This window comes from Haemaphysalis longicornis, unplaced genomic scaffold, assembly GCF_048455015.1.
Source record: "Haemaphysalis longicornis isolate Haplotype H1 unplaced genomic scaffold, Haemaphysalis longicornis Haplotype H1 scaffold_5, whole genome shotgun sequence".
NCBI classification, from domain to species: Eukaryota; Metazoa; Arthropoda; class Arachnida; order Ixodida; family Ixodidae; genus Haemaphysalis; species Haemaphysalis longicornis.
Genome location: NW_027526385.1, coordinates 79,622,149 through 79,694,237, shown reverse-complemented (window position 1 = coordinate 79,694,237; position 72,089 = coordinate 79,622,149). Strand labels below are relative to the sequence as shown.

The window sequence follows — 72,089 nt, the reverse complement described above, 5'->3', positions numbered from 1 at the left end:
CTCGCCTAGAGCCTACCATACCACAACCTTATCAACTCATACGAGGAACAAAGTTAACATCATCATACGAAGTGCCTACAAGGCAGCCCGGAACCTTCCCCGTTTCACTGCAACCGAGAAAATTGATAAACTGGGCCTTTACAGAACCATTGCAGAAATAAGGGAAGCCACCCCCTCAGCTCAAAAACAGCGTCTGCCGAAAACAAAGACAGGACGAGCCACACCGTGGGCGGTCGGACACCCACCGGAAAGGGAAATCCTAGAGCAGGAGCACGATCTAACGCCAGAGCAGCGGAAACACATAAAGACCTTACCCACCCTTAAAATATGCACCCAGCGATCCACAAAGAGAGAAGGAAGGCTAGGACGGACTTCATCCGGCGGAAATTTAACAATCACGACAATGCAGTGTATGTCGACGCGGCAAGCTGCAATGCCATTACGACGGTCTCAGTGGAACCACTAAAGAAGGAGAAATTTTAGACTGGCTCTCCCAGAAAAACGCCACAGTCAAACAAGCCGAAGTGGGTGCAATACTTTTGGCCATTCGGCTGGGAGAAAAAAAAAACTGTGGTTGGTTCCTCTGTCACAGGAATCGGTAACGCACGAAAGTGAAATGTGCAGCGAAAGCTGCAGCTGAGCATGATTTGCGGGTCGGCGGCTGTCTTGTGGGTGTGCTTGGCGAACGACATCCTGCTGGCGGGTCGCTTCAGCAAAGGTGTACCGGCGTCGTTTCCGTGACGGATATGACGTCAGTGAAATCTTGGTGTATTCCGGCATAAAATACTTTTGTGTTAAAATATAATGCCAGAAAACGAACAACCCTAAGTATAACGTACTCTTTAGTACTAAGGGTTGCTTCCCCGCAAGAAAATCCTGTGTGAAAGGGTGCACCCTTTGCCGGCCGCTTGCTTCGTTGTACTGGCGTCACTTCCGTGACGGATATGACGTCAGCGAAATCTTCGTGTATCCGGGAACAAAACACTTTCGCTTTAGAACAGCAAAGCAGCCTTAACATCATCACGGACTCCCAAGATGCGGCACGACTAATCACCGCTGGCAGAATACCCAAGCAGCTCAGATCCATACTGCCACAAAAAAATGGGAAAGTTCCACATTATCACATGGACCCCGGGACATAAAGGACTGAAAGGTAGTGAGGCGGCAAATGCGGCTGCGCGTGCACTCACATACCGCGCAGCCGACGGGACCACCACGGGTCCTTACACAGTGCCCACCTATGGTGAAACTACGCGCGTCGCCCGGCAGCTGAGGGTTCAATGCCCACATCCACATAAAGACCTCACGGCCTCGGAAGCGCAAATCCTGCGCAAAATCCAGACCAATGCGTGCATACACAAATCCAGATAGTCCAAGCTGCTGCGACGCCAACATCGAGACCTTGACGAATACCGCAAGAAAATGCGGCGAGACCGCCACGCTGTTCCACGCCACGTTGTCCTGCCCAATCAATGTGGAACAGGTACCAGCAACACCTCAACACAGCCTACTACACTGGATACATGGGAGGCGGCTCTGGAGAGCACATCCCTACAGGACCAACTCAACCTGCTGGAGAAAGCGAAGGCAAGCGCAGTAGCCACTGGGGCCCTGGACCTGGGGTTCCACCCACGAATTCCACTCCACTCTGTCCCCTACCCCCTTCCCTCCTCCTCCTAATCCTCAATAAAGCTTGTTCAATCAGCCAGTCACGACTAAAAAGAGACACTGGGTTGAGTTCCATTTTGGGGGGTATTATTGCGTCAACTCATGATGATTTCCCTCATTTTATATTATCGCGTACTTAATTACGGCCGAGCAACGGCAGCTTTCGTGGCAACGGCGTCCCGCAAAGATCGCCCCCAACACTTTGCATGTTGGGAACGTGTGCCTCTGTGACGCAGGGGGATCGACATCGATCGGCTTCGTACCGCAAGGGACCCAGGTTTCACCCCGACCAAGGGAAGCGGTGATCTTTTCGAAGCCTCTGTTTGGTTGGGTGCACGACGCCACGTGACTGCGGTGGCCAGATACCGTGACCCCGAACGAGCTACGACAAAGCGGGCCCCTAAAGTGTTCCGCACTTAAAACTGCGTCTCAGTGTAAGAAAGCTGACGGTGTAAGTGAAAGCTGACGGTGAGTGTAAGAAGGCTGATGATCCATGGCTGTGAACCGTCAAGAGAGCACGAACACCAGCACTGTTTTAGGGGCGAAGCTCCTTAAAAGGGCTGGGGCTGTTGGCGTCTCCTGTCGTCGTCGTAATCGTCGTCTCACGTAGTCACGGTACTAAAACACCGGGAAACTCGTTTACGCCTCGCGCTGGAACGTAAAGCGTACTAAAAAACCACGGAAACTCGTTTTCATCTCGCACTGGAGCGCTTCGTAACGCGAACTAAAAAACACCGGAACACTCGTTTACGCCTTGCGCTAGAGACCTTCGTGCTTCAAACTTTCAAAGACACGAAACCTTTACAGCCTGCGGCCACGAGTATCGTCTGACCTAAAGAACTGCTCAATAAAACGCGTTTTCTCTCTCTCTACAGCAAAGCTGTATACCTCTACCCCACAAAAGTTTAATCTCCTGTGGCAAAAACGCCAACGCGCCAAGAATACACTTATACAGTGCATGCTTCGCCCCTCCCCAGGTTTCACGTTAGTGGAGATGGTTCGGGATTTTTTTCTTCTTTCCTTTCTTTTTTGGCATTACTGCACACTTTCCACGAATAATGCAATAAGCACACTCCAAAAAAAAAAAAACCTGCAGTCGTGTAGGTTTTCTTCTTTTTTACAGAAGTTGTGTTCGAGTGTTAACATTTACGCTGTCACACAGAACTGAAGAACTCAGTGTCTTAAGGTGTCGCTAGCTGCTGCCATTTCGGGGTTTATATACGCTTTTTTTTTTCTTCTTCACAGTCAACGATAAGACAAACATTTCCTCACTACCCTTTTGGGAGTCGATCGGCAAGTCCACGAGTTGTCTTACAGTTGCCTTTCTCTCACTGCTGCTTTCTGTTTCTTTTCATTTTTGCCCCATCGGCGTGGAAAACCGATGCTTAGAGTAAGGGTTAAAAAAGCACTAGAATGAGCGCGGGTAAACAAAATTTTGGTAGGTTGCAGTTTGGCGCTATGTTTGCCTTACCCCGTTTCTTGCTCGTTCGAAATATTTATAGAAAGGGCTTGCGGCGTAGCACCCTTTTACAAACACTTCCCTTATAGTGGCACATGCTATCCGAAAGGTCAATCGAGCCATTGGTGGCGAACCTTTATGGGCCCGAAATGTTTGCTCAAATGTCGAACAACGTTTATCTATGCGTTAATTTAACGACAGAGGAATGTAAACAAACAAAAGTAACTAATCCAACGGCCGATATTCTCGTTTTACATGACACGGTCGCTGCAAGGCATGCGCCCAGCGACGGCATAACCATTTCGTCATGCACAAACATTTCGTCATGTTCAAACCCACCTTGGAGGGAATGAAAACTAAACTGTTCATGCGTTGCACGCTTACAAGTTAAAACGATCTCTAGAAGCAAATGTGGCGTCAGGAGTAAATATAACGGGTGTGACCGCTATAACCTCGTCGAGGCACGAACAAAGAAAAAATTTTTAAGCTGACATGGTTTCCGCATTTTCGATTAGCACATTTACAGGCAAGTGTGCGACGCAATACGCTTATAATCGCTGCAATGTGTCCTATTACTGCATGTGCTCCGCGACGCGCTAAGATCTATATATTCGGTGGCACGGTTGAAAACTTGTTGCAATAGCACTGCTATATTAGTTGCGTGCACAATTCGAAACACAATTCGCAAGTATTTTGTACTGAAAAAGAAAAAAAAAAAAACAGCGTTCCGTTCTCGAAATCAGTTTCATCCGTCGCCCTCCGTGCAAGACGAGTAATCCCTCGTTCCCACAGCCGTTTTTTCACCCCTTCACGTCACCGTCTTCCGTCATGGGCGCCGTTTTTCGGCCGATTTCTCGCCGAAAACGGTGCGACGGTGACGGGAGGCCGAGCTCTACGTTTCCGTCACGTCAACGTGACGGGACCATTTCCCGCGCTAAACCAGCTAATCAGAAAACAAATTTTTACGCCCAAATTTAGCGAAAAGTGAGCACAAACCATTTTCTTTCCTTTTCAGATTAAAAACGCTCAATTCTAGGCTAAACTGATCACTAGGCAGACGACCCTGTAGTCTGACGGAGAGCTCCAGCACGAACGCTACTCGTTTACGTCTCCGTCGCGGTTCCTTGACGTGACGGTGCCGTGACGGAGAAGGTGGCTGCTGTGTGAATGAGGGCTTAGGCTGTGGTAAGCAAAACCATCGGTGAGGTGGGTGAAAGTGGTTCCACATAAACCCGTTATGCGGTGTTCCGCGTAGGTGAGTAAGACCTAAAGCAAATAAGATTGCTGTTCCTCATTTTTGCTTGAAAACTTCTCGATGCACATAAAATCCTGCCGGGTTGCACATAAAATTTGTGGAACGTGTTTTTAACGGGAACCTAGGTGAAACCAAGTTGTTCCCGCAACCAAGTGTGGCGAAGTGTGGCATTGGCAGTGGCGGCTGCTGGTCACGACGAAGCAACTACAGGACGTCAGGCTGCAGGACACGGAGTCGTCATTGTCTAGTCCGGTGATATCATTTTACGTGGACAGCAGGCGGGATATCGTATTTCAATTGCAAAGCGGGAGGTGGCGGGTTCGAACCCCACCGGCGGATACCCACCGGTTAAACAGGGGACAGGCGTTCCCCCGGCCTTCGGTGCCCGGGCTTTCCCAGGGGAGATAACGCTTGGAAGAGACCCTCCACGCATAGCACGTAGTTGCGTTCGGGCTCTTCTACCACTGGTTTGGCTTCGAACCATGTATTATCCCGTCATCGATGAGAATCGCGCCTCATGCAAAGCCTACACATGTATACGTCCGATGGCTCAGCCTTGGTGGCAAGCGGCTTCCGGTTTCGAAACGCGTTCCCCTTCTCTCGTCAAGCTCGTCAGGAGCAGGCCTAGGCCTGCTCCTGGAAATAGTTGGTCAACTTCTTGGCGCTTGTTCCTCTTCTCCAACAAGAATGCTCGCCCGATTCCTCGTCGAACCACTCGTCGAACTCGTCGTCAAACTTCCCGCGCGCCTCGTAACCTCTCTCAGCAAATGATCGCCAGACTTTTCCCTATTGCGCTGACATTTCATTAAAATCCAGGGCACAGTGCTGGCCGCATGACGCCGCTGTCGACGTTGCCGCTGGTCTGCCTCATCATCTTCAGCACATCTTTGCCAGTGTGCTTACCTCAGAAATCGTATTCCTTTGTACACATAAAGTGTCATCAAATTATGTATGGGCAGACATCTGCGGCCGACGAGGCGACAGCGCGTCTACCTCATTTGCATATACACAATATAAAATAATTGTGCGAAATATAAATAAAAGTAAAAAAAATAGAAATGTAAAACACATTAATATAAACGGTGCCGCTGAGCAAAGCGTTCCGCTTGCGTTTTGCAGCCACAAAGCCGCCCTAATACGTCAAGCTATCCTGCTGACGACGTCAAACCTGAAAGGGCCACGTGATGTCTAACGTCAGGCCGTTGCGCCTCGCTGCCTCTCTAGAGGTTCGTCTGACAGCTTAGCAGAGCTGTGACGCCTTTGGTAAACCTATATACTCGAAATACAGGGGTATACGGTATAAGCGCTTCCGCACTTAAAAAGCTTCCAAGTCCAAAACTGCTGAGTTTTAATACCGTATTACGCCCAACATAGGAATTTTAGACCCGTGTAACAATCCGGAACGATTTCCGCCTTAGTTATACTACGATTACTTAATGTACTTCTCTGTACCATATACCATCAAATAAGTCCACACTATAGGCTACGAACGAGTCGTGATGAACGATAATGACTCCTTTCCCAGAAATTACATATTTTTTTGTCCATTCATCAAATTGGTTCGATTTGTATAGCTGTACTGGCCACAAAGTGGAATTGCTCCCCAATTTCTTTAAGAGGCGCTCAGGGCGCATGCTCCACCAAAACAATCACATGCTAGCCAATTAGGTACCGCATCCCCGTACACGCCTGGATGAGTGCGACGACGCAGTGCATGCTAAACGGCATGATAGAGAGATGAACCCGGTGCAGCGAAGGGAGCTCGCATGCAGCAGGGAACAATTTTGGGTGCGCTCAAGCACGACCCAAGTATACAAGCACGGTTCATCGGGGCTGCTTTATAACAAGCACGCGCATTGCTGAAGGTATACTAATATGTGCCTGTGTCCTGAAGTTGCTCATTGTGCCATATTTTTACGCAATTCCGTTGCATCTACGCGATCAAGCCCGCCAAATTCGCCCGCAAAGGTGAAATTGTTCGCAAAGGTGTATTTCCATGAGGACGAAAGCAGTCACTGGAGTAACGATGCACCCCATCGCGTAAAGGTGTACTTGCGTAACGACGAAAAAATACACCTTTTCACGCAAAGGCGTAAATCAGCACCGACCGAGCCAGTGTCGAGATTGGAGCGCACTACACTGCACTCCCTTTTAACTCCTTGTATTTTTAAACTCCCGATATCCACGTCGTCTGCGCATGCAAGCTCCTACGAGCAGCAGACTGCGCAACGCCACGCCTACTGACGTATAAACTTACACATTGAGATGAGCTCGTGTACTGGCCAGGGGGTGTAAAGGTGTACTTCCATCACGACACAAAAATTCACCCCTTTACGTAAAGGCGTAATTTAGCCCCCACCAAGACACTCTCGAGACGTGAGGGTACTACACTCACACCCTTTTGAAACCTTATCAGGGTGCACTCGGTCGGTGATATTGACGTCGACAGTGCACGCAATTCTTCGACGAGCAGCAGACGGCCCAATGCCACGCCGACTGACGTACAAACTTACACATTGAGATGAGCTCGTGTACTGGCCAGAGCGGTGTCACGTAAATGTGCACTTCCATAATAACACAAAAATGCACCCCTTTACGTAAAGGCGTAATTTAGCACCCACCACCCACCAAGGCAGTCTCCAGACGTGAGAGTAAGAGTAATACACTACACACCCTTTTGACTCCTATTTTTTCAACTCATATCAGTGTGTACGACGTTGTCTGCCCGCGTACGCTTCGACGAGCAGCGGAGACGGTGCAACGCCGCGCCGACTGACGTTTGCACGCACACGCGTAGAGAGATGATCGCTCGTGCCCTGGCCGGAGGGGGTGTCCCCGCGGGGAGGCATTTAGCCAGGACGACACGGCGGCCCTATGCAAATGCGGCCATCGCGGGCGAAAGCAAGGCCTCGCCGAGACAGCGGGGGTAATGCGGGAGCCCGGAACCGCGACGTGACTCGGCACTTCCTCGCCCGACTTCCTGGGACGACCCCAATAAACAACGGCCACGGCCGACGCGAGAGAAGCCGCGCCTCTTTTCTCGTTCTCGAACGGCCCCCGGCCGACTCGAGCGAGTTAGAGGAAGGGCCCTAAGCCTCATATACGCAGTTGGAAAACTGAGACAACAATCATTATCGTCGTTGTTCTTATTATGTTAATATATTCAAACACTCTTTATATTTCTTCTCTAATGATGTGAGAGCTGTTGTAGAGCTCACTTGCCTTTATGCCATCGCTGTACTGCCTGCAGTATTTTGCTGCTTTTCTGACGAACGCACGATGTTTTTATTCCTTTGTTTATTTTCTCTTGTCCATATTGTGTTTTGAACTTTATCCGGTAAAGTGCATGCACGGTTTGTTACACGGTGATTCTTTACTGAACGTCGAAATTTCCGTTTATTTATTGCTAACCTATTTTGCCGCAGGGCATAAATGAGGTGCATGATCAGAGGATGATGAAAAATGATGATCAGATGAACGTGAAAAGGTTTGCTTCACGAATAAAGTCCAGAAGCGAACGATGATTGACCGCTTGTGTCCAACGAAATGAAGGAGAAATTTATATTTTTGTTCTGAAGTATTGATCTTAAATGTCGTATTCTGCTGTATTGTTGAATCGTGTTGGCTTCTTTTGGGGTTTGTTTTTAAGACTGTTTTGTTGATGGTGCACCAGTACCAAGATCTTATGCTCCTGAATACCTGGAAGATTGATTGATTGATTGATTGACTGATTGATTCATTGACCGACTGATTGAATGATCAATTGATTCATTGATTGATTGATTCATTCATTCATTCATTCATTCATTCATTCATTCATTCATTCATTGATTGATTGATTGATTGATTGATTGATTGATTGATTGATTGATTGATATTACCGATAGGTACGATTGTTGCTCTGTCACCTCCCGTTGTGCGCACCCTAGTGTTGTTCAGTATTCACCAGGAAAAAAGTGGGCAGGCTCTGAGTCTGCACTGTGTGTTCCACCCACGCAAAGCATGCGTTGAGGAAATGCGTCGAATCGAAACGTCAGTAAACCACTGTATTTTGTTTTTAATCGTGAGTCAACCACTTTCTCAACTGTTTCTTCTGGCTCCTCGAGAAGTTTCTTCTACTGCATATATAATATATATACAAGACAGAAATAAGTGTTGGCAGCCAGGAAAACCTCTTTCCGAGGTTTTCTTGGCTGCCAACACTTATTTCTGTCTTATTTTCAACGAGCCCCTCATTTCCCATTCTGATTCGCTATATATATATATATATATAGATATATATATATATATATATATATATATATATATATATATATATATATAGTAAGGAAATGAGGGGCTCGTTGAGGAAATACAGAAAGATGGGGCAGCAGTCTACAATGCCAAAGGAGGCATAGGGGTGTGGTTAGGCTCTTTTCTTTTTCACTACGGTTAATGAAGTAAACATTTTTTTAATATACAGAAGAAAGAAAGAAAGAAAAACACGCGCCCAGAGTGTTTACTTCATTATCCGTAATGAAAAAGAAAAGAGCCTAACCACACCCCTATGCCTCCTTTGGCATTGTAGACTGCTGCCCCATCTTTCTGTATATATATATATATATATATATATATATATATATATATATATATATATATATATATATATATATGAGAGAGTCGAGGACTCGTGAAGGAGAGCGGTTTATTCCGAGAGCCGAATCAGCCGATAACCGAGGAAGACCCCGTCAGGAAGCGGTGATGATAATGCCAGAAGCCCAGATGATGAAGATGAAGCGATGACGATATGGCATCCTATCGGGGCACGGCGATTGTCCCAGCACAATAGATTGTCCCAAGACTGTAGATTCTCCTTGTGCTCACAATATATATATATATATATATATATATATATATATATATATATATATATATATATATATATATATATATATATATATATATATATATATATATATATATATATATATATATATATCAGGGCGAAAGCAAGTCTCTTTGCTAAAACGTTGGCAACAATCGTGCTTTTACCTTGTTCAAAGTTTTCTTTTCTTATATATATATATATATAGTCTGAACATCTTAACCATGGAAAGATATTCCAGAAGCGTAGGAACACCAATCCTGGCGACTTTCAGAACATTGGCTTTACACAACGGGGCAACGAATACACAAAACGTTTCGCCACCTATTAGGGTGGCGTCGTCAGTGATAATTAGACGACAGATGTTTTTACTGACGATGCCAGCCGCATAAGTGGCGAACGTATTATTTTTATTTATTCAATTTTACCCTCAAAGCCCGGGGGCATTAAAAATGGGAGTGGGTGCATAACACATGTAAAAAAAATACGCATTGTTTACGAGAATCTTATTACATGTAATTCGTATCCATTTTGTGTTTCGTATAGTGAATTATCACTTATAACGAACTATTTTATAATACGTTCTAGTTTGATATATCGGTGGCTAAGGAATAAAATAAACTAACAAATATATTATATTATATATAATATAAAATATAAACTAACAAATATATAACAAATAGCAGGCGCACTTACGTGCTTCCTAGGGTAGATTACAGCAAAACCTCGTTATAAAAGAGTTCGTGACGGAACAGCGACTTCGGTATAAGCGATGCTACATTAAAAGCGATGATGATTTGCTTCTTCTACACTGCTGTTGAAACTGAAAAAGTAAACTTCGAATAAAGCAGGGTTTCCAAAAAGCAGATTTCGTTATAACGATGTTTTACAGTGTAAACCGTGCAAAATGCATAATTGGACGTATCATTTTTGAAGAAGAGATACAATGACTATTACGACCATCCGAAAAGTACGCATAAGGACGAGCAATGGGGCAATTTTCGAGAATATATACCCGAGATATTGTCGGGAATTATAATCGTGACTGGCTTCGCCTTTCGTTACCAGGCATGCAGACGATCACCTTTCCGGTGACGTCAAATCACTGCCCGCTATTTCTTTTGCGCAACGCTGCGAAACTACAGCGAATGTTTTGTCTCTCGCTTTGAAAACTAAACTTTATGAGCTTCGTGGCTAGGAAACTACAAATATCACATTTCCTCCTCTTTTTTTTTTTCTTTTTTCATGCCAGAAGTTTTTACGCCGAAGCATTATAGGCGTGTTAGCTGTCAACTAAATTACGGCGTGCGGTTCTTCGTCATGCAAGGAAAAAATGCAATAAGAAAGTTGTACTACATTATCGCCTTGTGATTATTAATTTATTCTGAGCAGCTACCGGGGCAACGCTGCTGCTAAAGGAAGGAAAGAAAACGCGGGGACTGGAGGTAATTTTGTTTTAGCTTTAACTTTTTCACGCACATACACTTCCTGCCTTGGTTATGCTTTCACCGAAGCTTCGTCGACAGAATGAAGTCAACACGTCCCTTATCGCGTAACACCTTTTTTTCCTCTTCGCTCAGCAAACCGTATTTTTTTTTTCGTTTCTGTTTCAATCCGTGCGTGTCTTAGCTGAGAGTCAAACGAGACTGCACCCTCTGCTTATCAAAAAAAAAAGAAATGTGAAGTACACGGTTGCAGCGTGCCGACGGTATCACCGCACACCTGTGATATCGGAAGCCCGCTGAGTGCGAAACAAAAACGACAAAGTTACGCAATCACTTCAAGGTGACGCATTGTGAACAACCGCTACCTGAAGAAAAAAAAACGACCGTTATGAAAGCGACCGCCGTCGGGTTCGTGCACATGATGCAGCAGGTGTGGCGGCGTAGTGGTGCGTTTATGTCTCGGTCCCGAACATGAACAGCTGTGTCACGTTCTGCGTCGCTGCAGCACAAAACGGTGCGAAAAGCGACCGCCGCGGCGTCTCTGCTTTCATTCTCGCCGACACGGACCTCATTCGGGCCCCGGGCGTCGATTCTGACGCCCGATTTAAACCCGGAGTCGAGCATTCGACACCGGCTGTGCGCGCGTTTGCACCGCCGTTTCCAGCTGACCCCCTACTGCGCCTGCGCAGTACGCCGTTCAGTAGCAGACGACGCGCACCGCGTAGCTGCCCGGAGCGCGGAAAATTCGTACAAAACGAGCGGGTAGAAGTATAACCAGCCGGCATTCTACTCACCTTTGAGCTTAACGAGAGCTCGGCGCAGACTCGATCGTCGACGCGCAAAAACGCATGGTCCGAGCGGTGCTCCCACGAGCCTTCGCAGGTGAATCCAACGCGGCGGCTTGCTCGGAGGATCTACGTCGAACCACAACACCGAACGACCCGCATCCTTCGACGGCATCACAGAACAGCTGACGGCGGGTGCTTCACGTCCACGACAAGCGCGCACGGCGGAGTGTCATCCCTTCTCGCTTTCACGCAGCGCACCTCGAAGCACGCGGCGACGTACACGCGCGGAGAAACGAATAAAAAGAAACAACGCAGAACTTGTGGGAGCGGCCGACGCGGCCGACCACACAACTTTTTGATATTGCTCAACCTCTGCGCGCTAAGCCTACCCGCGGGGCTTGCCGCTGATCGTCTGCGTTCACCGCCGGTACGAAGTGCCGTCCGCGCGAGCTGCTCGGGAGACGTGCGCGCGTCGAGAACGCTTTTTTTCTTCGCCCCGCGTTGTTTTAGGAGATCAAAAGTGACCTACCTTGGCTTTCCTCCTCGCTGTCCGAGCCGTTCGACGCACATTTTGTTTTGTTTTTCACGCACGACTCTCTTCGCGGGCGGTAGCAGCCATCGGTGCGGATGTTGTGATAAGACACGTGACTTCACGCGCAGACGACAGCGGCGTTTCGGCCAATGGGAGCCGGGCGCGGCAATACGCTCCGACCACAAACTGGCGTTGGTTTCGGGCGTCCGATGCACGTCGTGCTGATCGAACGATGGTCGAGTACGGGTCTTGTTCCGACCCCAAGGTATCACGTCAGGTCAACGCGGATACATTCACAACGTTTCACCGCTCACACCTCTGGGCGCGGCGCCCGGAACAAAATGAAAAAGGCGGCGCCATTCTTGCCGCAGGCGTTTGAAAGGGAAACGCTCGTCTCGGCTTTGACAACGACGGCAACAGCGTTAACACGTTCCTTCTCCTTGTCTCTCTCCCCTTTTTTTAAGTGAATATTCACACGAGTGACAGAGGAAATGTACCGTCGTTTCTGAGCTCCAGCCAGAACCCATCGGCCGGAAGAAGCAAAAAAGTGGAAGCAGCTATAGCGTGACGTCATCGGGGCCTTGCAACTTTGAGGCAGCACTTGGGACGAAGCGGGAGTATTTTTAGCGGCTCTCTGGGAGCAGAGGCGCGGATTAAAACAAGAGCCCGGGGCCGAGCAGCGCTGGCACACATTCTTCATTTCATCAAAATATTTACGCCACAAAACGTCAGCTATGACGTGGCGCTCCGCAGGGATGCGGCGTGCAGACGACGCGGTCTCTGTGCCAGACGATTGCGTGCGGGTTGCAAGAACTGCTCGCTGAGCTTACGGCTTCAGAATTCGACCACCCCAGCTCGCAAGCGCCTGCGGTCTCTCGCCCAGCGGATAACCCCATGCGGCAGCTGCGGTTGTGTGGAGAATGTCGCCAATACGTGTGCAAGCCGTTGCGATTCGTGGTACGAGCAGCGGATGAGCAAACGCGGTCGTTTTGAAATGTTGCTGCGGTCGATGGAAGGCATTTCGGCATCGAGCAAGAGCAGCTCTCAAGTCTAACCTATCGCTGATGAGTCTATTTATTTTTATTTTGGGAACACTTTAAATTTGTCAAGCTCGGTGATAAAAAAATTATAGTTGCACCGCTGGTTGACAAAGCGTACATTCATGGACGAATGAGATGAGAACACGAAAATGGGAACCAGAACGCGCAAATTCAAAGGATATGGATAGGGGAGACAAAAAAAATGGCTCGCTAGTGGCTTATTTGGAAAGACACATTTTCGATCTTTGTTACTGTAACAAAGCCGCGCACTGCAATTTCTATTGCACGGGAAGAAATCGCGCTATTTGTGTGTTCTGGTTTATGTATTCGTGTTCGCGTTTCACTTGCCCATGACTGTACGTTGTAGATAATAAATAGGATTATAGCGCCGTGAACACCAGACGTGCGTATCTAACACCTCGACGAAATGATCTAGGAGCGACATATACGTGGAATCTTGATTTTTTTTTTCATACAAATTATACAAGTTACGTCACTCAACGGCTTTTTTTTTTTTTTCTGTAATGCGTAGCATTTATACGCGGGCTCATTGAGAACATCTGTCTGTCTGTCTTGTAACGCTTGATGTGTCATGCTTTCGCCGTGCAAGAAAATGTTATTAATAAAAGTCACTAGGGCCGTCATATTTACGTATGAGACCGCTTATATTTCTCCTTGTCATCACGCCAATCTATTTATGTAGTGAAGCCTGTTACAAGAGTAAACGAAGGACGTCGTCCTGTAGCCAGGCCGAGGGCGAGCCAAGCCCCAACACGCAGGCTCCACGAGTTGAATTCCTCCCCACCTCCCTTCGGCTGCACGCGGTGAGCTTTGAGTAGACGACGCATCGGGTTTTGTCCAGGCCTTGGCCGCCACTTCACTTTTACTTCTAGGCTTTCAATCATGTAGCCGCTCCTACTCACTGTCTCTCTCTAAGCTTTAATGAACCCAATTAACCACCCAGTATCACCAAAGCCTCTGTTCAATGCACGAACCCACAACAAAGCAACGACGCCTTTTAAAAAAGGGGGGCTCGGTGCGCCCTCACGATAAAGGGGTCTAATGGTGAGATCTATTAAAAGGACCCAGGGCCATCGCATTTTAAAATAAGAACGCCTATATTGTCATTTTAAAAAAAATGTTTTCAGCAGAGCATTTGTGTATAACAGTGAAGCCTATTTTAGCGGGGCTTCGTGTATCGCGCTCCATAGGAATACAAGAAAGGGTCGTATGAAGGTATTTACTTCAAGGCAGATATAAACAAATAAACGGAGAGCAAAAATTGAAGCTAAAACGTCGTCATGATGTACAGGACAGAGAAAGCGGATGTCGGAAAGGAAGTTTTCTACGATAATTTCGAGGACAGTGCTTTGCTTTTTGAGGCTAGAGCGGGTTGCTTGAGAACTAAGAGCTTTGTGGGGAAGTGTACACAAAACGATGCGATATGCGTGGTCTGCGGAAAAGAAACAGAAACTACGCGGCACATAGTATTGGAATGTGAGTGTTATCCATCCAAATCTATAGTATGAAGGAAATATTCGGCGTCTCGAGGCCCTAGAATTTAAGGGTAGCCCAGAGGCAGTAATCTTCCAAGTGATCGAAGTGACTAAAAGAAGATTAGAATGCTGGTGGACGAAAAACAGAGAGGGGAATATTGCCTAGGACCGCTACCGCCTGCAACAGACATTTATTTTGAGCCTGCCCTAAGAGTAGCGGTAGAATTAAACGAAGTTTACGACATAGATGTATTAGATTCTTTAGTAAGAACATCCCGTTACAAGGGGGATACCATTGAAAATCATCATCATCATCATACGAAAAGGCGCTACGATCGTCATATGGAATTTGTACACAATAATGAATCCCGTTTTAGCGGGCTCAGTGTATAGCCCTTGTAGGATACATGGGTCTTGTGGAAGTACTTGTGGAAGTGTCTTGTGGAAGGCTCTGGGACCTTCCTATTTCAACATCAGAGTATTTATACCCCCCGCCCCCTTTCCTGAAAAAAATTTCGCCCTAGAAATGCAATTTTGCATGGCAGTGAAGCCGTCTTTAGGAGCTCGGTGTCAGATAGCCTCTTTAAAGTTAGCATCGCTGCTATGACAAGGTCTTTCGTGGGAAGGCATTCTAGAGACAATGTATGAGGTCTGATATCGAAGTATGGAGGCCGACGAGCCTTTAAATAAATACCTCCGTAAGACCCCTGATATAGCGCTGTACAACGGGCGCATTTAAAGTTTGCTCCAGTACTATACACAATTGCATTGCTGGGAATACATTGTTCCAGATGCAATATAAGGAGTATTACGTCAAAGCGGGAAGACCATAGAGCGTTTAAATACCTCCCTTAAACCCCTCGTGCCGTTATAGGGCACTGTACACCAAGCCTCTTGAATCCAGGCATCAATGCTATAGCATTGCAGGGAAGAGATTTTTCGTGGGGAAGACGGGTCTCATCGTTCAGTCCACATACATAGAAATGCTTGAGTATTCATAACCACAAATATTGACACGCTTTGAAATTTCCCGCCACGCAACATCAACAGTGACGTCAACGCCGTTAGTGAAGCACCAAAAACAGATTGACCAGTGAAACCAGTGAAACCAGTGACTGACCAGTGAAACGTTTAATGGCCTTCCCACTTTTACGTAAGACTCCTTATATTGCATCTGGAACAATGTATTGCCAGTAATACAATTGTGTATAGTAGTGGGGCAGACTTTAAATGCGCCCGCTGTACAGCGCTATACCAAGGCTCTTACGGAGCCTCCATATTTCGATAATAGACCTCATATATTGTCTCTGGAATGCCCTTTCCAGCTGCGATGCCAACTTTAAAAAAGCTCGCTGACACCGAGCACCTAAAGGTGGCTTCCCTGCCATGCAAAATTGCATTTCCGAGACGACATTTTCTCGGGGGTGATGTAAACAGTCTGCTGTCGAAATAGGAAGGTCCCAGAGCCTTTTATTGAACACTTCCACAGGACCCATGTCTTGTTAACTCCATCCTGGCATTCAAGTAAGTAACTCTGTGAAGCAGACGCACCAATAGATGCTCTCAATCAAGTTTATTGGTGGTATAGCATTTGTCGGTGATATATCCAATCACACGTACAACCAGTCCCTATTAGGGCAAGAAATTGGATTCCATCTGTTTCTCTTTCGTCTAGCTCAGTAGCTCGAAGTTCGCTTTAAAATTGGTGTTTGCGCTATCCTGACGTGACAATCTTTTGAGCGAACCAAGCTTGTACAGTCATCTCCCTTTAATACGAAATCCACGGGGACCGCAAAAAAACTTCGAATTTACCGAACTTGCAATTAGACAAACAGCGCCATAACAGCATTGTTACCAGTCCGCAACACGTCTCCGTTCTCGATTCCGTTCACAATCTCGATTTTCGTCCCCAAGTCGAGCGTACGACACAGTTAGCCGAAGCCTGATGCGCCTGACCGAAATCGAAGCCTGAGGCACCCACCACACTTGCAAGCTGTTCGCACTCGCTGTGCGCAACAAAGGTAGAGGACCTCACAAGAGAAAGATGCATACACTGGCGTGAGTCTCAAGTGACCTGCGATGCGATGAGATTTTTAGGGGGGGAGGGGGGAAGAGAGCCCGAAACTGTCTGGCGTGGGGTGCCGATCGACACCTTATCAGGCCCCAAGTGACCTGACCTGGGCCGCTTTATCGACTGTACGCTGCCTCGGTTGCGATGGCGCCAGTATCAGTACAGAATGCGGCGTCGTTTTTGCTCTTGAAAATTTTGAATTTATCGCGAAAGGATGGTCACCTCAATGCTTTTTTTATTTGAAAGGACTGCCCATTCACGACATAGCGACACATTTCCGCCTCGCTCGACAACGTGCAAGAACGCACGTGGCGCCTTCTGCAGACAGGTATAGCCAGCCTCCCCTGTCGCGCGCTGCTCCATCGCATTCACCCGTCTTTATTTCCTTCCCCGAATTGCCCATCATGTGGCATTCCCGCCACCTCATCCCACACCACGTGGGCTTGCCCCAGTGATTCTTTTCCCTCCATCACCTGCAACGAGCACTGGGAGAGGGCGCTGGGCAGTTATGTTCCGGAGGCCCATGCCTCCCTCACGAATCGGGCTGCCATTGTCGGCGCCAGGCTAAAACCAGCGACCACCACGTCCCCGTAACAGAAGCAACGTGGAAAACTGGGCCTGCTGGTTCATGATTTAGGGATTAAAAACCAGCCAAGAAGACGGAGACAAGGAAAGAAACAGACAGCATCGTCCTGTCTGTTTCTTTCCTTGTGTCTCCGTCTTGTTGGCTGGTTTTTAATCCCGTAACAGAGCTTGGCTCAATAAAGTTTACCTCCTCCTCCTCCAATTAACCTGTGAAATGGGTTTTACCTTAGAAATACTTAACAATTTATTCCATTGAATTGCGTGTAACACTTCATGGACCAGCACTTCACTTCTAAATAAATAAGAAATCTAATTAAGCAACTTGGAATTATCGACAGTCGACTTATTTTGTTTTCAAGGCCACTTAATCAAGCTAATGCTTTCTGTCTTTTGATGACATGCGAGTCCAGGTGCCAAGGATATAGGGAGAGTTGATTTTTCACCGGATCCGTACTCGCCTGCCCGCTGTGGGTGTTCCATGGAACAGTTTTAATTGCAATCACATTTGTACCCACTTGCATGTTGAATGGCTAAGTCAACTTTTTGCGCACGCAAGACGCAGCGGGCTGTTTTAAACCACAATTTTATCCACACAATTTCCCTCAGAAAATTCTCCAAACTTCGCTGTTTACAGCAAATCGTTATACTTTGGTGTCCGCAGTTAAAAATACAAAGAAAATTCCCAGCGGACGTAAGCGCGTGCCTCGCTGCGGCTGCCCGGCCGGTAAAAAAAAAGAAGAAAATGACGAGCGCTTGTGTGTGCGTGCCTCGCGGCGACCGCCCAGCGTCCCCGGCGCACGTTTGTCAAGGCAAGAATACCCACTTCGGGAGATCGACCAAGAATAGCAAAAAAAAACCTTCAGCGTTCGCCGTAATTGTGGCAGCACTTGCTCGGAACGAGAAAGACATGTCATAGCGTAGGCCGCTCTAAGGTGATGTCCAATTATTATCACTGCCAAAAAAACGAAGGAACTTCACACTTATAGCAACAATGATCACATTTATAGCAACAATGATTGTGTCCGTACTAATAAGCTTAATTTTTTTCTGACGTCATATTTGTGATGTCTGGAGTCATTTCAGATCATACAGCTGTTTTTGCAGATTTAATAAATGGTGTTCGCATGATTCAAGGACAAGTTCGAAAAGCCAGGTCCAACCTGTGTGAAAAAAAATTGCGCCCACCTCCCCGCAAGGGGAACCCTGTGTAGATGCGACGCATCGTGGGGTTCACTAGGTGTTTCCGTTGGATTGATTCTGAAATCGCGTGAAACGTGTCGGGAACGCGTATGATTATTATGTTTTATGATTATTATTATGTTTCATTGGCCAATCGTGGTCAATCTCTCTAAGTGGTATGCTTGGGGCTTCGCTGTCGCAACGACCTTTACTCCATCATTGTTGCTGTAAGTGGGAGCTTCTTTTCTTTTATTGCAAGTGTTAATCATTGCCCCATCATGCGTTGTATCAGTAGCGTCTTGACGTAGTTTGGAGGAGTCAAGTATATAAGGCGCGTTCGTAGCATTTGATTCTGTCTCGGTTTTGTGGCGCAGTGGGAAGAGCACCATGTACCTCGCGTTCCGCCCACAGGGTCGTGGGTTCGGAACCGGGCGCAGCTAACTATTATTTTTTTTATAGTGTAGGGGGAGGGGTGTGGACGAGAGGGGCATCTGAGAGGAGAGGGGGTGAGCAGTGGAGAGTGCAACTCGCACGGCGAGGAGAATGGGGGAGGGGCGGACGACAACGACGCCGACGCTGACGCTGCATGGACAAGGCGAGTGAATGAGATGCAGTCACATCTAAAAAAAATTCAGGGAAGCTCGCACTCACGCGCAAGGCTTGAATGGCGAAGCTGTTGTGCAAGCATTGCCGGGCACGTGGTTAAGTTTCAGTGTCATTGTTTATTTGCATAGTTGCGGCGCTAGTAATCGTCATCACATTCATCGAAGAGGTCGTCGCCTTCTTCGCGGTGAGCGGTGGACGCAGCCATTCCCAGCATTGTGGACTTCCACCAGCTCTTTGTCATCGACTCGAGGCAGCGTTGGGGGGAACTGCAAGTCGTCTCGGGAAGGAGTGGCACGCTCGCAGCCATGTCTGCAATTATCCCTAATAGCTTCTAGGGAATGCGGCTGCCGCGGTGACCTCTCCCAAGCAGGGTGTCTTTTAACAGCGGATCTGTTAATTGTACAAGCTGTAAGTTCGCCATTGCAAGAAAAAATACCAAGAAAATGCGGAGCGCTTGTGAGCGTGTGCCTCGCGGCGACCGCTGAGCGTTCCCGGCACGCGCAGTGGCTTTAGAAAACACACACACACACAAAAACTGGCAAAAACCCCGAGGAGTGACAAAATGCCGAGTGTCCTCCGCCTGGGTGAATTTTTTTTTTCGTCGACTTCACGAGTGACGCTGATGGCAGCTGAAGCGGGTCTTGAAGCTGCGTCCTGCATGACGCCAGCAATTCCGGTGGATCGCACCATCCAGGCACCGGGCGAGCCTGCTTCCGAGCTGGACTGCGCTTGTCTCGACGCCGCTCGCAAGGTGCGTACTGTTCACCATGGCAGAGATGGAGCCGGCCTTAGTGCGGGCGAATTTTCGAAGCGCCACGTAAGCGCCGTTTACGTGGCAACGAACTTCCGGAGCACCGTGGCTGGCGGCCGTGCCACGCTTCTGCCAGTCTGGGCCGTGCTTGTACCGATCGACGCCTGAAGCACGGGCCGAACTGCGCTCGCCTACGCACACAGGCGTGATACACCTCACTTGCTGCGATGCGCTGTGTACGTGACACGTACACGGCATCTCCACACCTCATGGGACGCCCTGAGCAATCTCGGTGGCAGTGCGTGGCGATCACCGGAGAACCGCAGCCCCCACACGCAAGTTGCGACTCCGTGAGCCGTGAGGAGGAACTGTAAGTGCACGGGAAGAACACGCGAACGGGGCATTCTTTGACGTTAAGCCTGCCACAGGAGGTTCCCCTCAGGGGAGCAGTCAGCAAAGGCCACTGATGCATCGAAATAGTGGCATCAGACGGAAAGGCCGTCAAAGCTGGCTGCGATTTCATGAGCCAGTGCATAGGATTGCCTGGATGGCTGTTTCTTGCTCCGGACATACCTCGCTTGCCGGGGGTTTGGTGGCAGGCTCCATAGTGGTGGCAGCTATGGGACATGTCCTCAAAGCATACCACTCGCCCACCAACATCGGACCCTGTAAATCTATGGAGCTGTGCAGCTTTTGGACCCCCGACTGGCATAGGCAGCAATGATACAGTCCATAAAGCGGCTCGAGACCTTCTCCCCCATGCCTCTGCTTCTTTTGCGTCGAACAAAATCATCACACATCTCCACAACACATCAAACACTGCCTCCACCCACCTCACGAAGACCTCCCAGTACCAGCCGCCTGTTACTGTATGTGGCAAACCCTGGAATCCCTCGCTCCCTTCTCCTCATTCCAATATTTTCCATTCATACCATTTCTCATCCCAGCGTGTCAAAATGTCGCACCCCAGGCAGAGCAAGTGGCTACCCCAGGGTTGTTTACGTTTAGTACCAATAAATGGGCCGGTGCCAAATGTTGGGACACGATCAAGGTTTGAAATACCTGACACTGGGCATTTAAAGTGTCGTGCATATGACCTGCAGCACAATTTTGCATTCTCAAAATTTCGTATGCCACAAGCTGTATACCTGTAGCATAGGCAGCGCACTTACATGAAAGCCCCTGCTTCGACTGTTGTCTTACCAAACTAAGCTTGTCGGCACATGCAAGCCTAACTGAGGTGATCGAACAGATCCCCCCCAAAGCCTTCCGAGGACTGCTCTAATGTTAGGCATCTGTTGGAAGTTATGCTCCTCCACTTGGGCCATAAAGTGATAACTGTACCGAACTGTTCAGGGGCGGTATTCTCGAGTTTTGTCCCTTTTGCGTCCCTTTCAAAAGTGTCCCTTTTGGCGAGCCCTGACTGGCTAAAAGCAAACAACCGGAAGTGACGTAACGCAAACGCGGCAAACCTACTGCCAACGCTTATTGCTTAACCGGAAGTATGTCACAATGAAAGGGACTCAAAAGGGACGTTTTCAAAAGGGACAGTTACAAGAATACCGCCCCAGCTCTATTCATGAATTATAAATGTTTGTAAAAGCAGATATTAAGCTGTCCTGTGATTTGATGACACTGCACTGTCAGCGCAGAAAATTTTGAGCTTAAATTTCTGTCAATTTATGAGGTTTTGTTCCACTGCACTGGAACGTCTGTTGCTCACGAAATTTTGACACTATAAATACTCCCTTTGCAGTGGTTAGTTGGACATGAACCAAACTAACAGTGCAACAAAAAGAACTTCACTCAAAGGGACACTCGCTAGAATGGCTTGGAATCAACTAGCTTACCAGATTGGTGTCCGTTAGGTGTAGGATTCGCTCTGAAACTTTCGGCCTATTTACGTGAAATTTTAACAATACAAGGCATACGAAAAAGCCACTTGTCTCAGAACAAGTACGCAGTGCTAACTTTAGCAGATTGCAAGCATGTCTAATACCCCTGCTACCCCGTTAAACTTTGGTGTTTGAAATGGGTGTTCGAAATGGTTCCTTGCCACTGGTGCCACCAAAGTTTAATGAGCTGTAAAATTATTTCCAAGCGATGCATCAAAAAACTGCTTTGATTATTGCATTCACCAGGGTTCACAGCATTGGAAAATATAAAGATTACAGTTTTATGACCAGCACTGTTTCGACCATTGTTTGACCAAAAATGGCCAATTATCTCAATTATCTTGAGGTAACTAATTGACCGACTGGAAAAATAATGGCATATTTGAAATCAGTAGGAAAAAAGCAGCGACTGACAAGTTTCAGAGAGTTACCTAAAAATTAAAACAAGTTATTTTAAGACCCTTAAGTCTCTCTTACGTCAATAAATTATTTAAATAACGATGAACGGAGACACAAGTTGTTTCCCTTTAGCTTTTTATTACAAGAAAAACAGAATGTTCAGGGGTCGTCACACGCGTCACAAGCACCTCTCAGTCACGCGCGCAGCTTTTCGTCACACGACGCACACGCTCAAAACGGCACACTCCGAGTCAGACTCCGCACATCGACTCGACACACGGGTGAGAGACACGCACTTCAAAAGCACACATCTAACCAAAAAAAAAAAAAAAAAAAAAAAAAGATGTGGGGTCCACTTTCGTTCTCCTTCAGTGCTTGGAAAAAGGTATAAAACTCCCCCCTTCTATAAAGTCGTTATCCTTAATTTACTGTTCTCAATTTGTAACATGTCTAACTAACAGAAACGGTCACCTCGCCGGCTGGTAAAAAAAAAAATTAAAATGCTAGTTCGTCGAAAATATTTACAAAACGCTTCCTGAAACGAGGGGGCCGCGACCACTGTTTCGTAGACGATGCGGAAGTCCGCAAGCTTGCAGCATAATTGTGCGAAAGGGAGCGATAAAGTTGGATAAGATGCTTCCGTTAGGGTAAGCAAACTAACTAAGACCGACCTGTTATTAACCCAGACGCTGTAGTTAGCAGGAACCTGCTGTGCGATGAAAGGTAACACGACTGTAAGGAAGTCTGCACGCTACCGCATTGTCGACTCCAAAGCGTGTCTTTGCAGTCAAATGTTCAGTCTCAAAGTGCGAAGAAGCATGGTCAGAGGGAGATCCAAAAGCAGTCGTTGCAGAAATGTCTGAGCAGAAAAGATAAGGTGACCAGCACAAGATAAGAAGAGTCCAGCTCAGCTTTTTGCCCCCTTTCCCAACAGAGATGGCAAAGAAAGTGCGGCAATCAGCTTTACGCAGATTACAAGCTCCGGTTAAAACAATGTAGAAAATGCACACCAGCTACCCACCAGCTGAAGTTGTAGATGTGACACGCTAAGTGCAAGGATGTCACGCAATACACTCAAGCGATAGTAGTATTGCTCTGCTGTGCGTACATGGGTTTCCCCCCAAAACAACAAAAGCGTACAAGTGTATAATCAGGAAAAATATCACCCAGGAAAGTTGGCTACGAGAGCAGGCAGTCTTTTCTTTCTCTTTTGTTCAAATTTTCAATGGCGCCGCAAACTAAACGTAACAAAGTAAGGAAATGGTACCGTTTGTGAACTGAACACACACTCCAAGAAGTTGTCGAATTGAAGCTACAGTTGGTTCAGAGCCCCCGAATGCACGATTCGTTTTAAACTACACCAACCGACAAACCAGGTCCTCCCACTGAAAAAAAACAAACTTGCACATTATTACCATTATTCAAAAACTTTTAGAATGTGAGGGTTGACATGCATAATCAAGGCATGGAAAAGATGCCTAAAATCACCAGTTTCCAACAGCTGTTCGTTGCCATCAGTAAACGAATCTTTAACACTTGTGTAGCCAGTTCAAAAAAAAAACCTGATGTTTAGTTTGCAAAACTAGCCCAAAAGCAAACCTCGCCCCCAACTGAATGTCTAAGCGCAAGCATTTCCAAGAGTCATCCACATCAAGTTCCACCTTTCCTCACACGAACATTTCCCAAGCGTCACTCGCACGCGAAAAAGGAGCGCTCCCAGTAAAAGTACGCATCAATACTCAGCAAAAAGCTTGAGTCCCTAGACAATTAAATTAGAAATAATTTTAATAATAATAATATTCATAAACTGGTCACTTTAATGCCACATTCCTAACCGCAGGTTCGGCATCTACAAACCGCCAGTTTCTCCCTCAAAAACTGTACACAGCAGTCGTCTCGCAGAAACGTCCCTCGCGGAAGAAGCCGACGCGAGCCAACGGGACAGCCGACGAGGTGCCGGCTAAAGCCATCATTAAGAGGCGGCGTCTTCGGCCTGGCTGTAGGTGGCCTTGCGGACTTCGTCGATGGCCTTGCACCAGGTCAGGGCGTAGCCTTCGGGGTCCTCTAGGTAGTAGGTTCGGTTGGGCTGCAAAGATGGACAGCGTAGTCGTCCTTTACTGGCTACTACCGAGCTACCAGGACACTTCTCTCCCTTCACACAAACACAGCCAGTCTTCAAGAGACGCTCAGTGAGAAAGCGCAAAGCGGCTCCAAGTTGTTTCCGGCTCCAACCCCAGCCCTGCACAATACAATGCGGCACAATGTGACCCCAAAACGAGATGCCGTTTCCTCGCGGGTACCGTATTTACACGATTGTAGACCGACTGTTTTTGTTAACACGAAACTGTTTTGTTCCCGGATACACGAAGATTTCGCCGGCGTCCTATCCGTCACAGAAGTGACGCCTGTACAACGAAGTGAGCGGCCTGTAAAGGGTGCGCCCCTGCACATAGGGTCTTCTTGCGGGGAAGCAACCTTTGGTACTAAAGAGTACGTTATGCCTAGGGTTGTTCGTTTCCGGGTTTTATATTTTAACATGGAAGTGTTTCATGCCGCAATACCCCACGATTTCACTGATGTCATATCCGTCACGGAAATGATGCCAGTACACCTTTGTCGAAGCGACTCGCCAGCATGACGCCGCTCGCCAAGCACACCCACAAGACAGACGCCGACCCGCAAATCATGCTCAGCTGAAGATTTCACTGCACATTTCACTTTATTATTTGACTGATTCCTATCTATGACAGAGGAATCAACCACAGTTTTTTTTTATTTATTTGACAATCCAATGTTCGGGGGTCGACTTAGAATCGAAATCGAACTGTGTACCCCTGGTAACGGCAAGAGAAATGAGGAATCAGGAGTGCTACGTGGTGGGGACAGCTTTGCACCCTTGCTGCCATGGTTATAGTCGAAGCGTAGCATATTAATTTACCATTGCACACATTCTGGCGTCAATAAAAGTGATGCCAACTTTAAAAGTTGGCGTTCCCGCTCTGTGCCCTTTGTCCAGCGTACCTAGAGCGGCTAACCTCCCACCATCGCGTTCGGAAGTGTACTGAACAATGTGATATAATTGTGGCTACGTTAGTGCCGTACATTGGATCAAGGGATTCAGTAATACTCATTTTGTTTATTAGAGACGAACATAACGCTTCCGTCAGCCACCACATTGTTTGTTTTGATATCGCGCGGCAGTGGCCCCTGTCAATTGCTTCGATGGTTGTCATGATCTCACAGTCAATGTGTTTTTCCCGCTCAACCCACAGCACATGGTTATTCCGCGTGCTTATACAAAAGCTTTTCTTTTTTAAGATCTACTGCGCGCACCCCGATTGCACAGCTCTTGTGGGAGCATCGATCATTGATAAAAGAGCCGCCGTATGGGGGTTACTGGTGGTTGGCGGAAGAGCTTCTCTTTAGGATACGATTTTCTAGGCGGCACTCGCATTTTTTTTTTCTTTTTTGAGAGACGCAGTTTTGGGAGGGTGAACCTACATTCAAGTCGACCTACAATCGTGTAAATACGGTACAAGCTCGGCAGTTCCTGTGCACACCCAATGCCATCTACTGCTTTGCTTGGAACACTCCTATATTTTTTTAAAATCAACTGCTAAAGGAGCTCTCCTCTACTGCCTCAGTAGGCTCGCAGTAGAATGGTGGGTTTTGGAACGAACACCCCCAGTTCGAGCCCCGGCAATAGCAATACTTTTTCCGGAATCGTGATTTTTTTTATTGCAAAATGTTCTCTTATTTCGATTCTACACCTTCTTTTCGTAAATAAAAGTGGTTTGTTGTCTTTTAGGTCGGTTTAGAGGTGCAGCATCGCACATAAACCCTTTTCACATTTTGCATCGCACAAGAGGCACCGGGCTTGTACCTATGTTGAAACAGAATATCGCGTCCCCAAAGCAAGGAGGTGGTGACCAGAAATACTTTGTGCTCCCAGTAACTGTGGCCCCCTACGCACATAAGGCTTGGAAATTAACATGGAATCCTTCAAAATGTTGAATATTCGAGTATTTAAATATTCTCCACCACACAAATGTTTTCATCTTTCACATTATTGTAGACTACTCCCCTTACTTCCTACAAGTGGAGATGCCCCATTCACCACAACACAACAACTTGGACATAAATTTGATGCCAGTGAAAACAATTCATTGACCACTGGCTTTAGTTATTCATCACCAGCCACACCGGTGTTAGCTTCCCTAGAAGCTTCCCTACTGTTTAGGGATATCGAAGATGGCACCCCTGATTACTAACCAGGGAATCAAAAAGGCCCAGCATGGGTGCTGCAAGTTGTATGACATGAAACTCAACGAGGGAATTCTGGATCAAGACTCAGAGAGACATTCCTTCTTTCCTCCTTTCCCTCAACTTGGTACATGTACGTAGAGTGCAGGCATGGCTGCACCGATCATGTAAGCCCCGATGCAGCATGTGACTTCTCCCATAACACTTCTACCTGCTGCAGCAGACAGACTGCAAGCCACAGAAATTTCTTTTGTGGACCAGCTCAGTCACTTATCCCATATCAAGGGCACATAAGAAAACAGAGAAGTAGAGAAGTAAAAAAAACTTAAGCCGTTCCACTCAACGTGAAAGCTGTCAGAAGTGCAGAGCAGTGATTCGCCATAATGGGCTGTGGCACCGTTATCCGCTCACTGCTACCACCCATCACGCTCCTCGCCTACCGGTCTCACTCCCGACTTCATGAATTGAACGGCGGTTTGTCCAATGCAATGCAAATTTCCCGCCATCGCAGTGCTCGCGCGCACGTGTTGGCGCCTTGCTGCGCAGTTTGGAATACATCGCTATTGGCGGCCACCTTTTTTGCTTACTACTGTAAGAACCAGCCCAACGGGCGTTCCTAACTAAATGGACGTGGGGGCTGCCAGCTATATCCACAGCTTGTTGCCTCAAATGTACCTTCACTTTTCTTTGCGCTACGCAACGGCGAGATGTGTGACAAGCGCCAGCAGTTCAGAAATCTCAAATGGTTATGACTATGCAAACTGCTTGTTTTTCAAAGCATCTGTTTCGGTTTGTTACGCCATAATACCATGGGGCTCTACTTGCGTCCGTTATCTCGTTGCACTACCTGATTCCGGCAGTCGCTAGACATTGTGACAGCAACGAGCTACGAGGACAAGGCAAGTGCCTAAAGTGCTCTGCACTTCAATTAAAAAAAAAAAAAAAAAAAAAAAAAAAAAAAGGGGGGCCGTGTATCTCCTCACTTTGTTGCAAACGTCACCGAAAGACTATAGCTGTCTGCTGCCTTTGCCACGTAAGTGTCTCCCTTCTCTTTCCTGCTCACCTCTAATGCTCTTCCCAAGATAAACACTTGCTCAAGCCTATTCAAATTTACCTCCTTCCACGGCTCCACGTGCCATCTACTGGAACCTTTCATTACTATTGTTGTTTGACTCTTTGGAATGCCACCAGAAGGGCTAGTGTCGTTGGTGACAACTTTTTGTATTTTTCTGAGCATCATATTTTTTCATTTAATCAAGCATTCATATATTTTTAGGGGCAAAGTCCCTTGGGGGCTCGGGCTGTTTGCGTCTAATGTTGTCGTCGTAACCATCGTCTCATGCAGTTACGGTACTAAAACACCGGAAACTTGTTTAAGTCTCGCGCTAGAACGTCATGCGTACTAAACAAACATCGGGGCACTTTTTTACGCCTCACACTAGAACGCTTTGTAACGCAGACTAAAAAACACCGAGACACTTGTTTACACCTCGCGCTAGAACGCTTCATGCTTCAAAGACACGGGACTTACAGCATAGCTGTACACCTCTACCCCCCAACGGTTTCATCTCCGTTGGCTTCAAAGACACGGGACTTACAGCATAGCTGTACACCTCTACCCCCCAACGGTTTCATCTCCGTTGGCAAAAACACCAAGGCGCCAAGAATACGCGTATACACTGCATGGTTCGCCCCTCCCCCAGTTTCACATTAGTAGAGATTGGCCGAGATTTTTCATAAAGAAACACTGCAAATACCGCTAGTGTACTGATGTTTTGCCTCAGATATGAGCAATGTTTTCTTTTTGCTCAACAATGTTCACAAGTATGAACACTGCCAGCAGATTTAGAAGAATAGAAATGGCTTAGCCTGTATAAAGAGTCTCATTCAAGGATTCTTTCAACTTTTGGCCAGGCGGCTGAATCAAGGAATAGACGGAGAGACAGACAGACCAAAATTTCCATGTTCGGGTAGTCCAAGAAAGGCCATCATCTTCAAAAACCCTTTGTGGCCTCCTCGGCAATGTGGCTACAGAATTCGGTGTTGCTGCTAGGATCAGCAGCATTTGTCACAACAATCTCTTAAGCACAACTAATCCCTCCTCTTGGACAACGTAGTGAGTTGGGAGAGGAGAAAGATCCCACGGGGCCTTTTGAGAAGTCGAATTGGAACTTGGGTAGGTACAGACGCAGCCCGCGAATCGCTAATGAATAAACTTAAGAATGCTGCGAGTATCGAAGAGCGAGAAAAAGAAACACAGTTGAGCTTTGTTTAAGAAAGTCGTCGACTGCACGAAATGCAAGTGAGCAAGCAGGGAAATGGGCCTGCTAACCATTAAGTCGGCTTTCACTATACCTGGGATGCAAATTGCAGCAATTCTTGATCAATCCCCAGTGCATGCCATGCATGCATATACAGGCATGGGCTTGGGGCAGGAGACTATCTGCCTAGCAAGGCGAGACACCAGCCAATACTCCCTCCCCAGTTGCTTTGTGTCACTTCTTGGGTATGCAAGGCAGGGGTTTGGAGCAGCAACAGAACTTTTTTGGGGAGCTGCTGTTTCAGCTGCGGCAAAATCTACAAGCCACGATGAATTTTATAGCATCAGCACTACTACCATTCTGTTGCAAAAGCCCACCGGTGTTATGTGGTGAGGGGCAGTGGGTAAGTGAGGAGGGTGGGTGAACAAATGGGTTTTGTCAACCCAAATATACACAAACCCAACCCCATTATGGAATGATCACCTGTATTTTTCTTCTTTCTCCAGGATAGTTTTAACTGAACACCTTTCCAGGTATCATCATCATTTTTTCTTAATTTGGGCAAAAAAAATTAGGTTCTAAACATGTGTTACAAACTAGGGTTTTATTTTCACAGACAAGAAAACACTGTTTACAAGCAGTATAAATGTTCAGGGTTCACACAGGCAACACACTGAAACTGGCTCCAGCACAGAATGCTACAACAAATAACCACTTTGAATTGCAGTCGTGAAGAATATGAGTGGAGCATTGGCTGTGGGCTGGTACGCGCAGCCTAGTAATAGTTGTTACGGTTATAATCACATTATGGTAGCCATCTTTAACCATTCACGCATTAAACTCAGCGCCAAGCATGTTTTCACTGACCGCCACTGAGGTGGACAAGTTTGCACTCGACCAATAACCCACAACAGCGACAACTTCTGTTTTGATTAGGAGTCACTGCAAAGCTCTGTTTCTAGCCTCCTCCTCTTATTCTGCCACAAAAACTTCGCCTCAGGCTCAAGCTCCACCTAGTGATTGTAAATTTTTCGGTTAATGGCAAATATTTAGAGGGCAAGTCATGCATAAACCCAATCTCATAAGGGTTGTTTGGGGGAGGGGGGGTAGGGTGGAATATCAGAGAACATTGGGTTTTGCTAGAAAAAGACAAGCGGCCGCAAAAAGTTTGTATAGAAAATCTCCTTACTTAGTAAAGATTAGGGGCACAGCACTCGTGATTGCATCTTGGAAACAGTGGGTCCTAGGTCTGATCTCTGTAACTTACACACTGGTAAAGCTACTATTTCACTTTTTACCACCTTCATCATCAGCTCAGGTCCAAGGCCTCTACTGCAGACTTCCCACCGCTGCCATCCTGTCCTTCCCCAGCCCATTCCTTGCCCCAAAATTTTCCCCCCATTGAGTTATTGTCTTTCCCCTAGTCCCACCTCTTGGTAACCATTTCGTTACTGGGATATTCTACCCGTAGATGCTCCTCTCCGACCCCCCTTACCTCTCCTTGCTTGAGCTACGCTGCTTTTTGCCCGAGATCTGCCCTCACCGTGCCCATGCAAATTCAAAACCAGACTGGGGGGCCATGCCCAAAACCCGACAGAACGGATGAGGAGAGAAAAGGAAGGAAGGGGATGCAGACGCACAAGGCCCCTCACCGTGTGCACGAAGAAGGTCTTGAAGTTCTTGGGCTCGGGCCTGAGCTCGGGGGACCAGGGGATCTCGCCCTTGAGCACCATGGCCTGCGGGTCCACGTAGTACAGGTGCGGGCCTGTCGTCAGCAGCAGCATCCTCCGCCGCGCAAACAAGCCCTGCGCATTGTTAACAAGTGGCACAAGGAAGGGAGTTTGAACTTCTCGCCATACTGAGGTTGGGTTCACGACATTGCAATCCCCTGCTATCCACAGAGTTCGGTACCACTATACGAATAGTACAGTTAAACCTCGATGTAACAAACTTCAATGTAACGAAACCCTCGCTGTAATGAACCACGGAAGATTTTGTAACTTCAAGTATATGCACACCATGTATTTTCACCCTCTGTGTAACGTAGTCCCGTTTGCCGAAATTTCAATGCAACGAAGTTTCATGGAAGACTAGGCATGAAATTTTGGTTGTAGAAGTAGATTTTGGGAGACACAGAAGCCGAGACGGGGTCCCAATAAAACGCGAACGGCGACACGGGCCGCTCAATGCCGCGGCTGCTGCGAGCCACGGAGTACGTGAGCGAGCTCCTTGCCTACAAACTGCGTATGGCGGCGGCGCCGCCGCCACATGCCACTTCGCCCTTTGTTCAAGTTCGCTCGTTCTTGTTGCATTCCATCGCTCCAGGAAGTGCACGATAAAGCATTTGTGGGTCTTTACGAGCCTTGCGCATGCGTTTTTTTCACGCGTGCATCCGCCACTGCACGCCGGCGGTGGCTTCTGCCTCGCCATAAAGAGACTCGTGCCACGTGCGGCAGTGGGAGGAGCCTGACCACTTTCGCCAATGGGGGTGTGCGCACCCTATGGCGGGAGCTTCGACGCGCTCAAGGATGCCGGCTGGCCGCGCCGAAGAGGATTAGGCCTAGCACTGTGGATGATATTTGATGGGCGCTTTCGTAAGCGTTTTACAGTGATGTTTTATAGTGAAAATTTTGTCCACGCTATCAGCTTTTTTCTCACATGCCCCTTGTGTTGTGTTTCAGCGAGTGGTTAGAAGCAGTCGCTGGAGCTACCCACATCGCTCGGGTGGTCTCCGCAGCCGCATCGGTGCGCCTGTGGCTTGCGGGGCGCGTTTTTGCATGGAGAAAACGCTCCATGCGGTTCATGCTTATGCCCACGTAGACAACTCAGCCCCGACAGAAACAGAAACAGTGCGCAAGCCGTGTATGCCCGCCACATTTTCGTTTGCAGGAACCACCGCATGAAGCGGTTATAACCATGAATTTCAATGTAACGAAGTGAATTACAAATTTTACCGACTTCATTACATCGAGGTTTAACTGTACTAGAGGAAGAAAAACACAGTTGTCATAGTGCCGTGTTGTCATGGACATTGAGTTTCACACAGGTTCAACACATACTAGAGGGAAATCTGGCTCTAGTTTCTAGGCAAGCCGCGCTTCGGCGAGCGTGCCGTCACGAACTGGGTGGGGACGTTCCACCGCTACTTGGCACCACTTATCAACAAGCTCAAAAGTTTCCTGTGGTTGCCTGCAAAAACACAATATTATAGTAAAAAATTACTGAAAGTTGTTTTACTGATAGAAAAGTGGAGCTCCGAAAGACTTATTCGTCAGGGATTTTAGATGCATGATGCACTTTGAACAAGAAAAAAAAAAAAAGAATTTTTTGTTGACTCTGGCCTCAGGAGCGAAAAGAAGCCATGCGGCAAGCCACGCTAAGTAGGAGAAGAACACTGCTAGGTGCTTGAGGATTGAGTATTCTGGGCCAGCACTAAGAATACAATCATCTGTGTGTTAACTGGACGTTAGCATTCAAGTGATACCATAAAATGGAACTAGAGGCCCCACTGCAATTGCCCGTCATGTTTCTTGGTGGTGGCTTTCGCTGCCAACCGTCAATTGCAGAGACGCGATTCTGTGACATCACGCAGAAATCGGCAGAAAGTGATTGGGGAGTTGCCACTGCTTCATCTGTTTCCATTACTACTTCGACTATTATTTTGAAATTCTCAATAAAATTGGTATAATTGTTACTGGGACAGGGGAGTCTTTCTAATGAACTAAACTCGAATTTTGCCTTCATGGCCGCTTTAAGGGGGGACGTGGCTCTTAAAACTATATCTTTTGATTTCTATGTAAACTCTGTGAAACTTGCCATTCTCGCTGCTTTTTTTCCACTGGTCTCAAATATGCCATTATTTTTTGATTCAGGCAATTAGTTCCCAAAATAATTAGAGATAACTAGTGATCTTTGGCGGAACAATGGACAAAACAGTGTTAGTCATTAAACTGTAATCTTTATATTTTCCAATGCTATGAACCCTGGTGAGTGCAATAATCGAAGCAGTTTTTTGATGCATCGCCTGGAACAAATTTTACAGCTCATTAAATTAAACTTTGGTGATTGAAACGGGCATTCAAAATGGTTCGCACTGGTGCCACCAAAGTTTAAAGAGCTGTAAAATTAGTTTCGAGCGGTGAACCGAACAACCAGTTCCCTGATTGTATTCACCAGGTTTCATAATTTTGAGAAATATAAAGAATACAGTTCTAACACTGTTTCGTATACTGTTCCTCCAAAAATGACTAATTATCTTGGGAACTAATTGACCAACTGAAATAACAGTGGCATATTTGAAACCAGCGGAAAAAAAAAAAGCAGCAAGACTGGCAAGTTTCACAGAGTTTACTTATAAATTAAAAGAAGCTGTTCACGCCCTCAAGACCAGCAACGACTGGTGGACACGGCCCGCTGGGCAGCCAAGGACCAAGGCTTCCTGGACTAAGGAGGCCTCCCACAACGGAACTAATACAGCTGAATAAATGTTTATTCCTCCTCCTCCTGTTTTAAGGGCAGTGTTCCCCCTACAAACCTCTAAAGGCCAGTCAGTGATCTCCGCCGCACAGGCAGAGAGGGACACCCGAGACAGGCAGCCACTCGCCTTGCGCTTGTCGACCAGCCCCTGCTTGAGGATGAGGTTCCCCTGGACGAACTTGTGGTACGGGTTGGAGTCAGCCTGCTTGTGCAGCCGCCGGCTGTGCTCCTCGGGCCCAAAGTCCAGGATGTGCAGCTGCGTCCGCGAGATGCGCTGCTGTGTTCGTTGTGGTTGTGGTGGTTGCTGCTGAGGCTGCTGCTGCTGCTGCTGCTGTTGCTGTTGCGGGGGCGCCAGGGTCACCGGAGTCGCGGGGCCGTCGTCGTCTTGAAACGCAAGCCCCAGGAGACGCGTCATCTGCTTGTCGTCGAGGCCCGGCTCCAAGTCGTCGGGAACCTGTGCGCAGGAGAAAAATACTTCATTTCAAGAACAATTTCCAAAATGTGTGAGTTAATGTGTGATAGTACACCGCTTTGCTATAAACTAAGCTCCTTTGAAGTCGCCAACACAAATGCATTGCTAGGAAAACATTTTTCCAGGGGCAGTAAAAGTCATCTGACCTCATAGTATGACGGGCCTAAGGCCTTTTACTACGTACCATCAAGAGCAAAAGCTTAAGGACAACGAAAGCAGCAATGTTGGGTTATTTCTCTGCCGCGCAGGAGCCTGGGGTATGATGTGTGGTAATCGTGCAATACTTTAGTAATTATACAACACCTCACATGCATAGCACAGTTTGTGGGCTGCTACCGGAAAAGAAAGAACCTAAAATTGCCATTTCTGTGGTTTGTAAACTTTTGCTCATGGTGTGCTTTCATTTAGCCTTCCTATGGAGTGCTAAATACTAAGAACCCTTCAAGTAGGCTTCACTACTAAGCAATGATGCACTGCTGGGGAGATATTTCTTCAGGGGACACGTAAACGGTCTTATGTCAAAACCCAAAGGCTTTAGGACCTTTCATTACTAGCATTCCTTGATGCAGCGAAAGTGTGACACATTGACACTACAGGCAGAACCTCACTGAGCCCGCAAAGAAATGCTTATGCATATTACAAAACGGCGTGTCACCTTACGAAGCAATCGTGAAAGGATTGCAGTAATCTGTGGTTCCAAACCATGTCTCCTTTGAACATCATAGAAAGAGTGAGAGCCAGTGCAGAAACTTGTGGTTCAAAATCTCCACGCTGGCTTGAACAGCGCGCAGCAAACTGAGACTGCAGTGCGATACATTTGGCTTTAGGATCTTGGGCTTGGTTTGACCATTTTCAAGCAACTGAAAGAGTGGGTCAACAATACTGTCTTTAGCTTGACCGGAAAAGAGCTCCTTCTACTCTGAACACTGCCGTCACTTGCGTGAGCTTTTATGAGACGAAGAATACCTCAACGGTAAGTTTTCGATACAAGGCTTCTTCCGTTTCTTTGCCTCTGCCAGAAAAGTATCCTTTGTGGCTAGAAACTGCGCCCAGCCTTGCATTCTGCCGCAAGACAAGGAAAATCGGAATTCTTATGGTAGGATATTAGATGGGACCTGACCCGATCAGAGTTGTGGGAGTCACTACACCCCTGAGTTCTGACGAAGACATCAATTTGTGACTACAGATCCCCACCCTCATCACAAAGCCTGCTTTTTGTGCCCTCTTATGCTATGCTCCCACCCAAGATGAAGCCAAGCTGTCAAGCATCATGATAGCCAGTGTTTCGCGCCACAACAAGCCCATCAGGTACTTTTTCCCAACTGTATAAGCAGCCTGTTTTCTGCAGCTCATCAACGGCCGCAGTGCAAGCCAGTTCCCTGTAACGCACCGACGGAAGTTTTATGTTTCCTCCCACCTCCTTGCTTCCTCCTCCCTTCTTTCTGCAAGTTGTTAAAGGGGCCACGCAGAGAAAACACAAGTTTGGTTCACCCAAAAGACTTCCTCGTTGGAATCACACTGGCACCACTTTTAACACAAGCTTCGCTCAAATAAGCTATATAATTAGGAAAAAAAGGAATGGCCATGCGACCCACTCGCTCATATCCTGCAACAGAACCTATGGCGTCATATGCCCAGCTGTACGATTGACTGAGGCTGGCAAACACACATGCAAATTAGGCAGGACTTATGAGCTTTCCAAACGAGCTGTTCGCGCTTAAATGTAATGCACATTCTTTTTATAGCAGTAAGAATGGTGGGGCAAACAATGGTAATGAAAGTATACGCAAACATAGAAGTACCGATGCGCACTGCTGTTGGTACTGGGCGCACTATGCTTGTTGTAGCTGCACAGGAGTCCGTTGCTTTGGAGTGGTCTTACACGACGCTGGCCGACTGGCGTAAGCGGCATTATCTTACGTGACCCTGCTTGTCGAGCAAACACCATGTTTCACGAAACAATTACTTTCTACCATAACAAAAACAAGCCAGGTGTAAATTCGGTCAAAAACAAAGCAATAGTGGTTTACAGTCTGTGGCCGAGTATAGTAGCGCCACCTGGGAGGACTGACGGTAAGCAAGGCTGCAGAACCTAATGACGCACACAAAGTTCGTTTGAATACCCGCCCTCATGACTTCATGGGAGACGTCATGAAAACACACGATTTATTTCTCAGTGAATACACCATCGTTTGCTACCGGACAAGCACTTTGGGCGCTACAAAACACAAAATCTTTCGAATAAAACTAACTTGTATTCTGTCTGCATGGCCCCTTTAAGTTCAGGAAGACGGCTTGCAGGTAAAAGCTGAGGTTCACAGAACACTCAGCGCGATTCTAAGCGGGTGTTTAGTTCCAAAACTTGTGAGTTCAAACCTGTGCACGAGTACCCAAGTGCCCTTCCCCCTTCCCACCAGCATGCTCCCCCTTCCCTGCCCACTCACGTGGTACTGTGACCGGAGCTCCTCGTTGCTGGAGGTGCCGGGGAGGAAGGGCAGCATCTTGGGGGGCTCCATGTCGGCCAGCCGCTCCCACCGGACCTCAGTGAAGAACTCGTGCTTCTTCAGCGCCGGGTAGCCACCCCGGCCTGCAGCACCCAGCCGCTGGGTCGGGTCGATCACCTGCACAGGGCAGGAGGAGGGCAAGGGGGGAAGCCACAACAGCCTTCGTCATCCTCCACTCCCACACCTCCGAGTCCTTCGAGGCATGCTCTTGCACGGCTCCCCACTTTCGCCACTGCACAACACTGCACTGTCACCCACCGTTCCCGAGTACCGTATTTTCGTGCATATAACCCGCACCAATAATGCGAAAACTTAAGGGGTGAAGTATAGACTATATGCGAGCTATTTCCTTTGGTGCAGCTTCACCGCAATGTTCATTGGGCCGTGATGCCCCTACAGCAGTAATAGCGACTGAGCCACTGTTATCCCATTGACAGTGCTTATTTTGCACACACATCTCAACAATATATTAACCTGAAAAAATGTATGCAGCAAGTCATCTAGTTACGAAGTCAGCTAGGAAAGTTCTGTTGCATAAAAAGATGTGTAATGTTGCTTGAGCAGTAGATTTGGTCCACCCTCTTATGTATAAAATATGCGGGCAATAGGCGGGGATATATTTTTTTTCTTCGTCGACGGAAAGTGGGGGTGCAGGTTATATGCAGGGGCAGGTTATACGCGCAAAAATACGGTAATTAGAATGTATAACAAGACAGCAGAAATTTACCTGCCCCAAATTCTGCTTCAACGTGTGGTATGAACCACAAAAATCTCGTGACCGAATTTTGAACTCCACAAACGCGCAGTTTTTTTATTAAAACCGTTCGAAAACACGCCACTTGAGCAGACGTAGCGCCTAGCGGAGTGTCGCCACAACTTGTCGCCACTGCGGCGAACTTCCGGATGTGACGTGCCAGACAGGACTCCCGTGCGGCCGCCGCCTCTCCTCAGTAGCCCTCTTACGCGCGGCTTCACGCGAGTGAGCAGTGTAATTCGTGCCTCTTGCATGAATAATTGCTTTCATGTGTTTCTGTAATGCGAGAAGCTGAAGAAGTTCTGGGTTGCCTAAACGTAAACGTAAAATTCGAAGAGTGCCGGGGCCGGTCTATGAGAGGCAATACACGTCGGCGAGTGAATACAGCAGCTGCACAACAGCCGATTTCGTGCTCGCTACGGTGGCAGCAGGCTCTCGGCCGACTCGACGAGCGCGCCAGTTGCGGGTACGGCCTGCGCAAGGCGATACGCTGTGGGCACTGCTGGTCGGCGCACCGGCAGGCGAACGAGTACGGCGGCTGTGTGGCGCACTGCAAGATCGCGGCCGGGCGGCTCCACGAACGGCCGACGCGAGACGATACACTGTTTTCGCGGCTGGTCGGGGCACGAATGGGTGCAGGAGCTGTGTGGCGCACTGTAAACTCGCGGTAGGGCGTCTCTACGAGTGCGCAATACACAGAACGGTTGATGCGAGACAATGACGCTGTTGTCGCGGGCGGTCGGGGCATGAACGAGTACGGCAGATAGCTGTGCGGTCCACTGCACGATCGCGGCTGGTCAACTCTTCGGAGCGCGAGTGGCGCAAGTACGGCCGACGCGAGGCGATACGCTGTTGTCACTGTTATCGCGCCGGTCGGGGCGGGAAAAAGTACAGAATGAGGCACAGGTTCAGTTTAAACAACTTAGTCAAAAAACAAATAAGTACTAACCGCTGCTGGCAACATTTCCCTCACCAGTAAGAAAAAATTATAAAGAAGGGGGGCATATTTGGTAGCATTCAGCCTCGGGAAAGGTCACTGTTGCACTACGCCGGCGAAGACAGTGCAGTGCTTTCGTCGCTGCATGTCATCATTATCTAAAGATTTGGCGCGGGCACCCTGCTAACAGGAATAAAGGTGTCCGTGTAAACAAAAATAATAAAATTCTGGATTTGAACTTCGATAACACGCTGAAACTGAACACTTACATGCTAGCCCGCATGTTTAGATGCTTTCCTCCCGCGGTAACTTTTTTTTCCTTTTCTCTCACAAACACAGGATGATTCGATTGGCACAAGGCATATTGACTGTGCCGGCGCCCATCTAGCACACCACACTGCTCTTTGTGTACCCATTTCCTAGCTCCAAGCTTCTCCAGGACGCCTCGCGATGCCTGTGTTTTCGCTTTACCGGACGACTACAGGCGCGTCTCAGCAGCTCACAGCGAAGCAATAATGGTTGCACGAACTTCCCAACCCCTCTTCGTGAATGTTTTAAATGTTTGAAGACACGGACGACCCGAAACGCATCAAATGCGCGCCGTCTTCTCACAGGCAGGCGTGGGAAAATCCGCAGGCTGTGCCGGCTCGATTCCTGAGTGTAACGTCATTTCCGTCCGTCTGTAATGGCCGCCCTTTTTTGCCAGTTTCGGTTTGAAAAGAGCGTTTTTTGATCTTCGTTTACGATGCAGCGACGCATATTTGGGCCTCCAAATTTTGCAGGTAGCAACTTTTAGGGCAATACTACCGGAAAATAGTGCATTTAAGGAACCGAAAATTTCGTTGCAGTTGGCCTTTAAAGGAGCCATGAAGACAAAATACAAGTTGTGTTTATTAGAAAGACTGCTTAGTCCCGATAACAATGATACCAATATCATTGCAATCTTCGAACAAATAACGGAGATATTAAAGAAAACGTGTGAAGCAGTCGCGACCCCCTAGCCAATTTCCCGCAACTTTTCTATGACGTCACGGAACCTTGTTTGTGCGATTGGCGGCCGCCTAACTGACCTGTCGCGACGACACATGTCTGGACGTCTGTAATGGGGCCTCTAGTTTCATTTGACCGCATCACTTGAATGCTAACGTGCCGTTAACGCACTGAAAATCATGTTTTATTGTTGGCCCGTATGACGTCATTCTTGCTCATAACACGTCACTGTGGCGCGCAATTTGAAAGTTTTTAAATACTTCTTGCTTTTTTTCGTTAAAAAAAACATCTTTTGTGGCTGTAATGGAGCTGAGTGAGATACTGAATCCTAGTTCTTTCAAATTAAACGAAGTTGTATTTTCTCTTCATGGCTCCTTTAAGAGGGGTACTGACAGCAAAGTTCGATCCATAAAAACTAATACGGTTAGCTTCACACAGATGCTAGTCTGCCTCCCCACAAGTACAGGGCCAAACATTTCTTGGAACCAATTTAAAATCAACACCATTCCCCCGGCTTTTGAGATGCCAAGAAATGTCGACTCAGCCACTCTGCCATCAAACAAGAAGCATCCAGCCGGTTAAACCTCAGCTGGAAATGAAACACACAAGCCTGCACAAGGCAAAAATAACAACGCAACATAAACATTTTCGAGGGGCTTGTGGCGTCTTTTGTCCTCCCCTTCTGCCCAACTGGCCCCAGCTCTGGACAGTTCCAGGCCTGCTGAACGCGGCACCAGGAAACGAGGGCTACGGACGGTCACCAAAGGTGGCCTTGGATGCTTTTGAAGCAGACAAGGTCTTGCTTGAACAGAAAAACATCCCGGGTCATCTCCACTAACGTGAAGCATGCAGTGCATAAATGTATTCTTGGCGCCTTGGCGTTTTTGCCCACGGAGACGAAACAGTTGGGGGGCAGAGGTAAACAGTTTTGTTGTACATGTCTCCTGTCTCTCCTGAAGCATGAAGCGTTCTAGAGCGAGGCATAAGAAAACGAGTGTCCTGGTGTTTTAGTACCGTGACTACATGAGACGAGATATGACGACGACGACGACAACAGGAGATGCCAAAAGCCCAGCCCAAAAATGTGACACACACTAGGCACCCCACCCGCACGTGCTCCCAAACTCTAGCAGGCAAAACAAAAACTGATTCCATGCATTCACTCTAATTCACCACTAATTAGCAGCCTGCTGGCTGTGCCTAATTTGCGTGTTATAGTGAATAGGCTATCAGGGACTCATAAGTGAAAAAAGAAAAAAAGAGAAACAAAAATTTGGTGTCACTACTCCTTTGGTTGGTTAAACAATGTGGGAAGGTTTCAGCTGCTAATACCAAAGGTCCCAACTTTATGCCTCTCAACTGGTATGCCCCATTCACAACAGCTAACTCTTTTAGGGGCGAAGCCCCTTAGGGGCTGGGGCTATTGGCGTCTCCTATCGTCGTCGTCGTAATCGTCGTCTCATGTAGTCACAGTGCTAAAGCACCGGGAAACTCGTTTAAGCCTCATGCTGGAGCGCTTCGTAACGTGTACTAAAAAAAACACCAGGCCACTTGTTTACGGCCTGCGCTAGAGAAGTTCGCGATTCAAAGTCAAGAGACTTTTACAGCAAAGCTGTATACCTCACCCCTCCAACGGTTTCATCTCCGTGGGCAAAAACGCCGAGGCGCCAAGAATACACCTTATACACTACATGCTTCTCCCCTCCCCAGGTTTCACGTTAGTGCAGATGGCCCGGGATTTTTTGTCTCACACTGACAACACACTTCCTTTCCCGCTAAACAAGACTCGGAAATTAGTGCCATAGCGGCAGACATTTACTGCCTAACACGCAACGAATAACAGTCCATCAGTGGTGCTTACCAAGAGATTCTCGACAAGGTCCCGGACAACGGAGTTGAAGCCATCGGGGAACTCATACTTCAACTTTAGAATCTTCTGGAACGTTAGGTACTCATTCCTGCACAGAAAACACAAACAGGGACCAACATGACTTCTTTGCATGAATCCAGCAGCGTTTGTTTCTAAGCAAGGCAGAGCTATTACTAATCACAAGACACGGCTTGGGAAGGCAGTGAACACTGGAATCAATAACACGCGGGGAAACTTTTTTTCACCGAGTGTGCCACTATTGTACCCTTCTTGAACACACAGGCTAGTGCAAAGCCCGCCGTGCAGAACTCAATCAAATACCGTATTTACTCGAATCTAACGCGCACCTTTTTTTCGGAAAGGTAGGTCCCAAAATCACATGTGCGTTACGATCGAGTATGACTGAAAACTGCGGTGCCGTATCGTCAGCGACGTTTCAAAATGGCTGCTTGACTACTGAACGCGTCGCCAGCGCTTCGCAGTCGGCGCATGTTTGCCTTAATTGTCTGCGTGGTCTTTTTTGCGTTCCTCTGTTCTTTCCGCCATGGAATTTCCCACTGCGAAGACACGTAGGGTTCACTACAATGCTGCGTTCAAGAAGAAAGTAATCTTGTGCGTGGAAAGCGATGAAAATCGGGCCAGTGTCACGTGCGTTCAGTGTTCCGGAGACTTGCGTGCCGGATTGGTGCAAGCAGAAAGAGAAAATTTTCTCAAGCAAGGCGAGACGGAAAGGGTCTGGCGGACCAAAGATAGGGCAATATCCCTGAATAGAGGACCCGCTGGCAAAGTATGTGCAGCAGCAGTGAGCGGCTCAGAGCCCACAACGACGGCGCTGCCCCGAACCGTCGTCGCGGTGACTGTCTTGCTGGCAAAAACCGGCACGTTTCATTCCGTGCCACCTTTGGAATGAACCTTGCTTATTCCAAGTGAGAAAAAGTTGAATTTTTGTATTAAATAATGAAAGTCTAGTGTGCGTTACAATCGAGGACATAGCATTTTTTTCTTCTTCAAACCGCGAAAAACGGATGCGCGTTACAATGGAGGGCATGTTAGATTCAAGTAAATACGGTATGTCAATCGATGTGTGATTCACCTAAAGGGGACATAAAAAGAAAATACAGCCTTGTTTAATTTGAAAGCTCTAGTCTTCGATAACCCACTGCTGCTGGATACCCACTGCTGCTGGACACTCTGCTGCTGGATACCAAAGGGTCTCCTGATTAGCTCTGCCGAGGGCACGTAGCCTGAATAACTTCCGCGTCAAAGCCCTGCCCACCTGTGTCTGACTCCACAAAATTTTCAATGTGACACCATCTGGAAGTTTGTTATGTGACACCACCTGGGAGTTTATCTGCTGTTATTGCAGTGTGAGCTAGTTATCTGCTGATAAAAGTACAGCAGACGGCACAGCCTATTCAAATCCCCCACTGTGTTCGCATTTGAATTACTGGACGTTTTCCCCCGCTGAAGCACACAGTGTCGACAAGAGCTCAGCACCGGTTCAAATAAGCCAAAAGTTCGAATCAACCGTGTTCAAATCAACAAGTTTCGACAGTAATTACACAACACTTTTTAAAACATGCTTCAGGGCCCTTTTAAAGGCATCAATACTTACTCTCACAGTTACACTTCAACCGTGACCAGGCAAAACAAGCATACAACACTGCTTTGCACAGTAGGGACGTGGTCTCGCTAGTCGCGTTCACACAACGATAGCAAACAATGCTAATCAGTCGCTTGGCTTCAAATATCACACGATAATGAGAGGGGAGATGTGAAAAGCACTCACGAAGCTCGGAATGGCGGGAGTCCAGAGATCATCTGGTAAATGATGCACCCGAGGGCCCACAAGTCAGTGCTGCGAAGAAAAAAAGAAAAGGAGGAAACAACAATTTTGGGATACCGCACACAGTGCACACTATGCAAGTTCAGCTGCAGCCATACACACACAGACGATATCGGCACAGTAAAAAGCGTAACCAGGTTTTCAAGCATTAACAATTTCTTACTACCACCTGTTCACACTAATTACACTAAGAAAACCACTTGTTTTAAATCTGTTAAATTTTGGAATAATTTTCCTATAGCTGTCAAATCACCCCTTTCCATTGGTTGCTTAAAAAAAAACGTTTGAGAATTTCTTTTGCTGTAATTAAGATCTTGTTCTCTGTTCTTTCTTGTGTTATACCCAATGTTTTCATATGCCTTTGCTTCCTTTATGTTATTTACAAACTGATTGTACCACTTTTTGCATTAGATATCTACTATTAGAGCTACTTTCCTGAGTGTACGTACATTAAATGCTGATTTCTCGTGTTTTATATTGCGTATTCATTTGTTTCACTCTTACACCCATTCGCTGCTTCTGCGCAAATCCCTTGATGTATTCATAATCGAGGGTGCCCTAACAGTCGATTGACTCTGGGACCCTTGTCTGTATACTAATAAGTTTGTATTCCTTTTATGTAATAGACTTTCTCTTTCAAAAATAAAAAAAGGCATAAAACAGAGTCACAAATCTATGCTTACACACCTACAACGAAGCTACAACAGATCGTCCTTTAGTTGTTTTTTTTTCCCTTTTTCTAAGGACCACACTGCTGCTATTATAGCTTTTTCTCATTTCATTTTTGTCTGAACTCTTTTTCTTGCTTCAATAAGTTTTTCTAGTCATTTTAAAAGTGCAAAAAGCCCTGTTGTATGCTCACTGTGGCCACACCAGCCATGTTGAAGCCTGCTTCAATAGAATGAGTAAACTCTATTGTTATGGGGCCCTGAATTTGAACTTGAATAGGCTTCATGGAACAACACGGTCAACTTGAACCCAATAAACAACCTTTGTTTAGGGAGTCGCAGAAGCAATCTTCAATCACTTTCTACTTCTTTCTTTAACCGATCGCGCTTTACAGTACAAGCCACCGTACAAGCCAACGTACACAAACAGGGCAAACAGGGACCAAGACGACTTCTTTGAATGAATCCAGCAGCGTTTTTACACAAGAGCGGCTGAGCTTCTTGCTTGCTAATTTTTAGAGCATCTCAGAATCCCCAGGCAAGTACTGCCCACCCCAAAAATAAAATGAAACAAAAAAAAGTAGCCAGACTTCTTGACGGATGTTCATAAAATTTTCATGCCTTGGACATAAAGTTTAGAATCTCACATTACAAGTCGCTCTAACAGATCCGTGTTTGATTCTAAATCAACACATTTTTGTCCCGAAAAGGACACGACTGGGTGCCTCAGAAAGAAGGGTAGCCAAATTTCTAGGGCCCCCCGGCTTAGGGATAGAACAGCAGTTGACCAAGTGCCTTGAAACTTATCTGCCTGCAGGAAAACTAGGTGCATTTGTATGCAAAGTAGCCAGTGAAACATCTATCAACACTGGTTGTTTTTGTTACTCAGCCGACCTTTTTTTTTGTCAATTTAGAGTGTGAAAAGGTTTGCTAGAAAAAAGAAGGGTAAATAAAACCAGTCTGGACAACTCCGCTGGATCACAATTGCATTCCATGTGCCAGTTATTTCAACTAATGTCGACCCTCTCAACTTGGTTACATGGCTTAGCTGTAGTGCTCAACAACAATGTTCAATGCAAATACCCTTTACTGAATGAGTACAGAAAAACAGGTGGCAGAGCAAGTGGTGCAGAGAAACAGGTGGCTCAGAGTTCAAAGTGGTTCACAGCTCAAAGTTCCACAACAATAGATCTAGAATAACTCTGGTTCACACAACACGCAGGCAGGCATTCGTTCCAGAGTTAAAAAAAACATGGAGAATGGTTTTCCCCAAAAGAGTCGCGCGCCTACGCAAAACCACCTGCCATATGTTCCACAAGCCTGTAAGAACACATGCATCTTGAAGGAGAAAGGGTGAACCCTTCCTTAAGCAAACAGGCCACAACGCTCAAAGACAAAATCATCAGTCATAATAAAGAGGAGACGACCACCCACCTCGGTGAACAGCTCTTGTCCGAGAGCATCTCGGGGGAAACGTACTGTGCCGTCCCCACAAAGGAATTGTGACCGTTGAGCTCAATCTCCCCAATGTCCATCTCATCTGCAACAAAACCACAAGAGACATTGGCTCAGTTTTATTTCCAAGTTCAAGCCTTTGGGACAAGGGATGTCAGCTGGCTTTACGTTTCACAAAACTGATTGTTGCCACTGTATTCGTCACCGACACTGAGCAGTGAGGAGCGTGGCATCACGGCCAAAGGGGCAAAAACACAACAACACTTGAAGGTTTTGAGGCACTCCTTCCGCTACGACTCTTCGAAAGACAATGTCGATGTGTATTCTGTAATGCACAGTCACCACATTTCAAGATTCAAATAACCCGCCGCGGTGGCTCAGTGGCTAAGGCGTTGCGCTGCTGAGCACGAGGTCGCGGGCTCGATTCCCGGCCGCGGCGGCCGCTTTTCTGATGGAGGCGAAAAGCAAAAACGCCCGTGTGTGCGAGATTTCGGCGCACGTTAAAGATCCCCAGGTGGTCTAAATTAATCCGGAGCCCTCCACTACGGCGCGCCTCATCGCCTGCGCTGCGTCGGCGCGTTTAACCCTACAATCAATCAATCAAGATTCAAATACCACCTCAGAAGCAAGCTTTTGAATAAAAACAAACAAACAAACAAACAAAAACCCAGCACACCTGAGACCTGAGACATCCATTCCTTCATTTCAGGAGACAATTTCTTTAGTTTACCCTTAACTAATTCACCTAACAACCCCCTAATCACCAACCCGGAACTTGCACTGACTTTTGTTGTTCGAAGGGGGTCGGGTCCCCCAAACTTCATCCTCGGCAACCACGAAAAGGCAACCTTTGTGTAGCAATGTTTTAAAATGCTGCAAGCAATGCTCTGTTTTTCTTTTTGTAATCCCGAAGGCAGCAACAAAACAAGTACGTGTGCCACAATGGGTCCCAACACTTCGCCTAATTAATAAGCACATACGGGGCAAGCAGAAGACAGCAGCACCAAACCAACACCCAGGACAAAAGTTGTCAACAGGTGACAGATATTGTTTGTGAATGAACGAATTTGGCAGGTTAAACTCTTGGTGAAATAAAAAGAACAGTAGAAGGGACCTCTTTTGCACTCCTGTAACTAGCTGTAACCATGCGAATGGAGGAACTGCAAGATTTGAGCCCTCGAGCAGTCGAGGAAATGGGGCCTTCAGGAATTAATTGAAGGAGGCTAAATAACATTCACAACTGTAGTGTCCACTAAGGTCAGCAGATTAGAGAGACTTGTACAAGTCCGCACAACCACATTTCCAGTGATGCATTCCCACAGCCACAATTTGCCGAGCCACCTCTACGAATCAATCCAAAAACTACATAGCATGACAGTTTCTGAAATTTGGAAAAAGTCTTTCTACGTACTCCTTAACGTGACTCCGATGCAAAGACTACTTTAAAGGGGTAATGAAATACCTTCCGCCGATGCATGGATGTACATGTAACCAAATAAGACAATGTATTAGCAATCGCCTCCCGCAAGAATTTTGTTAAAGCGATGAGTATTAGCTGAGAAATCGTAAATCAAAAACCGCGCATTATCGTCGCGCCGCGTTTCCTCCTCTTTTCAACTGTTGACGGCGCGCGAGCACTCCCTCCCATGATGCTGCGCTAGTCAGCGGTGACGTACTTCTGCATTACGCTCCTCTGACTGCCGTCTGCTACGGGCAAGTTTTGTTGACACCATGAATTCCGCACTACGCTCAAGGATGGATAAGCGAACGAAAAATCTGGCCGCATGTGTGCGGTGGCCTGGCCTTGCCCTTTCGCGGTGTGCGTTGCTGCAGTGCAGCACGTGACTTTTAAAGGGACACTGAAGTGATTTGTAAACATTGCGGGATTACTAGCGCAAATTGTAGTTCGGAGTCCGTAGGCCTTGTTTCGACCACTCTGGCCTCGTTTACGCGAATTTATTTAGTAGAAAAATCAATTCGAAAATGCTGTCCTCCTCTCTTTACGCTCGCCCATTTTCTGTGGCGTTTTCGTGTGACGTCAGCAGGAGATGAGCTGGAAAATGGCTGCGCTACTGCACGGTTCGCCGACCAGCCGACCTACCAATCGAGTCAGTCGGCCCAGCGTTTCGTCCGCCGGCCGCCGACGGGTCGTCGCTATTCGCTCGCTCAATTTAAACTAAGCCACAACACCTTTGTGAATGAAAGAATGTGCCTTTCTTTACTTTGTTAGTTTGTACACTGTGTCAAACTCAGTGTCCGGGTCGCTCCACACAAGCGCTGCACAAGTGCACATGCGACGCTTCGCTGACTTTACGCTAGTAGGAAAATCTAAGGCCAATTGAAGGCGGGAGAAGAGTCAGCGAAGTCAATATAGGTACTATGAAAATAAAATCAACTGAAACTTTTACCGTATAGCGCAAAACTAGGGAGCAGGAAGCATTTTTTGCGCTGGGTAAACAAGCACAGCGGTCAGCAGCACGACCGCACATCTGCGAACGCTTTTCCGTCAAAGAAATGCAATTGCTAGACGTGAGATATTGTGGAAGTTTGGGGGGACGCTTACTGCAGGAGCGCTATACAACAAATAGTCACATAAAGTAATTGAAATGCTTAAAACAAATAAAAGTGTAAACTGATTATACATTATAGACCTTATATATCCAGCCCGGTCAGTGCCGGCTCGTGGCCTAGTGGTTTGAGGCGCTGGGATTACTGTTTTGAAAGTCGCACGTTCGAATCCCCGAGAGTACATGTTTTTTTTTTTTTTTTTAAGTTGATTTTTTCGCATGCGGCCGATGTTTTCTGGACTGAGTTCACCCTTTTTGGGCCGTAACGTTCACTGCTCCACGAGCGAGATCGCAGAACGCGCGCATACTGGCAATGACGCGCTAGCGAGTTCTCGTTGGCGTGCTGTTGCCACAAGCACCGACTGCTTGCGGGCAGTGGGCCCAGGCCTCAATCAGCACACCCTTGGCCTGGTGCGAACTAGCTTTTTACGAACAGACATGAGTGAGGCAAGCTCCGAATATGCGGGAAAAGCGCATGGCATTTGAGAGTCTGCGGTGACGCGGAGGGCGTTCATCCACTGCGTAGGCCTCGTCTAGTGATTTCTACGATTCTGAGCCGCCCTGGGAGGTTTATCTTAGACATTTGACAGCCGACAACATGGCAGAAGCGCGGTACGGCGATTACTGAGATATCGAGAATGGCCATCCAACAACGCCATCGGATGTCAAGCATGTTGTTTTACAGAACCGAAACCGAAACTTGTTTGATTGCTAACCTTGGGCATCGTCCAATCACGGTGCCCCCCCTCCTGACGTCACAGCCTTTAGTTGGTGCGGCCGCCGCAAACCGCGTATGGTAGTTTTTCTTCTTTCGCGCTTTGTAAAATAATTACCGATTTGTCAACCGGATAAACGATGAATAGTGTGTTAATTTGAGCCAGTCTACACAGTGCAAGCAAAAACGGGAGCTTGACAAATTCACTTCAGTGTCCCTTTAATCGGCGGCGAACTCGCAGCCGCTCGGGGTGGATCGTGCGCTCGGTCCCTTTCATGCACCGCGCACTGTTTATCCAAAAAGCGCCGTATCAGATGTGGCCCCGCTGGTGCCGGGTCTTATTTTGCGGTGGTGGTAATTCCTGCCGGCGCCATGTGGAAAAGACATTTTCAACCGATACAGAACCCGTGCACAAAACGCTTCAATCATGTGACCAGTTCAGCTTGGGGCAACGCGTGGTGGAGAGCGGCAACGTTGGCAAAACATGCTCCGGCGCGGCTCTGAGCTTTCTAGCGCTGGAGCGAGCGCCTTTCTTTGACGATCTCAAACATCGGTTGCCTTGGCAACAAGGCACAAACCGCCCTACAAGTCATTTACGGTTGCGTGATCACGGTTCAGCTTGGGGCCCCACCTCGCGACATGTGGGCACTGCAGGCGTACCACTCACTCTCATTAGGAAGTGTGAGATGCGTTTGGCATTACAGGAGGCGATGGTGTGTGTGTTGTTGTGGACGCCTTTGTTTCGCGATGAAATGCGACGTTGTGCTTCTGCGGGTGGATAGTGCTTTTCATGGTCTGGATTATCTTTCTCGAGCGACGTACGACTCAACCTCGCATGGGGTATGTGCAGTGTGCGTGGCTAAAAGCTATCTCGGCTTGCGCGCCAGAGTTAAGTGACTTGCTGTTCGTCCCCACAAACCGCGCGCGAGGTGAGTGCCGAATTTACGACGGGCAGGAGGAGGCAACCCATCGTCTGTCAATCGTAGTTCAGACTTGCAACGCATATTGTGACGTTGTGTTCGTTCGAAACGCATCTCTGGATTGTTTTGAAGTGGAAAAAAATGTATCCGTCAAACCCGGGCATTCGGCTCGGGGCTTTCTCTGCGATTGCACGAAAAAAGTGCCACGGGGCTTCAACGCTTTCTTTATGGAACGTACTCCGGTAAGAGAATATCCATGTCGTCTTATGGCCGTGTTGCATTAAATACGAACGGTTATGCATTCGTTTACACTTGTTTCGTTTGTCGTAAAATGTTCAAGCACTCCGGCACTCCGCTGGCAGATCAGCCGGCGAGCCGACGCTGAGCAGATGACTCATCTCTTTGCCGGAAGTGCGTGAAAAAGCCGCCCAATAGCAGGATGTCTAGCTCATGACGAACATCTGGGAATCGATGATGAAGACATGTGAAGATGGCGGCGCCCAAAAACACGAAGGAAAGGGTGAGAAAAAAACGACAAACTTTGCAACAAAAGTGTGAGCTTTCCGCTGCGCATAAAAGAGTAATACTTGGCCCAGATGACCTTGACGACCCAATCTAACGATTGCGCTACTTCATTTAGTGTGCTCAAAATGCCTTTCAGGGCCCCTTTAAACAGCTTCATTCCACACAAACCCCGTGGCCACCACCACAACTTCCATGTATTGACTTTTTACGAACAGCTTCACTCCACAGGGACAAACAATAAGTTGCTGATTGGATATCGCGGACACTGCACATAAAGGCCAATGCCATGGCAGATGTCACGTGATGTGTGCCGAAACCTCTGCAAACACTCTCCACATTTTGCTGACCCTAGTTACGGCCCTTGAGTGTCGACTTCCTTTTATCAGCTTTTTGCCCAGCGAGTAACTCGTGCTTGTGTTTACGGCCAAAGCAACGTACTAGACAAACCATGGGTCCTTAACTAAAAAAAAAAAAAAAAAAAAAAAATCAACATGTCGCACGTCAAACTGTCTGGCTTGTCTGGCGAGATATTTTTCTTTTCCTAATTCAAGCAAGCTCATTGCATTACCCAGGATTGACTTGATTATACAAACCATCTCACAGTTGCATCTTTACTGTACACAATAGTGCAGCCTTTCTAGAGAGTGTAAGTGCTTGCCATTAACTGCACTTTGACTGTGCTTGTGATTGTACCGGTGAAAACTGTCAATGTTTGTATTTCCCGCTATTTGTTTTCTGGTTCTCTCTCTGTAATAACCCTAAAATACAGGCTCAAACCAAAAATAAGAGGGTCACTGGTCTTTCCAATAAAAAATTTGCCAAAAAAATCAATTTTTTGCATTATTTTATTCGGAGGCTATAGGACCTGCAAAGTATTATAGCTGTACTGTTGGCCTAAATTGGCCTAAATGACAATTTCTGCCTATGTTTCTAAACTTCCTGCCTTGTTTTCTCAGGGTCTTTTTTTTTTCCCCACGAGTACAATATCTTGGGATGTACTGGTCAGATTTGTATCATTTTCTGCTGTATTCGAAAGCTGATTAACTGAACAGTGCAATTAAACCACAAGAATATACAAGATTTCATGCAGCTCTATTTATAAAAACGCTGCTAATTGAGGACCTGATATTTATAAAGTTCACAGCGTTGGCAGAAACAATGCTAAAATTACTGCTGTGGTATATTTGCACCCCTAGTCCTTCTAGAGCACAAAGGGATATAAAGTATTGCATTCAAGTATTTCATACGTACATAATGAAAAAAAATTGCCCGAAACAGAATGGCATAGCATGTTGCACAACTCTGAACTTACACCACATACCGTAAAGTTTCTGAAGAACACCCACCCAAAGTACCGAGATATGAAGTGAAAAACACGGGATGAGCGATCTTTCAAGTCAGGTGCGAAAAACTAGAAAAAAGTGGCCACACCGCCAACAAAAAGTGCGGAGGTATCAAGAAAAAATAGCAAATGGGCGAACTTTCGAGTGAAGTGCGGAAAGGACAAATAAGTGACCGCATCAACACATGAATAGATGATTCCCGCTTATTTTGTTCACTCGTCGGTGCTGAAGCAATCGATCTTTGGGGTCTATGAGTAAGTTGAATATTTCACCCATAATGTTACATGTTTCTATGTTTCGGGGGTGGGTGTTCGCTTGGAACTTTATGGAAGACAAAAACTGACAGCATATTTGTGCTCAGGATGCTAAAATACAACTACTGCAAAAGTATCAAGCACATAGGTTAAAAAATGACAAAAACATCCTCAAGACCAGTGCCCCCCCGCCAGCTTAAAATATGACAAACACGATGTCTGTCGAGGTCAGGCCTCAAAGTCACGGAGAATGCAACCGCATGAAGCAAGGCCCGTCTCTACAAGCAGCGCATTGCAAAGAGGTCTCCCAAACACTCACCACAGAATTCCCGGGAGATTATCTTGGCCGAACCGAAGTCTGTGATCTGGATGTGCATGCGCTCGTCCAGGAGAATGTTCTCCGGCTTAAGGTCCCTGTGCCGGCAAGAAACGCAAGGCTTAAGAATTACGACCAAGCTGCTACTTCACACAGAAATACCAACACCCCAGTAACTATTAAGACTAAGTCGCTGTTATCTCATCAACGGTTGTTATTTTGCCCACACAGCTCGACAATATACCAGCCTGAAAAAAATGTATGCACCAAGTCATCTAGTTACGTAGTCAGCTAGGTAAGTTCGTTTGAATAAACAAATGTGTAATGTTGCTTCAGTGGTAGATTTGGTCCATCCTCTTATGTATAAAATATGCGGGCAATACGCGGGGATATATATTTTTTTTCATTCGTCGACAGAAAGTGGGGGTGAGGGTTATGTGCAGAAGTGGACTATACGTGCACAAATACGGTACGTCACTCCTGCTCGTATCACATCACTGTACTGCGAAATTTTGACAACCTTTTAATATTTCATGCGCTTTCCAGTTGAGAAACTGTCTTTTGAGACTGGAATGGAGCTGAGTGAGTAACCAAAGGCTCGTTCTTTCAAATTGAATTATTGTGTTTTGTCTTCATGGCCCCGTAAAAAAAAAAAAAAAAAAAAAAAAGTTTTGTACGATGCATTCAGATTTGGTGTACAACACACTAAAGCTAAATTAACCTAAAACAAACTGAACTGAAGTTTAAGTACACAGCCAGGTATGCTAGCAGAACGTCAAAATTTGGTTGAATTTAGTGACAGAATTTAACTGGGTTCAAAATAGCGAGTCGACTGTAACAGGTTAAACACCGAGCACAGCCCTGAACAGACATTCGTACCGCTGCTGTAACCTTCATAAATTAGATAACCCTGATTGATACCTAGAGAGACAGTTAGGATAGGACAGATGATAAGACAGATAAGATCGATATGGTAGAGAGATAAGAGAAGATAATAAAGAGAAAGAGAGAAAAAAAGAAAGGAAAATAAGCCCGAGGCCACAATAAGCCCGAGGCCACAATGGGCTCAAAACACGCAAACCAGACACATCACCTACCTATGCACGATGCCCAGGGAATGCAGGTGCTCTAGCGCCGAGATGATCTCGGCCGAGTAGAAGCGCGTCACATCGGCGTCAAACGACCCAAACTTGACGATGTGGGGCAGCAGCTCGCCATTTTTTGCATAGGTGACTACGAAGTCTGCACGGCCACCGGTCAAGGTAACAACAACACAACGCTAGACTCCCAGATGATCCAAAATTCGCACCAAAATGCAAGCCGTCGTGGAATTAATTGAATAAAGTCTACCGTGCGTCGGCAGTGCTCTGTATATTTTCGACAAATTTAAAAGCACTGTACAATGAGGAAAGTACATTCAAGAGTGTCATTTACCACACACTATCACCACTTCATTTTTTTAAAGTCTGCTACAACGACACAGCAGTCCGCAATGCTAAATTTAACAGATTTCTGGCATGCTAACCTGTACAATCAGTGCGCAAACAAAAAAAAAAACTGCATTAACCATTAAGTGGGTGAAAAATTAACATTCCAACTGTTAAGAAAGAATGAAAACACAGTGCGCGACGCCATTGCAGTGGTTGGCGCAGTGGTAGTGAATAGCATAAGGAATTTCCCTTTCTGCCATCTACTACAGCCAAACTAAGGCTCTTGATTTCTACTAAATACTCAAATAATTTATCTGAATTTGAATCAGAATGAAAGCCCCATTTCATAAAAAAAAGCCCAATTCATAAAAAGCTATATAAGAGGCAGGCAGCAACAATGGTGAGGAAGATATTGAAAGGCGTGCATTTTCCTATTACTTGAGGACACCAAACCACCCCCCATCTTAAGAAAAAAACAAATTGGCCAAGAAGGGGTTGAAGCAGCTGGCAAGGTAGTTATTTCTGAGCTTAATTTTTTTCACTGCTAAGTATTGAAGAAGACGATGACACCATCAAATTGCTGCACCTTTTCATACACAAAAGAAAAAATGTTTGTTGAAGGGCATTGAACAATGGCAAAGTGGAATTAAACCCCCGTAATCAAGCCCTACCTTTCACCTTTATGCGACTCCGCGTTTATGAGGTCAGTGTTTGCCGCTGCATCTCAACTTGCTTTCCCCCTTTCCACGTTGTATTTTATTTTCTGTCATTCTGTCACAACTGTTTGGCAACCCAGATTACAAGCTTTACAAAACCTGTACTGGAAGTACTACTGAACTCAGGAGATAAATAGAATAAACAAAAGTAGACGCAATGCGTTCTGACCTTTGGCGGCTGATGATTATCCTGTCAAATCAGACAGACCCAGCCACGACTAACGGCAGGAGAACGATTTATTTGACTGCACTTCCAGTCCGAAACAGAAGGGCTGCCATCCGATCCCCTGTCATCCACTAACAATAAACTTATAGGGCAGTCATTAGACCAGACGTCCAATATGAAAAGATCAAGGGGCAATGGTGAACAAACAAGCACTAGCTGGATGTATGAAATGAGGTCACTGGACCTTTACCTCACCCAGCTAAAGCCTTGTTGTCACACTAACTTGCAAAGGGCAGGGGACAAAGAACGACTACAGCATAACACAACTGGCCCTAATTAAACCTGCTTCCTGCAGACGAAGACCTTTCTACAAAAGCAGTTTTGTGAAAAATACATAACACGCAAATCCTTACCAGTTAGAAGCTGCCTAGGGATCTGGTGTCAGCTGTAGCTGCCACCAACAATAACAAGTTTTGTGCTAACGAGTGCTTAACAGCAGACACGGTGTCAAAATGGGCCTAACAGGAATTGTTAAGGGCAACTGCACAAACTACTATTTAGCTATTTCCGTCATTCTCAATGTTAAAGAAGCACAGGGTTAAAACAGTAGTCACGCAGTGACGAGTGTGGCTCCAAAATTGCGCAAAAACAGCTTCGCCTCTTCGGCAGAGAGCTCTCAAACAGTCCCAACCTATACCCAAAGTGAAATAAAATGAAATAAAATGAAATAAAATAAAACCACTTGTCAAGCACTGATAAAATCGCACCACTTGCGCAAAGTTTGTACGACTGCAGGGGGGTGAATTTAAGACCACATCTTTTGGGCTATTAGCAGGTACGTGATAACCAAGTGCACTGGAAACGGCCCCAACCGGGGTGCAGCCGCCCCCCAGAGGAGGAGGAGGATACAGAGCTTGTTTGCATCGTGGAAAGTGGAGTGGAGGCGGATGAAGAAGGGGTGCGGCCGGGCGCTGAGGATGCGCAGGATCTGCTTCTCCCGCATGATGGCCCGCTGCTTCTTCTCGCGCAGGATGTGCTGCTTGTAGCACACTTTGACTGCGCACAACCAAGGGAGGGGAGGGGGGAGAAAGGAAAAAGTGGGGGCAATTAGCTGTGAAGGGAAAGAGGGAAACACCTGCTACGTACCACTTAACAAGTGATTTTTATCCTTCGAGGTGGGAAGATTTTTATCGTTCGAGATGAAACAGATTTATATCTGCGCTTATGTGGCTACACCTTCTCATAATTTATGCGGAACAGTTTGATACTAGCGCTTCTGCGGCTACAGTCAAACCCGTTTATAGCGAATTGCAATATGCACCGCGATTAGTTCGATATATCCAATAGTTCGATATAGCCGAACCCGCCTATAACGAACTTATTGTTACAAGTTCGCAATCCGCGGGAGCCCCCCCCTCCCCCTCCCCAACTTTACCATCCCCGCATGCAGAAACGAACACAGCGAAGTAGCCATTACCGTACCCAAAATAATTCATTTATTGCAAATAATAAAGCTACTTTCCACCTGAACTGCCTACTTTGCAAAGAAAAAAGCGGTGATTTTTGTTTTCACTTTCGTTTTGGCGGCTTCAACTAGCATAGCATTCTCTACACGGAACATTCTTTGCACCAGTTCGAGTCTGCGTCCTCCAAAATCTAAGAAGCATTGGTGGAGCACATCGACTGCCGAAAGCGCTTCATTATAAGCGTCGGATGGATTTCACTCGCGACATCATCGGGAACGTGGGGGAGCTCTTCCCACAGTTCACCGATGCTGCTGTCTTGGTCCGGACTCGCTGACTGCGCCGGTTCCGTCGTGAGTCCCGCGCGTCGGAAACAGTTACGGAAAGTGTCGGGCGTCACGCCGCTCCGTGCGAGGCACAATGTCTCAGTCACCTCAGTCGCAACTCTTGCTCCGTGGTCGCGGCCAATCCACATCTCAATCGCCACTCCGACACCATGCATTTCGGCGGCCATTCTAGGCGCGCAGAGTTCGATATATTGGATGTGAACTTCGTTATAAGGAATATGTTTCCCATGTATTTCAGTAACTGAATTATTTTTGTTCGATATACAGCATAATTCGCTCTATCCGGGTTCGTTATAGCCAGGTTTGACTGTACATGTTTTCAAAATTTATGCGGAATAGATTGATATTAGTGCTGCTCCTAATTTATGTGGAACAGTTGGATATTGGCGCTTCTGTGGCTACATGTTTTCAAAATTTATGCGGAATAGATTGATATTGCTGCTTCTCATAATTTATGCAGAAACAGTTTGATATTGGCGCTTCTGTGGCTACATGTTTCCAAAATTTATGCGGAATAGATTGATATTGGTGCTTCTCATAATTTATGCGGAACAGCTGGATATTGGCACTTCTGTGGCTACATGTTTTCAAAATTTATGCGGAATAGATTGATATTAGTGCTTCTCATAATTTATGTGGAATAGTTTGATACTGGCACTTCTATGGCGAAACCTTCTCATAATTTATGCAGAACATCAATACCGGTGTTTCTGTGGCTATGCCTTCTCATAATTTATGCGGAACATCAATACCGGTGCTTCTGTAGCTACGTGTTATCATTTATGAGTAGCAGATTGATTTGGTGCCTCTCTGGCTAAGTGTTTTCATCGCTCATGCAAGACAGATCGATACCGGTGCTTCCACAGCTACACGTTTTTATCTTTCTGAAGTAGTTGCCATGTACAGTGTGTTTTGCAAAGGCCAAGTTTCAACGCTTAACTAAGCACGCACTATGCCTGTGGTACGAGCATAATAGCGATGATCAACACTGGCCTGCTTCTGACTGCCGCCTCCACATAAACAAGCATTGGCTGGGTGCGTTTAGGAAACTATTCTTGGGATGGTATTAGGAGGGTACGCTTAGGGGGGTATGCTTAAAGAAAATTGGCACATTTTGAGTGTAGTTACAGATGCACAATAAAAAATTGTTTCATTCATTCGATAGAAGACACCAACAATTCTAAGCTCATCTCTCTTACTCAATCAGACAGCTGAAAGGCAAGAACAAACCCTTAACTACATAACCCTTAACCCCTACAAAAACCCTTAACTACATAAAGGAAGCAAAATTTAAACCTTTCTGATAGTACTTCTCTGCTATGAATGAGCTACCCACCATAGGCTCAGCCCGAAAAAAGACGAAGACAAATGTTTGCAGGGACACTCACTTGCATATTCTTTATTGGTGCGAATCTCTTTCGCAAGGTACACCTGCGAGAAACAAAAGAAAGAGCACTCCAAATTTAACAGTACTACACGATCACTCCTGAAACGCAACACAGTGCAATGCCCCCACCTTTCCTGCATCCAACACAAGTTCTCGTTCAGCTTCGGATCGCACCTTACTCACAGCTATGCAACAAAACAGGTGTTGTTACCAACATTCACAGCTGCCAAATGATGAAGTTGTACAAGCACAATGCGCCCGCCGAACAAGGGGGAAACGTTCTGGAATTATTAGGTTTTCTTTATTTGTATTTATTTCTTGCTAAAATGCATGCAAAAAAACCCCCAAAAATCTGGCACAACAGGTTAACTGGAGTAAAGAATTTTTCAGATTAACTTCTAGCAGTCCAGGGTACACAACAGGCAAATGTCGCCTAAAAAAGGCATCTATCAGAAATACAGTCCAGCCCGCTTATAAAAAAAACACATAGGGAAACGTAAATCCCTTTATTATATACGTTTCCCACTATATGTGGACATAAAATATATTTGCACAAATGGTGGTGGGAAACAAGGATTTGTTCCTTATAGCAGGTATTTCATTAAAAATGGACTCGCTATAAGTGGGCGATACAGTAGGTAAAATCCACACCCATGTGCAGAGCAATGGGGTGCTTTGGCCAGCAGTAAACCACCGCAACAGATCAGATAGCACGACTTATCGCTGCCAGTGCACGTTTCTCGGAAATGACAATACGCCAAAACTGTTGCCATATTGAGCGACGAGAGATTAGATTAGCCCCTTGCAATACTGTGCCTCATATAAAAGTGCTCCTGGATTTCTCGGTAATCTAGACAAGTGGAGGCACAGTGTGAGCGGGGAAGTGAAAGTGGGGGGGAAAGTGAAAGTGCAGTGTACAAGTGAAAAATACACATGTACACTGCACGCTTCGCACCTTTCCAGGTTTCACATTAGTAGAGGTGGCCTGGGATTTTTTTTTCCTTCTCTTTCATTTTTCTGCGCACACAGACAAGAGGCTTCCTCGACTGCGTCACATTCAAGCCTGCATTAAAGTGCCACGGGAGGGAGGAGACAACGAGCCTCACCATGGAAAAGGATCCCTCGCCAATGAGCTTTCCAAAGATGAAGTCGTTGGCGCTCATCTTGGCCGGCTGCTTCGACTCTTCGCCAGCCTTGGGCGCAGCCACATTGTTGGGCACAGTGCTGCCCGAAGAGGCGGCGACGGCAGCGGCGGCAACCGGCATCCCAGCGTCCACTTTGGGAGAAGCGTCGGCAGGTTCTTTTTCACTCCTCTGCAGGCAAAGGGGGGAAAAAAACGTCTTTTCATCGGAATACCCCAGCTTCAAAGCGGGGAAAAAAATATCTTTTAGACGGGACACCCCAGGTTCCTTGTTTGTCCCACAATTCCACATCCTTAAAAGTGCAAATTGTTTCTTTAGTGGAGTGACTGGATGTACCCATCGACATTTTCCTCCTTTGAAAATTTTCCAACACCCACAAGACAAAATTTCGGGCAAACTCCCACTCAGCGATAACAAAGCCCTTCACATTACCAACTCGGTGTCTAGACAATATTCACATGCTTGAGAGGCTCCTAAAAAAATTAAAAAGCTCCTCCTCTCTGCATTGCAAACCTTCAAAAACAGGGAATGCGCAGTAGCATAATGTGGACTAAGGTATATAAGTATACATTAACTGCTCAATTCCATTATGTCCCGGGAAAATAAATACCTATTTTAAGCTGAAGTTAACCAATATTTACCAGTGAAGATGCCCGCACTATTTTGCGCAGCCATAACTGTCACAACAATGGCAAGGGTAGCAGCTGTTTCCGTTGTCTCAGTCAAGCAAGACCTCTTGCTTTGTCGAAAATGCGCGTCGTAAACTGTGCCAAGTACCCACTGTTTCAGCATTGGTAGGCGATTAAGTCAACAAAAATACAAATACCCTCGCGACTCATTTTTGCCTTTTATACGACTCACCCCCATTAAATACGTTATATTTGTCAACGTTCATATTACTGGAGGCTATTGGTGCGAGGGCACATTATATGACACGGTAACTCGTGAATTCAGACTGAGCATGATTGCAAAATTATTACCAGTAACAACGGGGACATTTCTAAGAACAAAAACCAGAAATATAAGCATCCAAAAAACAAACAAAGAATGCTTCAAGAAACATTGCAAATCACAGGCATGGCGAGAACCGTTAAATTTCTTCATCACATTTGAAGAAAACTTGCGAGCATCACTGTTTACCCAGTAATCAACGAATGGAATGCGGACAACAAAATGCAACAAATGCAAGAACAAAGTTTTACGCTTCCAACCTAGAGACATTGAATAATGGCCCAGTTAACATTTAATAATGAGCTGAGCACGAGTTCGATTCCCGGCCGCGGCGGCCACTTTTCTGATGAAGGCGAAAAGCAAAAACGTTCATGTGTGCGAGATTTCGGCGCACGTTAAAGATCCCCAGGTGGTCAAAATTAATCCGGAGCCCTCCACTACGGCGCGCCTCATCGCCTGCGTTGCGTCGGCACGTTAAACCCTACAATCAATCAATCATTTAATAATGAAGTGAGGAGGTTGTCGTATTTGTGCCTCTAATCAAACGACAGTGTAGCTTTAAATGACCACCAAATCATGACGTTGCCGTTTATCTAATCAAAAGCTGAAGAAAAACATTTGCTGTTCCCAATACCTTTTTTTTTATTTACTGTGGATAAAACAGGTGCCCCTGCCATTATTCCATGGAGGTCAGTTTCCTATGGTAGCAACTGGGGCTGCAAATTAGCAGGTGTAATTTTTATTCATTTCAAATTGGCCAGGTAAATTCCACCACAAATCTTGTTGCACAAAATCTGTACCATCAAAGAGAAGTGCCCGTCCAGCTGACTGACTGGCTCATCGATGCCCAGCCAAAACATTCTTATTATGACGTAAGGGCTCAAAATTAATTTTTCTAAAGTTAATTACGCTCCCACAGGAGCAAAAAGGTTCAATTCTCTTTTCGCAATTTTTCAATTTCTCACAAACCCATCAAGACATTTAACTTGCTTTGGCTAACTATGTAACCCATGCAAACATATAAAATGTAGTTTCAGGGGGGCGAATCCAGAATTGGGGTTAATTACGAGTTGTTCCTGGTTTCTCAATGCGTAATCAGCCCGTTGATATATCCAGCTGGTTTTTGCTTGAGAAGTTACCCCCGCAGGTGGCCAAAAACCGATGTCAAAACTCAGCCCTAACAAACGTGTGAAAGGGCTAGCAGGATTACTGAAATTACATCCCCGACAATGTGAAAATGGCTAAGATGTGATATCATTAATGCCCAAGCCCAGAGCGCTGGACATAGAGACCTGAAGATCAATAAAGATAATTTTTTTTAATTACCCCCCCCCCCCCAAAATAGTGTGATTGGCTTCAATGTTTATTCAGAAAAATTGTTCATTATCTTGCAGGCCCATTCAAATCCCAAAATGGTTTTAGCTCACCTATGTAAGTAAAGCTTACCAACTTCGACAAAGCGATTTCACTGCCTTCCCCCAACAAAACGTAATAGAACAGATCTGGATTTGGGGTGAAACTGCATGTTTTTATGGATTACTTAATATGTGTTGTTAGACTTTTTGATATGTCAACATACTCAAACACTGCCGGTGCTACTTATAATGAACCATTACTCGACATTTGCGAAAAGTTTGAGCACAAACAAATCAGCGACTTGTTTAAAGAAAAGATTTCAAAGATGCTTAGCTATTGTTGCAACACCCTACACTGCAAAAACATTTTCTGATGAGCCACTCCCACTTCACGTGTTTTGAATGGAAAGACTATCGTACACGATTTGCATGTTTGACATCCTTCGTCAGAGCACCTTATCAGCCAACAAGGGAAACCAACAGAAGCCGATAACTGCTGTCGGACGTATCACAAAAAGAAATATCGCCGCTCTAAAAACAACCCTCTCTAGTAAACTCAAGTGAAAAGAGTCAAAATTCCGCGCATACTCCTCAGCGTTCACAGGACCGACACCGGCAACTCGACTAAGCATTTCTAGACAACATCTTGACGCTGACCCCAAACATCTCAAAATGGATTTTTACTTTTCCATGCCAGCTTTTAGGGCCAAAGTGCACTTGTGTGCTCAGCTATTCTAAAATGACAGTGAAGAAATTTTTAAATATGTCAAACGATGTGATCGGACTACAGTCTATGCTTTGTTTAGTGAAAGCTTTACAGCCCCTCGCACAAAGTAAAGTTGACATATATAACGAAATGGGTGAACCTTATTACTAGTTTCAAGGCTGAGCTAGCGTGAAACCACACCAAAAGCCAACCTGACCGCAATGTGGCAGTTCGGAAACAGCTGTAATGTTCCCCAGGTGTTTTCTGTTATTGATAAATTCAGGAAGAAACAGATTTTCAATTCAAGCCCAGCCGTGAAATGAATTGATTTGGGTTCGATTCCTGGCCGCGGCGGTCACTTTTCTGATGGAGGCGAAAAGCAGAAATGCCCGTGCGTACGAGATTTCGGCGCACGTTAAAGATCCCCAGGTGGTCAAAATTAATACGGAGCCCTCCACTACGGCGCGCCTCATCGGCTGCATTGTGTCAGCACGTTAAACTATACAAACAATCGAAATGAATTAAACGATCTGCAGAATGGTATGACAATAGGGAGGTCGACTAATACAGTAGGATCCCATTAAGATGAACTTGAAGGGACCGTAAAATATTTTTTGTATCATCAGAAATTCACCTTAAGTTGAGGACGTTACAAGACAGCGAAAGTGTGGTTCGTCTTAATTCGAGTTTAGTGTACAAACAAACTGAATTTAAAGTGGCCAATAAGACAGACACAACTCCGTCTCACCTGAAAGAAACTTGCCTTTGGTAACTCCCTCAACTCCACTCCAGCCCCGGAAAATGATTTCTTGACCAAGCAAAGATGGTAAATATTGCAAAATATTGCAATTATTACAAAGAAAATAGTGAATACAGAATTATTGGTATGTGAACTGTGTGTGATCATTAAAGTGATATGATTACGACTAACTGATTGATTGTTGGGTTTAACGCGTCGACGCGACGCAGGCGATGAGGCGTGCCATAGTGGACGGCTCCGGATTATTTTGACCACCTGGGGATCTTTAGCGTGCACCGAAATCTCGTACACACGGGCGTTTTTGCTTTTCGCGTGATTAAACAGAGCTGAAGGTCTTCCACTACAATCCCATAGTCATGTCCTGTGGTGACTGTTTTGATAGGCAACTGCCAATCATACAAACACCACCCTATGACATATCACAAAAAGCCAAGTGAGAAAGTGATTCGAAAGTGGCTAGTGCTTGATCTGTTTTCCTTAATATCCAGGTTACGCACTCAAAGTTTGCATTAAACTTGCTATCATTCCTATTATCGACACAGTGCAGTCTTCGAATAAAACTTGCCCCTTGTCTTCTCAGCCCCTTCAAATTCGTTCTGTTCAACACTGTCATCGAGGTGTGAAGACAACAGTTCTAACGGGAACCAAATCGAAGCACTGCAACACGAATCAGGCAAGCAAACTTACCACGGCCGCGTTGCCTGCAGTGAAGAGCGGTCACCGAACGCACCAACCGGATGCTGCCTCACAAAATGAATTGCTCGCGTGCTCCGGCGCGGTTTATACGAGCTACTCGGAAAACAGTCGCGTCAACACATCGCTACAGTGACACGACCCGCGGCGGCGACGGCGTAGTCTGCGCATTTCGACTGCCGCGACGCAGACCAGACCGGACAATATATTTTTGGTCTCGTCTTCGCTGCGCGTTGCCCAACAATCGGCCGCGGCGGCGACGACGTGTTTACGCCGCCGTAAACGGCCCATTCGCTCCACACTTTGACGCACGCAAATCGATAAGGTGGTCATGACCGGCGTCAAGGGAGAGTTCGCGACACTCTTGGTCGGCGCTCGCTATCTCCGACTTCCTACTGAAAGTCCGTAGAGGGGCAGTTTCGGCGGAGATACGACGGCCTGACACTGCGAAAGTTCACGAAGGGCCCCCAGTTTTTTTCTTCTTTCCTTTAGATACTGTCAAAGAACGTTCCGCCGAAACTTCGCTACCTCGTGAGAAGGGCCGGAGGAATGAACAAAATGTAATCTAAACGAAGGTTTAAACCGATTCTCACAAGAAGAAAGCAATCCACACCGTTTGTTGCATACGCTTCGGTCTAAAGCGCCAGTTGCAGCGCGAAGTGTTCGTTCGCGGTCCATTTGAAATCGCCGGCATTGAACGAAACTTGCTGCACGGTGCTTTGAAAACCCAATTTTAAAGTACGAGAAACTAAAAAATGCGCCGCGAGATCGACAACGGAGCCGGCGACAGGGAAAAATAAAGTAGACACGTACTGAGGAACTGTCGAAACGCCACATCGTTATTGCAGCACTTTTTTTCTCCCCCTCTCTTTCGCGGGAAGTGTGGTTTCCGATCGGCGAAACGTTTCGTCCTACGGGACCCTTCGGCAAAGCCGCACGCATTCCTCGCGGGGCCAGACGCGAAAAAAGTAAAACGAAGCAGAATACAACCGCTCTGGCGTCGCGATGCGGCCGTGGGGACTTTCCCGGGGCGAACACGCGCACAAACAACAAAACCGCCGGGCCAGCCGGCCCGCTAGACAAAGGTCAGTGACATTCCTGGCTAAGCCTAACGCAGTGCCAGCCCACCGCGGGTACTCCGAGTGCCGGCCGCTCGGCAGTCGCGGACTCGCGGCGGTCGACACCGCTGACAGTTGTAGCTCGTGCCAGGGAATCGAGGGACGCGTACGTGACAAAATAAGGCTCGAAACGGCCACGATCCGTACCTCGGGCGGAGGAGCAGCCGACATTCTCCCCGGGTAGTTCTCCGGCGCCGGTTCTACCCGCTGCAAGTCATCGCAGCAGGGACGAAGGGAGTTCCGTTACGAAGCAGACCGACGGCGACTTGCCACACACGACACACACGCACACACGGGAAACACAGGTGCCGGCACATACACACGCGCCGACGACACGAAAGCATCCGCCGCTAGCGGAAAAAATAAAGACCGCTTCTTCTTGCTTTTCGCCGCCGCGCACTGTCTGCATGAATGAAAAATACAACACCCCGAAGCCAGACAACGACGGCGGTTTGTTGGTCTGGCGCGGTTGCCAGAGGACGGCGCGCGAAGTGCGCCGAGATCGGCGTGAGCGCAAACAGGGAGCTGCGCGGCCCAAGAGCGCAGCGCGTACTGTGTTTTTCGACCGGCGCCGACGGCGACTGCGGGCGAGCCAGACAGTGCGTCATCGGCAGTGCGTCACGCATTCGTCACTCGGGAAGCACATGTTTTCGCTACGTCGTTGCGCCCAATACGACGTTCTGTGTGTTTCTTTTGGTTTCCGAGACATCCGTCACCTTGCGCGTTGAATCGTCAAAGCGAGGCGTCGGCTCTACATAAGAGAGAAAGAAAAAAAAAAGGAGACAGGAAAAGGTAAATGTTGCATATGGGAACTACTGGAAAGACTGCGGGCGACAAGCTCTCTCGCGCTGCTTTCAAAACCGACGAAACTGTTCCTGCCGAGAGCCGAGGAAAAAATATGCTTGTTATTACGGCGGTATTTTTCCAGCATGCCCGTAAACCAACCCTTTTTTTTATTCGTCAATAATTACGGTTGGTTGATTGTTTGGTTTCCTGGGGTCATGGCGATGGTGGTGGGAGCCCGTACAACATGCCCGTTATGGGGGAGTGGCCAAGAAGGAGCATCCACATAACCAGGCGGGGGATTGAGCGAGGAGCTGCAAGTAAGAATTACACTGTGACTCATCTCACATTAGATGATAAACGGTAAAGAAGAAGCAAAAAGAGAACGAAAAAAAAAAACTTGTGAATGCGAAAGTAGAGTCAACAAGATTGAGTAATCATGATGAAATAGCTGTCTAGCAGAGAAACGTGCCTGCCGCTGCCACAGAACAACAAAGTGCGGACGGCAAGCTCCTATAAAAGGGTGAAAGCGTCTCGTGAAAGCACAGCGGACGTAGAAAAACGGACAAGGATGATGACTCAAGATGCGTGCGTCGCATTTGGGGAGAAGAAAGTGTTCTGTAGTTACGATGATGATGATGGCCCAAGCAAAAAGGCGCATACCCATATTAAGGGGGATAGGCCAAGAAGAATTTGGTTTATTCAGAGAATCCAATAAAATGGGACGAAACTATATGGGACCAGAAGGAAATAATTAAGTCTATGGGAAATATGGGTTGCAATTAAGGAAATCTTCAGTGCTTTTTTTAGAGGGGGAAGGGGGGGCGGGGGCTGTAGGACAAGGCGAGAAGAAGGTAGGGGAAGTGAACCAGGCGTTGTGCTACTGAGCACAAGGACGCGGGTTCGATTCCCGGCATCGGCGGGCCGACGGCGGCCGCTTTTCTGATGGAGTTGAAAAGCAAAAACGCCTGTGCGTGCGAGATTTCGTCGCACGTTAAAGATCCCCAGGTGGTCAAAATTAATCCGAAGCCCTCCACTACGGCGCGCCTCATCGCCTGCGTTGCTGCGTCGGCGCGTTAAACCCTACACTATCAATCAATCAAGCGGAAGCGAACCGACGCAAAAACTCCAGCAGCACCTAATCAGTCCAATAAAGCGGTGCCTAATTCTAGTTCGTTCACGCGCTATAGGCATTTCCTGAATGTAGCCATAGCACAGTGCTTCGCACAGAAACATTCGCGGTTTTGCTGCAGTAAATGGATTATATCCCAAATAAATCGCGGATTCACAAATGTCTGATTATATTCAACAGTAACTTCAAAGTAGTAATGCGTCGAAATCGAGATTTCCTGCCCGTTGCACACGTGCACTGTGTATTGTCGTGTCCCCGACAGTTGTGTATTCAGCAGATAATTGTAACAGCAAAACAGTTATTTTCACTAGATTTGTTTCACAATACAGCCCTCTCGGCCCTGGTGTCCTATATTTAGGACATTAACCAAAAGTCTTCTAGTAATTTGAGAACAAAACGAAAACAGATAGTTTTCTGGGAAATAGTTCTTTAAGGATGCCCCTTCCGATTGATATAACTATTGTTTGTTTTTTGCTATAGCTGAACACATGAAAGAGGAAGGTATTGCAGTGAAGACCAAATTGACGTCAAGGTGACTCCAAGGACCGAAGTCATAGTTAGATTACAAGGCTGTCAATCGAAAAATATTTGCACTACCAGCTTCAATTTTTGTATGTGGGTTAAGTTCTTTCCAAAATATTGGAAAACAAGCAAAAATATTTTTTATACTCGGCTTTAAAATTTTAATTGCCTAATGACCTAATTAGTTGTCATGCCTGTAGATCGCTAATTACATGCATCACAAGCTCAATTTTTTGTTTGTAAACTAATAGGGTACAAATACTAAATAAAACACATAGAAAAAATCTTTTCAGTGGAAACAAAAAATTCAGGGCTGAAAGGGATAGGTCTCGTACGATCTGCTAAATTTAATCTGACATCCATTCATTAGCGGACTTTGGTTTCATTTACCTCCCTCTCTCTCTCTCTCTCTCTCTCTCTCTCTCTCTCTCTATCTATCTATCTATCTATCTATCTATCTATCTATCTCCTTCTGTAAGCGTCGTATGATGGTATAAATGCGGAAACCCCCGTGACAATAAACTGTCACAGTTTATTGTGAAGGGGCGTACAGTGTAGTACCACCAGAATCCTGTGCGCGTCTCTGAAGCCTGAAAATCGCCTGATACCCTTGCGCGCGGTCTGAATACAGGAGAACGAACAATAGGCGAAGAGAGATAAATTATGTAAAAACGCACCGCGCATGCGCATTGTGACAGTGCGGCGCAGGAGCAGTCCCGTGGCTCGGCCCGCAAGTTATTATGTGTAGGTATGTGGCAACGTCCGCGATCAGCAACGGCTCCAGCAGCAGCGCAAAACAACGCCATGGGAGAACCAAGAGCATTAAATTTACGCTGCCTCTAATGCACACATGGTGAGCACAACAAGCAAGACCTATTTGGGCTTAGATTGAGGACGCCTCATCGAGCAATGAAACGGTAGATGACAGGTGCAACATTAAGGGACGAGACGAGAGCGGAGTGGGTCAGGGAACAAACGCGTGTTAAGGACATATCGGTAAGAAGAAGAAATGGGTGTGGGCAGGGCATGTAATGCGATGGGCAAATTATTCTCAGAATGCCTGCACTGCATCTGACACGCATCATGAAAGTTTTGTTGCGTCATCAAATATAAACTGACATTTGAGCGACAATGGTCAATAAGTGTAACAGAGTGGATCCCTAGAGAAGGCAAGCGTGGCAAGGGGCGGCAGTCAGTCAGATGGGCAGATGAGACCAAGAAGTTTCCGGGGATAAATTGGTCGCAGCTAGCCAGGACCGGGATAATTAAAGATTTATGGGAGAGGCCTTTTCCCTGCAGTGGGCGTAGATATGCTGATGCTGCTGCTGCTGCTGCTGCTGCTGCTGATGATGATGATGATTGTAAGCCAAACGAACAAGCTTAGACGTGGCTGCGCGTACTTTAAAAGGCGTCTGCATTACGTCGTCCCGAGAGTGCTAGGGGCCCACTCCGTAAAATCGCGTCTGTCGGTGTGAAGCCTGTAAACCAAGATCACAGGGCCAATGCCGCGCGAGCAAGGACAAGGAGCGTTGCTTGGCCGCGCCCACTTGAACGTTTCAAGCGCGTCGTGTGCTACCGTTTTTTTTTCTCCGCCGTTTATGTATACACAAAGGCTGTTCATCATCATCGCCATCATAATCATCATCACCTCTCCTACTCCTCACTGCGACTACTTCGGAACTACAGTTCATTTCACAGTCAGCGTGTAGCACAGCGGATGTTAACTATGAATGGTATAAGTACATTGTTATCAACGATCCACCCGCATCAGTGCTTCTGCCTCACCGTGACATACATATGGTGGCAAGTAGAAGAAAAGCGACAAAATAGGTGTTGAAGCCTTTCGGTTCCAAGGGGAGTGGGAAACGTCCTTTCAAAGCTCGCAAAAATAGAGCTGGAGAGTTGCAGTAAACAATGAAACAACCATAAATTTTTTAAAGGAATTGAAAATGGCGCACCAAGAAAGCTGGCAAAATTATTCTCAGAATGCCTGCATTGCATCTGACTCGCCTCAGGAAAGCTTTCATGAGTCATCAAATATAAACTGGCATTTGAGCGACGTTCATTTACTGCGGAGGTAAATCGCTCTTGAGCTTAAAATCAAAAAAGACTTTGGCCAAATATTTCTATAGAGGAATACGCATCAAGGGCGCCCAACACAAGGTTAGTTTAAATGTAGACAACATAATTCTATTGGTAACGCTATGGTATAGCGCAATTCAGCTAGATCATGGGAATTTCCAGCAGACAGTCATGAGCACGTGTCTTGAGAGGTACTAGTATTATGAGCAAGAAAAAATGATAGATGACTGCCCTATTGTTCCACAACTGACATTTACAACGGATATACAGACTGACTCATAACTTGCTACAGCTTCGCAGACATCTCGGCACCTTTTTCTCCTTGCGTCGTTAAGAAAGATTTATGTGCGTAGTATCATCGATCTACTACTAAACTCAGAACTGAAAGTGACATATAGCCCTTAGTAACAACGTTACTAGAGCTTATTCTAGTAACGTTGCTTGTTGAAACTTAAAAGAAGAGTGATGAGTAAGTGTGAAAACGCTCAGAAAGTGCGTCAGAGATAGACCTACTCATTCCCAGTCGAAAATGAGTACGAGAAAAATTTCTGTAGTTTTGTCGTATTTTCGCGTATCGTACTGCCTGTCGTCTTGTCGTATTCTTGTCGTGTCTGGATTTTAATGTTCTGTCGTGTGTCGTATTCCTGTCCCCATTTTGATGTTCCGTCGTGGCGAATTGCTGTCTTGTCGTGATCCTGATGATTCATCAGTATAGTTGCACACGGCTTGAATGTTATTGCCCATTGTGAAGAGTAGCGCAAATGGCAGCTCTGTTGTTGAGAAAATTGACTTTGTCGTTACGACAGAAATATGTATCGTAACAACAGGACTTCTGTTGTCACAACAAAGCTTTTTGTCGCACGACAGGAATTCTTGTTAGGTTTTTGCCGTATTCTCGTTGTGATTTTAGGCTGGAATTTACATGTATGATTGGTTATAATATGGCAGCGAAACATTTACAGGCTGACTGCACACATTCATTGCAACGTCATAAATCTCAGTAGGCAGCAATAGGCGCGTTTCTACGGAGATAATCCCGGGCCCTAGATGGAATGAAATGTTTCCTGCCTTCCTTCGCTAAATTCGGGCTCCGATCAACCCTCGACCACGGCCCCCAGACTACAGCGATAAAGAGGAACGCTGAGCCTTATTGGAAGGGTAGACGTCAAGGGCTGCTGACCCGACATCCGTTCCTCCAACTGCTTCCCTCACACGCCACAGGAGCTAACACCCTTTGTCAAAATTTTCTAGGCCAAACCTAAGCCTACTGGACCACAAAGAATTCAAAAAATAAGCTTTACCTGTATATATGACAAAATTATTTCATCACAGTAAAAAACAAAGCGGTTTTCTTTAGCTTTCCGGCATAAAACGTTTCAGCCTCGCTTGGGAGGTGTACAATGAATTTTGTGCGGCCTGAGCACTTCTGGTTTGGCCTAGAAAATTTTGACAAAAACTGTACATTCCCTCGTTCGGCCCCAACCCCTTCCTTCCCATGTGATATCATCAATGCAGCGACCTCGCTCACCCCATGTCAGGCATATGACTAGATATTGTAACCAGGGCTGACCCCCCTCCTTGAATATTTAAGGGCTCCTGTCGACCGACTGTTTCTCCAGTAACTGTAACGTATGCCTTCATGTTCGTTGATTCCACGCTCAGATAACGCTGCCACATGTGCGACTTTCCCCTCGTACCACCCTTCTCCAGTTCGGACCCCTCCTTAGCAAAATTGCACTGTCATAGGCCATCACTTCCGGGCCCCTCACCCCGAAGCCAGCGACTACCAGCGACGGCCTTCTAGGTCTGACCATATATATTATATGGGCGGCATTTCCAACGTTATCATGTCAGGAGCCACTGGTGGGCGGGATCTCGTAATGGATGTACAGAACCCCGCGCAGCACTGCAAATTTCTCACGTACCCACATTTCGTGTTTGTGCCCTCAACCAAGTACGAATAGAAGGGATAGACATTGCAACTGGGGTTTAAAACTTCACGAGAGCCCTGAAGGTGAAAAACTATTTAGCTGACCGCCGTGGGCAGGTCCTCTACACTCGGTGACAACTTAACCGGAATTTAACTTAACGGCACCGGAAGTTGCCGCTGTGCCTTATCACCGTAGCCGGATGTTTCTCCGCGCGGCGCAAGAAGGGGAATATTGGGAATATTTTGAACATGGCGTGAGCCGTTCCCGTGATTTTTTGGACTTGATATGCTTATAAACGACTCCAGTGACGACAAACAAACTGCGTGAGACAAGGCAGACGATATCACGCATTCATAGCAAACCCCTTTCAAAACGCGCGCGCACTGACGTCACGGATCCGGCGCTTTGGCGGAGTGATACACTACATGGGGTGGTGCCGTTCTTGAGTCGTAACCGAGTATAGTGTCTTTGCAGCATTCTCTAGACTCCCTGCCCGCCCCACCAGAACATTGTGATCGTACAACATATTAAGTTCGTTTTAAACAGTCTTACTCGATCTAACAAGAGACATGGCAAAACACCCTCACGATCTGCAAGTTTCAGGAGCTTGCCGAAATCACAGCGGAACAATTCGAGAATAAAATGAATGAATGAATGAATGAATGAATGAATGAATGAATGAATGAATGAATGAATGAATGAAATTTTATTTACCATCAGCTAGCTTATGCCGAGAACCGTAGTCCAGGTTCTACGTTGTAACCGCGCATGCCACAGCTTCGATAGCTAGCTAAGAGAGAAAGAGAGAGAGATATATATAAAATAAACTTCTTCATTTGCAAAAAAAAAAAATTGCGTACTGCTAGTCATTCTCCAACAAAGTGTAAATTCGGGTTGGTTGGCATGACTCCGTCCTGCTATGCCTCCTTCGTCCCGTAAAAACAGTGTTGATTGTTCACGTGAACTCACGAGTCGGTGTTGTGGGCTAGCCTGTGAAACTGAAACACAGAAAGAAGAAAACTACATATAGTGCAACCTTCTATTCACTGACAGCATTTGTGTTGTCATCTCTGGCTCGACTCGCTGATCGCTGAGTTCGCCGAATATTTCTACAAGAAGGCACCTGGAATTCGCTCTGCAGACGACGCGCCATAATTCGTGCCGTTGCGATGGGAGCAGTCAATAGTATGCAGTATACGCGAGAGAATGTTTCTTTAAATAAAGGTAGATGCCCAAGGCATAAAGATCGTTGGCATGCTGTTCTGCTTTCTGGCGCCGCTCGGCGAGCTTCTAATCTAAAACGGCCCGGTGTTGTTCAAAGCTCACCCTCTCCGCCTGCAGCTCGCAGATGATTCATCCGGGACCTCAATAATTTAACTCGAACAGCAGTTGCTGGTTGTCTCCAAGCTGCGCAGAGGAAACGGGAACAGGAGGTATTTTGGGTTGGTTGCTAAATGTGGGGTTTTGCCGCAAATAACTTTTATTTACTCGCGAAAAAGAGTGGACCCCCCCCAAAAAAAAACAAAAAAAAACACGCAAATGATTAATTTCTTTAATTTTTGTACTCCACTTTTTGTCGTCAGGGTACACGGCAGAAAACGCAAACACTAGATTTTTTAAAATTATCATCATCAACACAAATCGCAGCTTATGTGCGTTACGTTTCTAGGGACCATACGTACATGGACGAAAGAATCCTCCATGGTTACGTAACATTCGCATCGTAAACTCGCGAAAAAGCAAGAGTCTCTTCGCGGGAAACCACGTTCGCTGCTCTTTCGACAGGTGAAGGCGAGTTTGTGATGTCGTAAGGTGAGACATAATCATTTTTATCAGCCTATGCGGTGCTACCGTCGAGTTTTCGCAAAAGGAAGGCCAGTTACCGGTGACCGTTAGACGGCGTTGCGCAATTTCAACCGCGGTTCAAGAGTTGCAACTCCAGATCCCTTGTACCACTCGCTATCGTTTTGCGTCCACTAGTAAAGGTGTTTAAGCATTTGTTGTGTAAATGCAGAATCCTTCAATAAAGCATTGAAGGCCTCTGGTAAATGTTAAGTATTTGGTTGAACTACTGATAGCGAAGGCAACGACGATCGGCAGGCTCTGAACGTATCTAAGTATCGTGTTTGGTGTCAGCATAAGAATGTCGTTCAACCTTCTGTCAGAGCTAGAGTGTACGGCAAAGTCGAGCTCAGCCGAATGATGCTACTTTTAGATGCGACGCTGATAGGAGCAT

At 46.6% G+C, this 72,089-nt stretch overlaps 2 protein-coding genes across 3 annotated transcripts in view; both read right to left on the bottom strand.

The window, feature by feature from the left end:
- Mrtf (Myocardin-related transcription factor) overlaps window positions 1-12,293 on the bottom strand; it is a 234,930-nt gene extending 222,637 nt beyond the window's left edge. Inside the window, exon 1 of one of the 2 annotated variants that reach the window (XM_077670792.1) lies at window positions 12,009-12,293. Coding sequence is in view for 1 of the 2 variants with exons in the window: in XM_077670790.1 (XP_077526916.1) it covers window positions 11,486-11,651 (166 nt within the window). In the remaining variant the exon portion in view is untranslated. Of the gene's footprint in view, window positions 1-11,485; window positions 11,945-12,008 lie in introns of those variants that run through there. The other variant, XM_077670790.1, reaches the window with a different exon arrangement.
- Window positions 12,294-22,151: 9,858 nt separating this feature from the next.
- On the bottom strand, window positions 22,152-63,137 carry Pdk1 (Phosphoinositide-dependent kinase 1). The gene is made up of 13 exons (XM_077670789.1): window positions 63,099-63,137; window positions 57,785-57,991; window positions 56,680-56,722; window positions 54,391-54,537; window positions 52,267-52,411; window positions 51,173-51,267; window positions 44,509-44,614; window positions 42,350-42,418; window positions 40,552-40,648; window positions 35,950-36,126; window positions 33,161-33,487; window positions 30,210-30,362; window positions 22,152-24,119 (listed from the first exon to the last, which is right to left on the bottom strand). The coding sequence occupies exons 1-13, from the start codon at window positions 63,120-63,122 to the stop codon at window positions 24,006-24,008; spliced, it is 1,704 nt and encodes a 567-aa protein (XP_077526915.1). The 5' UTR covers window positions 63,123-63,137; the 3' UTR covers window positions 22,152-24,005.
- Between the last annotated feature and the right edge of the window lie 8,952 nt (window positions 63,138-72,089).

What these genes read in the sequence shown, in the direction of transcription:
- Pdk1 (XM_077670789.1), bottom strand. Translation starts at nt 63,122, where the DNA reads ATGTGGCGTTTCGACAGTTCCTCA. An exon ending in GGCGTTTCGACAGTTCCTCA is followed by an intron (nt 57,992 to 63,098) that starts GTACGTGTCTAC and finishes CTTTGCCTGCAG; the next exon opens with AGGAGTGAAAAAGAACCTGC. An exon ending in GCGAGGGATCCTTTTCCATG is followed by an intron (nt 56,723 to 57,784) that starts GTGAGGCTCGTT and finishes TGTTTCTCGCAG; the next exon opens with GTGTACCTTGCGAAAGAGAT.